This window comes from Gossypium arboreum, chromosome 8, assembly GCF_025698485.1.
Source record: "Gossypium arboreum isolate Shixiya-1 chromosome 8, ASM2569848v2, whole genome shotgun sequence".
NCBI classification, from domain to species: domain Eukaryota; kingdom Viridiplantae; phylum Streptophyta; class Magnoliopsida; order Malvales; family Malvaceae; genus Gossypium; species Gossypium arboreum.
The window spans coordinates 138,773,335-138,845,423 of record NC_069077.1 but is presented as its reverse complement, the minus strand read 5'-3'; the positions used below and the strand labels follow the sequence as shown (position 1 = coordinate 138,845,423).

At 32.0% G+C, this 72,089-nt stretch overlaps 6 protein-coding genes and 1 pseudogene across 7 annotated transcripts; 4 read left to right on the top strand and 3 right to left on the bottom strand.

Moving 5' to 3' along the window:
• Positions 1 to 1,542: 1,542 nt before the first annotated feature.
• Positions 1,543 to 3,240, top strand: LOC108470173 (DNA damage-repair/toleration protein DRT100-like). Its single transcript, XM_017771433.2, has one exon. The coding sequence runs from the start codon at positions 1,857 to 1,859 to the stop codon at positions 2,967 to 2,969; it is 1,113 nt and encodes a 370-aa protein (XP_017626922.1). The 5' UTR covers positions 1,543 to 1,856; the 3' UTR covers positions 2,970 to 3,240.
• A 14,850-nt stretch (positions 3,241 to 18,090) lies between these two features.
• On the top strand, positions 18,091 to 21,118 carry LOC108467904 (sm-like protein LSM7). The gene is made up of 6 exons (XM_017768721.2): positions 18,091 to 18,237; positions 18,570 to 18,670; positions 18,808 to 18,889; positions 19,218 to 19,289; positions 20,489 to 20,541; positions 20,864 to 21,118. Exons 2-6 carry the CDS (start codon positions 18,668 to 18,670, stop codon positions 20,951 to 20,953), a joined length of 300 nt encoding a protein of 99 aa, XP_017624210.1. The 5' UTR covers positions 18,091 to 18,237; positions 18,570 to 18,667; the 3' UTR covers positions 20,954 to 21,118.
• Positions 21,119 to 22,743: 1,625 nt separating this feature from the next.
• On the bottom strand, positions 22,744 to 23,816 carry LOC108468835 (zinc finger A20 and AN1 domain-containing stress-associated protein 5-like). The gene has a single exon (XM_017769697.2). The coding sequence runs from the start codon at positions 23,623 to 23,625 to the stop codon at positions 23,104 to 23,106; it is 522 nt and encodes a 173-aa protein (XP_017625186.1). The 5' UTR covers positions 23,626 to 23,816; the 3' UTR covers positions 22,744 to 23,103.
• Positions 23,817 to 29,891: 6,075 nt separating this feature from the next.
• Positions 29,892 to 36,091, top strand: LOC108469576 (uncharacterized). Its single transcript, XM_017770479.2, has 9 exons — positions 29,892 to 30,368; positions 31,127 to 31,227; positions 31,388 to 31,742; positions 32,083 to 32,955; positions 33,040 to 33,097; positions 33,292 to 33,353; positions 33,445 to 33,551; positions 33,633 to 33,720; positions 34,524 to 36,091. The coding sequence occupies exons 1-9, from the start codon at positions 30,228 to 30,230 to the stop codon at positions 34,830 to 34,832; spliced, it is 2,094 nt and encodes a 697-aa protein (XP_017625968.1). The 5' UTR covers positions 29,892 to 30,227; the 3' UTR covers positions 34,833 to 36,091.
• Positions 35,638 to 41,188, bottom strand: LOC108469577 (putative RING-type E3 ubiquitin transferase C3H69). Of its 2 annotated transcripts, XM_017770481.2 has the most exons (8): positions 40,949 to 41,186; positions 40,549 to 40,636; positions 39,671 to 40,464; positions 39,450 to 39,519; positions 37,174 to 37,262; positions 36,978 to 37,037; positions 36,298 to 36,383; positions 35,638 to 36,189 (listed from the first exon to the last, which is right to left on the bottom strand). In XM_017770481.2, exons 1-6 carry the CDS (start codon positions 40,963 to 40,965, stop codon positions 37,001 to 37,003), a joined length of 1,095 nt encoding a protein of 364 aa, XP_017625970.1. In that variant the 5' UTR covers positions 40,966 to 41,186; the 3' UTR covers positions 35,638 to 36,189; positions 36,298 to 36,383; positions 36,978 to 37,000. The 2 variants fall into 2 exon arrangements, with proteins under 2 accessions (XP_017625970.1, XP_017625969.1); XM_017770480.2 differs by lacking the exons at positions 35,638 to 36,189; positions 36,298 to 36,383; positions 36,978 to 37,037; positions 37,174 to 37,262 and adding an exon at positions 37,619 to 38,063 and having other exon boundaries at positions 40,949 to 41,188.
• An 11,108-nt stretch (positions 41,189 to 52,296) lies between these two features.
• Positions 52,297 to 61,445, top strand: LOC128296672 (uncharacterized; annotated as a pseudogene).
• A 5,109-nt stretch (positions 61,446 to 66,554) lies between these two features.
• LOC108468999 (zinc finger protein WIP2-like) lies at positions 66,555 to 69,814 on the bottom strand. The gene is made up of 2 exons (XM_017769875.2): positions 69,123 to 69,814; positions 66,555 to 67,157 (listed from the first exon to the last, which is right to left on the bottom strand). Exons 1-2 carry the CDS (start codon positions 69,717 to 69,719, stop codon positions 66,729 to 66,731), a joined length of 1,026 nt encoding a protein of 341 aa, XP_017625364.1. The 5' UTR covers positions 69,720 to 69,814; the 3' UTR covers positions 66,555 to 66,728.
• Between the last annotated feature and the right edge of the window lie 2,275 nt (positions 69,815 to 72,089).

Genomic DNA, 72,089 nt, shown 5'->3' with positions numbered 1-72,089 from the left:
TTCATCCATGTTATAGACACTCCAAAATTAATATTCTCCATGATTAAACCCATACCACAATTCACCATAATGTCATTGTTCTTTCTTTAAATATTAAATATTTTAGTAATCATAAAGTTTTTGAACAATAAATCTCTTAATAATCATTACACCAATGAAATGACTAAATTGTAAAAAAAAAAGAAATGGGACCCTCAAAAAGAATTAAAATCCTAAATTGAAATTTAATAGGGTGACCGATTGATCCCATGATATTATTGGGCAATGAGCATCGTGCATGCATGTGAATGTCTCATGCTATGCTCAATTTTTTTAAAAAGTATGAGAACCAAATCCGATTAATCCGATTTTCAATTCGATTTAGTAAAAGTTGACGAATACAAATGAACTGAATTTAATATAACTTAAAATATCGATTAGTTGACTTGAACGACTCAAATTCTACATGATTCGAATATTTTAAATTTTGATTTAACCTCGTATAAATTGACTCAATCAAAAATTATCTCGACATTTGACATCAATTCATAAACAAATAAAATAGAAATACCACATATTTCATATTAACACTATTAATGACTATTTATATTTGATAATTTAAACACATTATTACTTTTAAAAATATATTTAAAAATATGACATCATATGATATATTACCGTATAATTATATATATCGTCAAATATTAAATATTATATTTAGTAGCGAGTCGTATTTGGCGAGGCGTCGTCCCTTAAAATGAAATATTTTTATTTATGTCATTTAAAATTTTAAATTAATAAATGTAAAATTGTACTTTGGCCACCTAAAAATGATAAAAATTTGATTTAATCATTTAAAATTATAAAGATATAAACTATTCAAATGGTGAAATTACACTTTTGCTATCATAAAATTAAAATTAATTTTGACCCTAAAATTATTTACCGCCTTCGGCCGAAATACTTAGTAAACTAGAAGTGAAGTGAATTTCAATTTTTTAAATAATTGTAATGCAATACATACTATTACAAAATAAATATATATATATATATGATGCAATAAAATTAATTAATTTATTTAAATATTTAGATAAATTTTCAAGTTTGAATCTCTTGAATAGAAAATAATTTTGAAAAATTTATCGTCCTTTAAAATTTCGATCGGACATAAATCTAGATTTAATTAACACCTTATATGTTTATCAAATATTAGTAGATCTCATTATAAAAAATTTAATAACAAAAACAATTAAAATGGATATTTACAATCGCACATGTTCAATTGACTTGTTCATAATTAGAGTTATTTATGCATTAAGTTTAAGTAAAATATGTATTTATCTAAGTTCGGCTCAACTGAAATATAAATATAAAATTTTGCTTAATCTTATTTATATTTATAAATGACTAATTATAGCTCAATTTAAATTTACCCGTACTTTTTTGTATTTTTAAAAATATTTATATTATATTTAATTTTTAATTTATTAAAGTTTTATATATAAGCATATTGTAATATTATATATTATTTACATAATATATTATATTATAAATATTGAAAACGGACAATATCAAACATAACTCTTAAATGTTCGAACTCGTACTATATTTTAAACGGATTTAATTTCTTTCCCCAATCCTTTTTCGGGTTTAAGAATTGAAGTTCGGCGCGAGTTAACTCGGCTCATGAGCTACTATAAAAGTACCTACCCCTAATATCTCTATTTTTGCAAAACCTTGTCAGAGCTCACTGCTCACTCTCTTTCACTTTCGTTCATCTCCATTATTGTTTCAGATCGTAAAATCAAAACCAAATTTTCGTTTAATTTATACATATAAACACCCAAAACAAAAGGGGCATAAAAAAAGGAGATTCAATGGGGATCTTCTCCTTCAATGCCATAGCTTTGGCCTTCTTATTAGCCATTATCTCTGGCGCCGTCAATGCTTGCCCTTCTTCCGACCGAGAAGCATTGCTAGCTTTAAGTTCATCGTTAAAGGAGCCTTATTTAGGCATCTTCGATTCATGGAAAGGCACCGATTGTTGTTCCAACTGGTACGGTATTAGCTGTGACCCCACCACTCACCGAGTCACCGACGTTTCCCTACGCGGTGAGTCCGAAGACCCCATTCTTCAAAAAACCGGCCACTCATCTTCCGGTTACATGACCGGTACCATTAACCCTTCTATTTGTCAGCTCGACCGGCTCACTACTTTAATAATTGCTGATTGGAAAGGTATCGCCGGTGAGATCCCATCATGCTTGGCGTCGTTGCCCAACTTGAGAGTCTTGGATCTTATCGGAAATTCCTTATCGGGAAAAATCCCAGACCAGATAGGGAACCTTCAAAAGCTCACCGTCTTGAACTTAGCTGATAATAAAATCAACGGCGAAATCCCAAGCTCCATTGTTCAACTTTCCAGTTTAAAACACCTCGATTTGAGCAACAACCTCCTCACCGGCGAAGTCCCGGCCAACTTTGGCAACCTGAAAATGCTGAGCCGTGCATTACTGAGTGGAAACCAACTCACTGGTACGATCCCAGTCTCCATCAGCAACATGTACCGGTTAGCCGACTTGGATTTATCGAGAAACAAAATACAGGGTCAAATACCAGCACAGTTAGGCAAAATGAAGGTGCTCGCAACGTTGGACTTAGGCAGCAACATGCTCACCGGCGAAATACCGCCGGCGGTTCTGGGTAGTACCGGTTTGGGTATCTTAAACTTGAGTCGAAACTCCCTTGAAGGCAACATACCGGACGTTTTCGGGCCGAAATCGTACTTCATGGCACTTGATTTATCGTTCAATAACTTGAAAGGTGCGGTCCCCGGATCTCTATCATCGGCGAAGTTCGTCGGACATTTAGATCTCAGCCATAACCATCTTTGCGGTACGATTCCGGTGGGAACGCCGTTCGATCACCTTGAAGCTTCATCATTTGATAGTAATGATTGTCTTTGCGGTAACCCACTCAAGACTTGCTAATAATATTTGCTTAATGAAATTAATAATTGTGCATGGGGGATTAAATTGTAATAGAATGTTTTATTTTGGGTTATTATTATAAATAATAGAAGTATTGAAGGTTGTCTTTGGTTATTACACCGATTTCATTTATGTGTAATAACATGTAGAAAGTGTACGTATTATGTAACGTAAGCGTGTGTATTAATTAATTTAATGAGTGTTTTCTATGCAAAATATACTAAAACTACAGTAACTAAATTATTAATAAATTTACGTATTTGTTATTAAATTATTTGAATTTTAATTTAAGTCGTTAAATTGTTAAAATCGATTTATATATTTGTTCTCTTTTCATTTTTTCTACAGTATAAAACAATTTTAAATGTCACTTAAAATCGAAATAATTTTCTTTTCTAATTTCTTATATTAGCCGTTAAATTAACTTAAATTTAATGTATATTTTACTCGTAAATAAGTATTAATTCATTTACTGATTATCATAGTATATATTGATCCATTTACCGAGTATATTTTTTAAAATTTTTATTAATTAATTGAATGAGACAATTTCTTATTCCTGTTTTATATATATATATATATTTTTTTTTATTTCTCATTCAATAATAGATGAAGAAGGTGGTTGAAATGAATTGAATGAAAAGACAAGCATTATTGCAGATCTCTGTGTTTAACAGAGAAAACAAAAATGGTATAATAAATAATAAATAATATTTATATATATATAAAAAAATTGCCTGATGGCGTATGCCATTCTGACGAAGCACGTGAACACATGCAATTAGACCTGTGAGTTGGTAATTGGATAAGTTCTGCTTAAGGTCCCTTTACTTTTTACACGTTTAGAATTTCACCCCATATTTTTCTGCTTTAGAAATACAAGTCTAATTATTGACATAATTAAAATTTTATATTAAATTCAAGTTCATTTCAATGCTATTTTTTGTTACATAGCTACTAAGTGAATATTTCTTTCATTTCAAAATGTTACATCAGTAAATTTAACATAACAATTTTAATACCGTTAATAATTAGACTTGAATTTTGAAATTTGAAAAGTAGAAGAACTAAATTCCTGAAAATAAAAATATAGAAACTAAATTTCAAATGCAAAAAGAATGCTGGTGGGATCAATTTGATTTGGGTGAATTCAATTTTTAATATTTCCCAGACTAATTCAGGTTAATTTCATATTCAAATCATTTAGGTGAAGGCGAGTAATTTAGGTTTTAAGGCTTCTATTTTTTGAACATGATCATTACTTGTTTGAATAATTTTAAGTGTTAATCATTTCAAGTTCAAATCGTTTTAGATTTAAATTGTTTCGAATTTAAATTCTATAGATTAAATCAAATAGATTTGAATTTTTCGGGCCAAATTTGTAAATTTGAATAAAAAATTAAAGTAATGCTTTAAGCTTCTTCATGCTTTGAGAATTAGGATTGGTTATCCAACTAAGTTAATATCATTCATCAAAACGGATTTAAATTCTATTGAGGACCGACTCGTATAAACAACGAGATAGAAAAAGTGGAGAATAAAAGACATAAATATTTTACGTGGCAAATCTTCAAAGAGAGAAAAATCACAAGCCAATGATGTATTGACTTTTCACTAAATGAGTAAACAAACGATAGTACAATATGCAGAAACTAACTTAAAAGTACTAAACGTACAATCTCAAACCCCGAAAACAAAGTCTTAACTTGGAAACGAAATGCTCTCCATAATTATTACGAAACTTTCACCAAAACTCATATATGACTACATCTTGTCGCCTAAAAGAAAAGTCATTGTTGATTGGTGTGTTAATTTTGGCCACTCAAAATACGGATACAATAACCCCTTTAAATAGGCTAAGATTATAGTTCTAATCATATACTAAAATATCATTGGAATAAATAGTGCTTAACTGGGAGAAGAAGTTTTACTTGAAGTAAAAAAAATAGCCGCTTATATGGAGAATATGTCGTCTCTGCTTCGCCATTTCAACGTTGTCAGTTGCTCATCAAACGTCTTTCTATACTACTTGCAAAGAATTCGATAAATGCAACACACCCCACAAATTCAGTTATAAAATTATTAAAAATTCATTTTTTTTTACATCTTTATAAATCATTACAATTTTACATAAAATAAAAATATTATTATAAATATTAAACCTCTTTAACTTATCATTTCAACCAAAATATAATTTATTTTTTATATAAAATTTTAATAAATATATTTATTACATAATTTTTTCTTAAATATAATATATAAATTAGGTTGACATAATTATTACAGGCAATATATGTAAATTCTAAAGTAGAAAGATTGTAATATTAATGTAGGTTTAAAGTTAAAAATGTTTTGTCGGATTCAGTTGGGTCCTAAATCAGACATAGATTCTGAACATTCATATGATACACACCAAGTTGAGATAAGATAAAAGGTGATTTAAGTATTTAATAATGCCTCATTAATTATATATTTATATTACTGCTATTATTATTCAAGAGATTAATTAAATTAATATATCACTTTAATCAGATTCAACACAATATGATATTATAAAATATATATCATTTTTATAAAGTAATAAATTTAAAAATTTATGGGTAAAAGTATTATGGAGACTTTATTATAGGAGTAAGATTGTCTTTTATCCTCTTTACTTAGAAATAGATAAATTAGTTTTTATATGTTAAATTAAAAAGTAAATTAGTCATTTTTATTAAAATTTATCTACTTGTATGGTTAAAACTGACTCGATTGATTGAATAACTAAACAGTTACACGCCACGTGTACATTATATTGATGTATAAACATAATTTTTAACAATAAAAATATGTGAAAATTTTAACAAAAAATTAATCTACTCATTTTTTAAATAAAGAAGAAAAATACAATCCAACCGTTTGTATTATAAACTCCTTTACACTTTTACCATTGTTTTTAAGTGAGAGAGACAAGGTGAGCTTGCATGCACGTGATGAAATGCATAGGATTCATAAAAAATAAAAATAAAATAAAAAGTGAGCAAGTTGCAAATACAAAAGATCAAAAGATGCCCTACTTTATATCATCTTTTTTTAATGTATAGTTTTTATTTTTTTTTCTTTTTGTATGATTGGGATTTGTGGACCACCCTCAATTACCATTACCAAAATTGAGGGTACATAACAAATTATTCACTTGGAATTTGTGAAGTTTGTGGTTTAATGTGCATAAATCATGTTCACATTACAATTATTCGGTGGTGGAGTCAAAATGTAAAAATTAGACGTGATATGTAAAAAAAATAATTCTCATTTTAACTTTTACAATGATAAGAAATGAGGAAAATAGTGTGAGTATAGAGATGCTCATGGGCCGAGTCGAGCTTAAACATAATATTAGTATAATTTATGCTTATTCAAGCTTGACCCAGCCTGAAATCTAAGCTTAAGTTTTTGCTCAAACTTGTCTATATTTACAAAAGACTAATCCAAGCCCATTTTATGTTCGCCCATATTTTTAAAATTTTTAAATATTTATTTTATTTTATATTTAATAATTTTATATATTTTTATTTATTGAAAATTTATTATATAGTCTTATTAATGTTATTTTAATATTTACATTAGAGTAGTATTATATATTTACTATAAGTTTATTTTTTAATGTGCTCTAAATTACGTAATATATAAAAATAATATTATAAAATTAAAACAGGTCGAGCTAGGCTCGGGCCTTGAATGTTCAAGCACAAGTTGGACCCATATTTTAAATAGGCTTAATTCTTTTACCTAAACCCAATTTTGGGTCTAATATTTTTTCCCAAAATTCAGGCGGGCCTTCGGGCCTATGCGGGTAGCTCAGCCCTTGAATAGGTCTATGTGAGTACTAAGAATGGGGACGACTCTTTTCATATTCCAATTTTTACTCTTCAAATTTGACTTCTTCAAAAATATTCTCTTTATTTTTATCAATAATAATTTTTCTTAATATTATTTTTAATACTATAAAAATATTAAAGAAGCTCCATAATATTATATAAAAGAAGAAATTAAAAAATCTTACACCTTAAAGCGCCATGCCCTCGGGTCTCTTAGTGGCTCTACCACTGAATCATTCCTTTTCTCCCTTTTCTTATTTACTTCTTTAGTTTTGTGAGTTCATCATAGTTTCAAGTGAAGTGAAAAGCAAGGAAGTAAATTTGATTGGTTGGTGAACCTTACCGAAATTTATTCCCTCACGTGAAAATTAAGATTATTAAAACGGTTAAATTATTATTTGGGATTTCGATATAGTAATTATTTTTATATTAGAGTTTGAAATTTTTTTATCAAAATTAGGTTTTAAATTTGACAAATTTAATTATATTGGGGTTTGAATTTTTTTTTTCAAGTTAGTCATTGAACTTAACAGTTATTCTTATATTGGGGCCTAAATTCGAAAATTGTTCCCTATTGAGACTTGAATTTTAGGTTTTTCAATGATTAATTTTGATGAGTAAAAGTCCAAGCCACAATCTGAAAACAATTGTCAAATTAAGGGCTTAACTTAAATAAAAAAAATTAAACCCAATGTGAGAAAATTTACCAAATTCAAATTCAAAAATAAAATTAGAAAATAGATTTTTTTTAATGGATTTAGGAAAAAAATCATTTTTTTTTAATTTTTAACGAGGAAAACAAGTGTTTTTTTTTTTTCAGTTCATTATTATCTTTGATTTTTTAGAAAAATCCTAATTTTCTTAACAAATGAAATAAGTGTAAAGATTCACGTGATTTTTCTAAAATGGGATAATTTCAGTATCGGTCCTCCATAGTATGTGTTCTATGTGGTTAAGCCTTTGATTTCAGTTTTTATTTATTAAATTCAATCCCTATGTTCAACATGCTAATACGACAATATGTTTAAAAGCATTATGTCATTCTAATTGAAGCAAGCACACATTTTCAAGCTATTGCCTTTTATCTTCTAAAATCAAACTTAGATAATAAAAAAATTGGGTTAATCATATAATTATTTTAATGTTTTAAAAATGTTTTAAATATAGTAATATGTAATTTATCCTTTCTAATTGATCAATAGAAGTTAGAATATTTTACAAAACATTTCGTTTATTTTCTTACTAATTTTTTTCATACAAACATTTAATTACATGTGTTGAATTTGAAAAAATAATAATAATTTAACTTTTAAGTATTTATATTCCTGTAATATTAAACTAATTTGTAATAATGCTATGGGATTAGTTTTTGATAAATCAATTAATTTGAAATAATAAATTAAATTATTTTGTTTGCTTCGGGTTACATTTTAGTTATTTAAGTTATTGTTTTGTTACTGAAATAGTCACTCTATCGTTAAGATCTATTACCTTTTAAATGACAGTCCGACGTGGTAGTTAAAATGAGTTTTAAATGTCAACGTGAATGTCCAACCAAGTAAATTAATTTATTTTTTAATTAAATAAATTGGATTAATTGAATTTTCTAAATTAATTAAAGGAAAACGTTAATTTGGTTTCTTGAAATAATCAAAACCAATGTATCAGATTAATCCTTGAATTGAAAAGAAAGAACCATTGGTCTCCCTTTTCTTTTAGTTTTTGTTTCCATTTTGACTGGAAAAAAAATCATTCATTTTTATAGTCATCTTTGTTGAATCGAAACAGTAGAAATCAAATTGAGTGCTCCATCAATCAGTTGGATTTTTTATTCAAAATGGAAGAGCAGATGATCGATTCAATGGAGGATCCAAGCATGGATTACAATAAGTAATGGTTTTTTTTTTCTTCTTTTTTTGTTCTTTACTGAGTTTTGGAATCATATATTATGGTTTTTTTTGCAAAAAGGTACTCAATCTTTTCATGTTTTTCTGTATATGCGACAGACAAAAATGACATTTTCATCTTTATTTATTTATGTATTGTGGGCAACCACAATAGCAAGTAGGTATAAAAAGTCGATGCGTCCATTTCTTATTCTTCTTCTTTGTCGTTTTGCTCTTCTCTTCTCTAATGGTAACAAAAAAACCAACTGTCGCCTCTTTTTATACAGGAGAAAATTAGGTTTTAGAGCAAAATTTTGTATTCTATTTTCATAAAAAAAATAACTTTTCTCATCCCAATTGGACATCTATATTGGCATTTAAAACTCATTTTAACTGTCATTTGAGAGGTAACAAATCTTGACGACAAAGTGACTATTTTTTAGCAAAATGATAACGTAAGTGACTAAAACGTAACATTTCAAACATAAGTGACTAAAATATAACCTAAAGCAAAAAAAAAAAAAGAGAGAGAGAGACTATTTTGATAATTTACCCATAAATTTATTAAATTCATAAAAAAATAAAACTAAAAATACAAAATTTCACATCTTATGTTAAATTTTTCCCCATACAATAAATAAATTAAAGATACCAACAATTCAAGGAGTTATTGTAGCATATATGACAATTAAAATATGTAATTATGTCAATTAAAATGCACAACATTAAGTTCAATTATTGTATGTAACACACTATAAATAAGATACTTACATAAAGGATGGTAGAAATTTTTTGTGTGTGTTATTTTAAGATTTTTGCATTTTAATTATTTTTCTATTTTACCTATTTTTGTATTTTAAATTGAAAAATACTAAGCACATCATCTTTCATTTTACTTTAAATAAACTAAAACAAATATGTCGATATGTTCCACATTAAAGATTATATTATCGAATTAATTTTGTTTTTACAATTTTGATCACAAATTTGAGATTGCGGAGTCTCCAACATCAAATATTTTTGATACAGAAACCTACCTCATTAGTTACTAAACTATGGGTACTTAATTAAAAATTTTACAATTAGGTCACTGATATTTTTAAAATTGTTTTTTTTCATCACACGATTATTAAGTGACACTTGTTTATTTGGTATAATAACAATTTTAATCTTTAATTTTTATATCTTCTAATAATTTGAAACCCATTTTATATAAAAAAATATTGAAAAAACTTAAAATTACTTAAAATAAAAATTTTATATAAAAATTTCAAAGAAATAAAATCTCTAATATGCTGTTGTTGAAGAACTAATATGTATGGGAAATAAATATATTTATCACTCAATAGAATCTAATAACAAATTGAAAACAAAACAAAAACAAAACTAAAGAAGTTGGATCATTATATGCTTTCTCAGTGTTTCTGATACCATTTTTAACAAAAAATACAAAATACGTAAATTTTTTTAAACTCACTTCAAAATTTAAATTATATTTAAATGGTGTTCCACGTTTATTATTTACAGAAATAGTCATTCCAACTTATTTCTATAAATAAATCATAAATCATAAATTCATGTAAAATTTTTAGATGATAAGCCCTTAAACATTTTAACTCCTTCAACTGGTAAACTCATGGCTTTATCGGGAAATTCATAAATTTATAGATTCCAAAGACTAATCTCAGAATCCGAGACCTTATTTTCCGTTTTTAAATCTAATATGGTCCCTTTCACCTTTCAATTCCCCATTGTTAGTTAGGTCATGTTTAGTAGTGTTTTTTAGAAATACTTTTGACGTGAAAAATATTTTTGATGCAAAATGAATGCTAAATAAGCAATTTTTGAAAAGAAATTTTTGACTTTGTAAAAGCATTTTTCCCAAATTAGAGGAGTTAAATATTTTAGCTTTTCTTTCCAAAAAATATTTTTGATAGTTTAATTAAGTTTTCACCCTCTAACACATGTTTCTTTCCTTCTTTGATTAATTGCTTAAAAATATTTAAAATTTATTTTTATATATTAAAATATCATAATATTAACTAATTTGAATATTATTTAAATGTTTGTTTGTTACTTTATAACATCATATCTAAAATGGACATTTTATTTATTAAAATACTTTTTAACAGAATACTAAACACTTAAATCTTAAACCAAAATTTTCAAAAGTATTTCTCAAAATAACTTCTTCAAAGCATTTTTTTAAAAGTATTTCTAAAAAAAATGTATCTTGCTTATCTCCATCTCACCAAAGTCCATCCCTTCACTAGTACTCAACAATATCTATATTATCGTCATCTCCATTAACCCATAAATGAGTAAGGTTTTTAACTTGAAACTCAAATAAAGTAGATCCGAAGAAGAAGAAGAAGAAAACATTAATACAGGCTAGAATCATGAAGTAGTTAGTAACTTAGAAGGCTAATTTCCCTCCAAACCCTTTCTTTTCCTTTTTTGTCTTTAAACGAAATAACCAGACAATTACACGTGGTGTATGTGGCATACATACCTCATGTTGACGTATAAAAACTAATTTTTCATAATATAAATGGATGAACTATTTAACACAATGACCAATTCGCTCTTTGATCTAGCATACAGAAACTAATTTAATCATTTTCTAAATAGATGAAACAAAATACAATCTAACTCCTTATTCAAAAACCTCTACGATACTTTTACCGTCTATTTACTGATGTAACAAGTTTGAGACTAATTTCATGAATAGGAGCAACAATAGTCATTATGTTAGATATGATAGTAGAAACTTTTCAAGCACATATGAATTTGCCCATTAATCAATCCAAACCCCATAATTGATGGGGAGTGGAGGCCCCCCCCCCCCAAATAGCTCGGCGGATCAGGCAAAAATATAGAATTATTCAACTTTCTTCATTTTTAAAGTAAATTTTGGTTTTCAGGACCCAACTTTTCTGTCTGCCTGCATTTATTATTGGATCAGATCTCTAAGATCATACAATTCAATTACTCCATTGTCATTCACTTTTTTAACTTTATGGCTTTGAGTATATATATAATATTTTAATTTAGCACTCATTTAATTATGAATAAATGTCTCGATTTTTAATTCAATTAATATGAATATTATTATTAATATAGGAGAACGTGAGTTCGAGTATATTGGAGCGTATTATCCTCCTATTATGGGTTAGAAAAGAGCTGTGAATAGTTTTAAACATTATATTAAAAAAATAGATATAATCAGAATATACAATAAAATTATTCAAAAGAAAATTACGAATATATATATATATATGCTTGTGCTACTATAAGCAGACAAAAGACCTCACTTTACATTCATGGAAAAAAGAGTTAATTGAAATTCACTACCATCTTTGTTTACCTTAAAAAAATACTAACCAATTAACATGACAAGTGATACGTTTTTATTAAACGTCGTATATTTTTTGGGTAAAATAAGATAAAATTGATAGTTCAAGCATGACATCAAATACAAAAATTTTAGGAACCAATATAAGAGTTTAGGTATAATTCAAGGGTCTATTTACTTATAAACTCCTATTAAAGGGGTACAAATGTATTTTTTGTAATAGCATAAATTCAAGGTTATCGGAACAGTAGTTTCGTAACCACAAATCCGATTTAAAGAGAAATTTATTTCAATATTTTTGCATGGAAATTGATATGATAGGAAAATCGAATGAAAATATTGATAGAAAAAATTTTACCGATTTAGTGGTTAGTTAGAAAAAAAAATTATTGAAGAAATTGGGTAAAAACAAGATATCGGGACCTCTATCTTTTAAAACCGAGTCGAAAATAATTTTATAAATATTTATGAAATGTTATTAGTGTGGTATTAAAATTTTGTTAGGAAATTTTAATGTTTGGGTAGTCAATTAAATGAAAAGGACTAAATTGTAATAGGTGTAAAAGTTACTAGAATGATTAAATAACTTAAGAGTCTAATGAGAAAGGATTTAAAAGGAAATTAGACCCAAAGGTTATTTGGGCTGGACGGCAAGGGTATGAAATCAGCAGAAAAATTGATAAATTAAGGGTAAAATTGGAATATTGCAAAATTAACTAAATAAAGCTAGGACTAAATAGGAAATATCTAGATTTCTCTTCAATTCCAGCAGCTAAAAACGCCATAGGAGGGTTCTCTAAGCTGGTATTTCATAATTTTTGCACCAAGTGAGTTAATCCTTGCCTTTTTCTTGTAATTTTTGTGTTTCTAAGACTTTTACAACTAGGTCCTACTATTAAATTCATTAGTTTTTGATTTCATGGATGAAATTGAAAGTCACAATGGTTGAGTGCTGTAAGTTTATGATGAAATAGAATGAAATTAAAGATTTAATTTGTTTATGAGATGATTTTATTAGGTAATTTCAATAGAAATTGATTTTTAGGACCTAATTGTGAAAATACTTGGAATTAAAGTCTATTGCTGAAATTATGATTCCTAAAGGTTGTAAACTAGTTTAAGGTGATAGAATAAAATATTAATTGAGAAAAATCAGTTCAATTGAGAGACTAATTGAGTAGGGACGAAATTATCATTTATTAAAAGCTTAGGGGAAAAATGGCAATAAACAGCTTGCACAAAAACAGTTTAGCAGCAGTAGACTAACTTTGAAAAATCACCATAAATTGTAGAAATCTAATTAGAAGATGAAAAAAATATGGAATTAAAGCTTATTGAGTCTAGTTTCTCATAGAAGAAATAATGTAAGCAATAGATTTTTAAATTTTGAGATATAATGAATTTTGTGAGACAAGGTCAGAATGAATTCGGATTCCCCTGTTCTGACTTTGAAAAATCATAAAAAATTGAAGCAAAACAATTAGGGGCTTAAATTTATATGTATAGAATCCTTAATGAGTCTATTTTTAAGAGAAACAAACGAGAACATCATTTGAATTCTGTATGAAGAGATAATTAATTTTTAGTGAAGAAGGGTCAGAACTGTTGACAGTAGAACAGGGGTGACTTTAAAGAATAAACTGTACTGATTGACTAAACCAAAAATTCTGAAAATTTTATGGTAAGAAGATATGTGAGTCTAATTTCAGGGAAAATTATCAGATCCTAATTTGGAGTTCTGTATCTCAAGATAAAAATAATTAAGTGACTATGACTCAAGTAGACAGCTTTGAATGAACTATAAATAATAGTTGAATTATAGAGAATGTTGCATATAAACATGAAATGTATTAAATTGATAATTAAATTTATTTATTTAGATCCATAAGATTCAAATACGAAGCTGGATCGAGGAAAGGAAAAAGTTCGGGATTAGTAGATTTTTTTTGTTTACAAACAAGTATCAAGGTAAGTTCATGTAACTTGAATTATATTCTTAAATGCTTGAGATTGTATGTTTTTTATATGAATATGATTTGAATGCTCATTATTTGGAACTTTATGAAACATTGGTATATTTCATAAAATGGGAAGAAATCCCGGTTGAATGAAAGGAAATTTCGATGGATTTCTGAAAAGAAATTGACGGTAAAAAGGATCTAGCCCGGACGGGTGATCCTATCTTGATATAACCCTCCCGAAGAATATGTGTAAAATGGATTTAGCCTGGACTGGTAATTCAGATCTAAGCTCATTAGAGTAATTGTCGTTGCAGTGGATTTAGCCTGGACTGGTAATCCCAAAAATACTCTATGAGTTTATATTGCAGAGGATTTAGCCTGGACTGGTAATCCCGCTGCAAGGTTGAGGTTCGCGGGAGTGTGCTCTCTGAAATGGATATGTGCGCACATGAATATGAATTTACGGACCCGGAATTGTACACTAAAAGTGTACCTCTAAAAATCTATCGAAATTCCGATAAATTCAACGGGATAAATATGGAAAAATAACAAGGAAGTGGAAATCATGGTATTGGATGAACACATCAATCATCAATCATAGTATATATTATTGGTACATGAAAATTATTGTACTAACTTGAATGTTGAGTTCGTGCATATTAAGGTAATAATGCATTGAATGTATATAAGAATGTTTATTGTATTGTATTGAAAATATTAGGTAAGTATAATTCTTGTTACATGAGCTTACTAAGCACAAAGTGCTTACCCCGTTTCCTTTTTCCCTGTTTTGTAGTGTTAAGAGCTCGGAGGTCGGATTTGGTCGAAGACACATCACACAATCAACCTCAGGACTTCGGTATATAAAGAAACTTTATTTTGGAAATTACTGGTATGTATAAGCTAATAAAGTAAATGATTCTGTGAAATAAATGTAGAGTTAGCCATTGGTATGGTTAACAAACCTGATTTTGAGTATGTGATGACGTTATTTTATAAATATACATGAATTTATCTTGAAAATATGTTGAATTGGATTGGTTGATTTGGATTGGTCTCGATATAATATTGCAGGGAAGGTTAGATATCTGTAAAGGGATTATATTGAGTTTTCCTAAAATAAATAAATAAATAAATAAATTCGTAAACTCCGGTAATACCTCATACCTATTCCGACAATGAATACGGGTAGGGGGTATTACATTTTTCTTGGTGCATATTAAACACAATAGGATGACAAGAACAGGGTTTGAACTGATGTAATCGATCTTGTACCAGGTTCAATTGTACTGGCAGATGCACATCATTCTGGCAGTAAACTAGAATTACCAACTATTTTTTCTGTATTGGTAAAAATTTCAATTTGTAATGAAAAATAATAAAATGTTAAATGCTAAAATTAATTTTAGACTTTAAAGTGAAGTTATGGATATAAAAATAATATTTTATATAATAATTAGTAAAAAAAAGTTGATTAAGTCTTAAACGGGTTGGTATTGTTGCCATTGCATCAACCTAAAAGATGGATTAGAAATGCACTTAAGCACGCAATATTCTTCTCTTTAGAAACTAGTTTACGTTGCCGCTAAAAAACAAAAAACCATAGTTTTCATAATTGGATTAGATTAACCTGTTGGATCAGCTGAATAATAAATTAATCAAATTAACGATATAGAATAAGAAATTGGATCGATTGACCCACGAATCGGATTAAAAATCGATTGAACTAATTAAACCAATTTTACTATAGAATCATAAAGAGCTTTTGAAATATTAACTCTATTAAACAATATCGATATTTTTTAAACAGTAAATATGAACTCTATTGAAATTTGATATTTTTATTAATATAAAGAATAAATTTATCAATTTAATAATAGAGAAATTAATTTGATACCATACTTACCTCTACCGATTTGACTAATGTCAAGCAAGGGCGTAGTATAATTATGATTATATTATCTTAACTTTTATTTAAATAAAACAATTACAATTTTGACCCATTTCGAAAGTTTGAATTTTTTTAATTTATTTTGAGCCCTCGTTATATAATTCTGGCTTCATTTCTGATATCGATTTTATGATTTTCTTAACCGATCTGATTATATATACACTTTTTGATAAAATACCTAGAACTATTCATGGTCCATCCTTTGACCCATAAATAGGAGGATAATGTATTTCAGCGCACTCAAACCCATATTTTATATTGACAACTATATCCATATCAATCGAGTTAAGACTTGATCGACGATCAAAGGGTCTTCATTGGACAAAAATACTAACAATAAACTCTATACGTACATAAGATCTTATACACACTAAAAGGCTTTATTTTCTTAGGCTTTTTATTATAATGACCCTTGATCGCTCATTATCATTGGGCTAAACCAGTAGCCTTTTAAATGCTCTTAACAATTACAATTACCAGTCCTAAAGCCCCAAAAAAGAAAACAACTTTCACGAGTCACGATTAATTTTGATTAAATTGCTGATTGAGTCTTAATTTAAAAGGTATTGATATTATTGTTAGTATAAAAAGACATAGGTTTGAGTACAGTGAAGTACATTATCTTATTATTTAAGGGTTGAGGAAGAGCTATGAATAGTTTTAGGTATTGTATATAAAAAAAAAAGAGAGCAAATATGACAAAAACTAATAATGAGATTAATGCTTTAAAAATCTGATTGAATTATTGTTATGAATAAATCAAATATTAATTAATTTGGTTGAAAATGATTTTTTTACAAAATAATTTATATTTTTATGAGTGAATATTGTATTTTTAAAAAATATATTTTAATAAATATTTTAAAATTAGATGCCATAAATTACAACAGTAAAAAATATATTTGAAAATGGATGACAGATTGAGTTAGAAAGGTTTAAACTTAGGCTTTATTTGATAATCCATTAAAATAATAAAACAACTAAAAATAATAATATTTTTAGTAATTTAATTTTAAAGCATGTTTGTATTCATAAAAAATGATAGATATTTTTAATAAAAAATGAGAATAATGATAACAAATGAGGAGGTACTTATCGTTTAATTTATTTTTTAAATTATATTGTATTGTATTTATTATTTTTATATAATATTTAGAAGGTTAAATTGTTAAAATAGTTATTTTTGTTTGTCTCAGATTACATTTTAGTCACTTATATTTGAAATGTTATGTTTTAGTCACTTACGTTGTTATGTTGTAATATTTTAGTCACTGAGCTATTAATTGTCATTAACGGTGTAACGGTAAGTTGATGTGGCACGTTAAATCATCATTTTCAAGTGAAAATTTTAGGTTAAATTATACAATTAGTCCCTTTTTTTTTATTTAGAGCAGATTAATTTTTTTCTTTTATGTTCTTTTAACTTTCTTTTTTTTTTCCTTCTTTGTTTTCCATTTTCTTCTACTTCTTTCAATTATTTATGTTAGCAACTGGCAATGATTGGTTGGTTCGAAGAACAAAATGAGAAGCAGGATAAAATGGAGAAAAAGAGAAAGTTCAAACAATATAAAAGAAAATATTTAAATTGCTCAAAACGAAGGAATATAAGAACCAATTTTATAATTTAACCTAAAATTTTTATTTGAAATGATGGTTTAACGTGCCACGTCAGCTTAACGTTACACCGTTAACGGACCAATGACTAAAATATTACAATACAATAACATAAGTGACTAAAACGCAACATTTCAAACACAAGTAACTAAAATGTAATTTAAGGCAAACAAAAGTGACTATTTTGATAATTTACACTATCTATAATTACTCATAACCACTTTTCAACTCTTAAAGAGGATAAATGCACTTCATTGTGCTCAAACACATGTTCTCCGACATTAACAATAATGTTGATGTCAATTGAACCAAAATTCGGTTTGAATAGATTCAACCCATTATCATTTAAATATTTTACATTTAAAATTTTAAAATTACATTTATCCAACAATCTAATTATATCTCACAAAAATTAAATATACCAAATAAATTTAACAAATTAAATTCAACACTCCTTAAACTTTATTTTTATTAAAATTCTAATTTTTCATTAAATTTTATGCAAATAAAATTACTCTCCTTTATTTTTAAAGCCCAAATTCAAAAAATTCCTTTTAGAAATTTCCCGACCTACTCTAACCTCTCTTAAAACACCTCCGTCGCCGCCAGACAAGCCTCTCGCCACCACTTCCGACAGTCCGGTAATTCTTGAAACCCTAAACTTGAAGATGTCTACGGTGATTTTGAGTTATCTGGTCTCTGCTATATGTTATTTTCCGTTTTCGATCCTACTGCTTGTTACTCTTTTTTCTGTTTACTTTGTTGCGAAGGAGAATTTTTTTAAAGCTATTTGTTTAGCGGAAATAGCGGACCGTTGTTGCCGCCGTTTTCTGTTAATCTGCTACTTGCGACGGCGATCCGCTGCTATCGGTGTTAAATTTGTTCACACTGGCCGACGGGGCCGCTACGCCACCACTATTTGAAACCCTAATCTACTTCTCACTGTTTCTTTGCTTTTGCTTTTTGTTTACAGTTTTTTGGATTTTTTGATTTCTGGGTGAAGTGCGGAAAGAGTTGCTTTCCTAAAGGGTACAGAAATCTTAACACACAGGTGCCAGAACTACCTACAACATGGTAATTTTTTACTCTAACTCTAAGCTCTTTTGGTAAAATATTGTTCTTAGAATTGCTAGTTAAGGGATTAAGGCTAATTTTCCTTTCTTTTATTAATGTACCATTTGTTGACTTGTAATGGATGAACATGTTTTCAGTCAGGCAGGAAGGAAACAGTGTTGGATTTGGCTAAGTTTGTTGACAAAGGTGTTCAGGTCAAACTCACCGGTGGTAGACAAGGTCCATTTTTAAGCTTTCGGTTTCTCTTTTAGTTCATTCTAAAGGTCTTTATGGGAATATAAAAGGACTGATTCTTTAATCGAGAATCGGATGTTATGTTGGGTTTAGATTATGGGTGAAGCTAGAGAATTGCCATATAGAAATAATGTGACATTGGGAGTCTAATATTTTCTCATCAACTAATAGTACTACCTTCTAGGATCTAATGCCAAGTATTCAACATGTCATGTGCTCTATATGTATGGAAGTCGTTTTCTTTTTCCCATTGTTTGATTGATCGAGTTTATGTATCATCTATCTCATTAGCCTTTTTTTTCTTCTGTCTCAGTCACAGGGACCCTAAAAGGATACGACCAGCTACTGAATCTTGTCCTGGATGAAGCTGTAGAGTTTCTTCGAGGTAATTATCTGTTGCACATTTTAAACATGCTTATTGCTGTGGTTTTACATGTCTTGCTAACTTTTGAGCTATATTCTTTGATGAATGTCTGGTGCCTTGTTTCTATGAAGTCCACTGACCTGTGCTGAGTAGATTGGAATTAGATTTACCCATGTAACAGTTCATGGTTCCATGTTATCTTGCTCCTATCATTCATTTTTCTTGAAGTACCCTCATTAATCCTCCAAGAACAACCAAATACTTGGAAAACATAGAAATATTCATCATACCCTTATTGGACGCAAATCCATATCCATCACTCACAACCAAGTCCGAGTGGCATAGGTTTAATGCGAGTATCAAATTTTTTTTTTCTGCACTTAAATTATTTGGAATTTCTCTTTTCTCCACCTCCTCAGGATTCTTCTATGAATTTTCTACTGTCAATTCTCTTGTATTACATGGAAGTGACTGCATCTTTTGCTATGCAGTTTAAATGAAAAAGTGAGTAGGATATGCTGCTGATGTTCTCTCAAAGTGAAAGTTGCAGTTTGCAGTGTGATTATTGCTTTCGATAATTTATTTAGCTTTGAAAGCACTCGGTAAACAGATCATGCAAATCTGTTTCATAAGCTTCATATAGAGCTATAAAATCTCTCCTCCGATTAACTTGTTGAACTTGTGCTACTTCATGGAGGCAAAAGTAAGCATGATAGAGCTCTGCCAGTATACATGCTTGCCGGCATTTTAGCGATTAGTATAGTTCATTTAAATAATTTCTTGGAATAATTGCTACTTCTTGCCAAATCCTAAATGCATTGCAGTTTTGAGGATCTGATCTTTGATTTTGGTTGAGTGTGGCGTAAGTTCATGCAATTTCTTTATAATTTACCTAGCGAGGGAAAACAAGGGCTTTCTGGATAAAATCTCTAAACATGTAATATGGATGGCCTGTTTGGAGCATTGGACTTATAGGAAACTTTTTATAGCAAAAGTCAATTCTTATTACCAGTAGGTTGGTACTTACTGTTCTCTAGTTCTATTTGAGGTGTTGCAAACTGAAACATGAAACTTCCCGTCGAGTTTATGGATATACATATACATATACATATACATATACATATACATATACATATACATGTACATGTATAACTTGTTCATGTGTCTGAACTACTGGATGAAAACACAAGATTCATTTGCTGTTTATGGATACTCTACAGACCAGGATGATCCGTTGAAGACTACTGATCAGACTAGGCGTCTTGGCTTGATAGTATGTTCCTTCTTCCCTTATGTACCCTTTTTAAGGTTTATTGTCAAGTTTAATAACCTGAACCTATGATCTGGGAATATTCTAGCTGCTTATGTTTCTAGAAAACTTAGGCATGATAAAAGTAGTAATGACTGAAAATTGAGTCCTGAAATTCTCCAGAACTACTATGATATGTATTTTGGGTTCATTATATACATTCCATGGCCTGTTGCGTTAGTAACCAAATCCAAAAACCAGCCACGAAATGTTAGTGTCTAGATGATGGTGCATTGTTTGGTAGAGGTAACAAAATTTCAGGAGCATTGACGATTCTTTGATGCAGGTTTGTAGGGGCACAGCAGTCATGCTGGTGTCACCTACCGATGGCACAGATGAGATTGCCAATCCTTTCATCCAGCCAGATGGAGCCTGATCTGATCCGTTTTCAAAATATGGCATTTCCTTTGCTCTACTACTTATATATTCTCTTAACATTTTCAAGTCTGTATTTCTATGAGCATGTTGTTATCTCTTTGAAAGCTACCAAAAAACCAAACCATCAAAGCCTTAAATCTTAATATCATTTGGAGTTGAAACACCATAGCTTCCTAGTAGGTATATTAATTAGACTGTTTGCTTTCTTTGCTCTATCATTTGGAGTATCATTTTCTACACCGTCATCACAAAATTGTCAAAATGAATGTTTTTTTGTTCTAGAATCAAAACCCGAGAGTGGAAATGGCTGTCAACTAAAGACTTGAATACGAGTTTTTTGCCACTTGTGCTCGGGTCGACAGTTCCTTGGGTGGTATTTATATATACACACATACTATATACATATATGCTACTATTTATTTTTACAAGTTTAGGACAATTAGCATAATTCACTTGCATGTTTTGTCACTTAAAAAGTAATGAGGAGTAAACGTCACCGTCTTTGGCAGATGATGATGCCACCCGAAAGAGCAGCAAGCCATAAACCATGCTCTTAATGGACATGCTTTTTTAAAAAGGAGTTTACGGTATAATTATAGGTATAATCATAAGTAATGCATGTGTGATTAGCTAAAATTAGAATTAATTAAGACAAACCATAATGGATTTTGTCTGATTTTTCACATGCCAAACGCATAAGATTTATTTTATTTTACATATGGTCCTTAAGAACCATGTTACCTAACCCTTTTTGGTTGTTTTATATTAAAAATTAATATAAAATTAAATGTGATTTTAGTTTAAATGATAATGTTGACATGTGAAAATTATGATGTTTTAGGTTTAAATTCAAGTAGGTGCACATAACTTTTTAAACGTTTATATAAAATATAAAAAGATAAGTAATATTAATATTAATTTGGGTTATTTTTAAAAATAGTATAGATATTAATTATAAGTTTAGCAAAGTAAGGGTGCTGCAGTAGTTCTGGTTACAAAATTTTCATTGAGGTCTTTTTATAATTTATAAAATTTATATTAACTATAATAAAATTATATTTTAATCTTTTAAAAATAATAAAATTCTAATTTAATTTTTAAAATTATAAATATTTTTACTATCGTAACTTTCAATAAAATTTTCTAAATTCGTATAACAGTATAGATATTTGTTTATGATTCTTATATGAATGCGTAAGTTCGAAGTCCTACTTATCCCCAAAACGCATTTTTATTATTTTTAAAATAAAAATATATATTTATATTAATTAGATATAATTTTTATTATAAAAATAATAATTAAAAACTGAAGTGAAGCCACCGTAACCAGGCCTACAACAGATCTGGATTTACCCACTGTCGTTGCCGACAGCTATGCTAGCTAAGCCAAGCAACGATAATTATGGGCCGCACTATTTATCATGTAATAAATATTAGCTTAATTAATTCATCATTTCTTACTTTTTCATTTTAATATTTAAAATTATTCTCTCGTATTTTAGTATTTAAATTATTATTTATTTCTTTTATCTAAAAATTAGAAAAAATATATATTTACATACAGCAATAAAATTGTAATTTAATTATTTTTAGAAAAGTTAAATTAATTATCAATATCGAAAAATTTCAGGAAAAAAAAGTTATTTGCAACTTGCAATTGCTTCGAGAATCAAAATGTTAACTTTACACTTTCCCAAGTTTTTTGCTTTATGTATAAAATAAATAAAATAAAGGATTTGGAGATAAATCCCCAAATTTTGTTAAAATACCATAAAAACACAATTTAAATTTTGCAAATAATCAAATTTCATCAAATTTAGAAACTTTAGAACGAAACAAATCTAAAAAGGTACATCTGCTGAAATGGAAATCTAAAAAATAAAAATTGTCAGAATCCTAATACAAAATGTAAAATTAAAGCCACAATAATTTTCATTTTTCTTTTTTTGGAAAAAAAAGAAAATTAAGTAAAATTAAAAATACTATAATCTTCTTCAATTTGAAACGATCTTGTGAGATATGTCGTCATCTTCCTCCATGGATTGCTGATGAGATCGAGGTTGAATTTCCATAGCTGTTCCGAATTCCTGGTCGAAAAATGTTTCCGAATAATATGATTTTAATAGGTTTTCATAAAAAATATATATATCAGACTTTAATTATCTTGGCCGCTTTAACCACCGGATTTTCCCTAGCGATGGCCTCACGACCGACCGTCTTGTAATCATAACTACAATCGTGACGATCCGAGTACCGATGATCGGCACAAAACAGTTCACCGCATCGACACCTAAACCCGGTCAAACCGACACGTTTTCTACATCCAGAACACCGGTTCACCACCTTCTTTTCCGTACCAGGATCCGGATCGTTCCTCGAACCAGAACTCCTAACAAACGCCGTCGTTTTAGGCGGAGAAAGATCGGATCGCTTGTTTATAGAACGCGACGTGGTAGATCTTTGGTTCAGGATCGAAACACCAGCTGAACTAGCACCACCGGTTGAAGAGGAGACAACGGCAGCGGTTGATTTAGGCGTTGTAGCGTTGAAACAATTTTGACACATGTTATTGGTGGCCGGATTTCCTATAACACCACAATCGTTGACGCAAAGCGTTAAGGTTTCCGGTACCTTGAACTCGGTTTCTTCTTTTTCGGTTCTTTGAGCCATTTTTTGTTGCTTTTTTTTTCTCCTTTGCCCTGCAAAAGGGATGAAATAGAAGAGAGAAAAAAATGGAAATGAAAAGAGAGACAAAGAGAGATTTGGGGATTTTTTGGCTTTAGGGGAAAAGAGAGGAGATTGGGAGGGGGGATTTGAAGGGATTGAGAGGTCGGTAATGGCGATGGAATATGGGCCTCATAGTATTAGTCTTGTTTTATTTTGTATTTACCAAAATAACCTTCCCTTACTTTTTTGTTTAATTTCTTCTTTAGTCCTTGTACGTTTTGGATTTTTTGAAATTTAATCTATTTACTTTTTTCTGATTAATATCAATATAGGTTCTGATCATATCAAATCATTTTTTTGACACAATGCCTAAAACTAACCGTAGCTCCTCTACAACCCATAAGTAGGAGGTTATTACGCTTTAGCACACTCAAACTCATGTCCTCCTGCATTGACAACTATGCTTATGCCCATTGAGTTACGACTTAATCGACAATCTATTTACTTTAATTTTCAGATAAATATGTTTAATGATCGAGCTACTTGCACCATTTTTCAAAAGCAGAGCTAAACTAACCCTTAATTCTTGTTTAGGCAAGCAATTTGTAGGAATGATTTCATTTGTATCAACATTTTTCAAAATTCTAAAAATAGTATTACTTGTTTGGGTAAATATATTAGAGAATTTTAAAATTTGTAAGGAATTTTAAGAGGTGGTTTTAATAACTTAGGGTGGGTTTGGATAGGCAATTAGGTGCGATGCGGTGTGTTTAACTTATTTTTTGTCTCATTTAATTTCACAGCCACCGTTGTTTTTACACTAATCGCAACTAGATGCATGCCCATCCAAACCCACCCTTAATTTCCTTTTCCAAATTTAAGCTAAATAAGTTGTTTTTTTTTCAACTTTTATTTGATTTGATACATATGGTCTTAGTATATGATAAAATACTTAAACTTCAAAAATTATTTTTATTTAATTACAATATATATTTTAAAATTTTTATTTTATTAAAATTATTTATAAAATTTTACAAATAGAATGATATTGATATTCAATATTTTTATATTATTTATTTTTAATATAATTGTTCTGATTTTATAAATATTTTTAATTTGTAGAATTTCAATAACTTAATTTTTCTTAAATCAATTATTTATCCAAACAATGTAATTACAAATACTCTAAAATAGTTAAAAAAAGTTAAAATACTTTTTCAAAATGGAAATAAAAATATGTAAAAATTAGAATATAATAAAAATTATTATAAAAGCTAAAAATAAAATTAATGATTTTTAAATATAAATTTAATTAATAATTTAACCCTAATTCAACCACATATAAATGTAAAGGTTTTTGTTTTATGTTCTTCACGTCCGTTTTACGGTCCATATTCAAAATTAATGATTGTCCCTTCCAATAATATCGCCTCCAAAACTCGAGCCTAGATCTTCCTTTTAAGAGTGTAATGCGTTTAACCATTACAGCCAATCACTTGTCCTCGTGTTTCCATCATAGTTAAATAAGTAAACCAAACATGTTTATTGTGTTTTTATTTATGAAGCACATTTTCCAATTTAAAAAAATAAAATATGATAAGTAGAATAGTCATATTTATGAAATTAAAAACATGGGGACTAAATTAAAAAAATGAAGAGTACAAGGATTGAGAATGAGAAATAAACATTTAAATACGTCTCCAATTGCTTGCATTATCTTACTGTTCTTCTATCAGTTTTAAACAATGCTGACGTGTTATTTGTTAATCGTCATTATCGAGATCATTGTGAAATGCGCTTACGCGTCTTTTACTATCTCCAATTCGTCAACCGCGCACCTTACAAATTAAAATTAAATTGAATCTTATCTTCATTATTAATTTTATATACTTTATATCGATTTTACGATTTATGTTCGAGATTCATGCTTATTTCTTCTAATAATGTTGTTTCCAAAGTCAGTGGCGGAGCTATAAAATTTTTTAGGGGGACGAAATTAATTTATAATTTTTACGATAAAAAAATATAATTTTATCATTTTAATAGCTTATATCTTTATAATTTTTAAATGATTAAATCAAAATTTTATCATTTTTAGAGAGTTCAAAATGTAGTTTTACTTTTACTAATTTAAAATTTTAAAATATCTAAATAAAAGATTTTCCTTTTTAAAGGTGGCCAGGCCAATGCCAGTCCCCTACCTATGCCTCTGTCCAATGTTCAAACTTGAATCCTCTCATTGAGAGTGTAATGTGTCTTACCATTATTATCATTATTTCATTATTTATTATTACCAAATTTTGTATTCAATTTTTTAGAACTAAGGTATCTGATTTTTTATTGTTCATGCAGATTAATTCTCTTGGGATTTGTACATGCTTTTCTTAATAATATCATTTTTAATTTTCAAATTCATGTTTTCTTCGCCACAATGTAATGTGACTTAGTACTGTAGGCATACAAATAATGTAGTCAAATATTGTTATTAGTCTCTGTATTATACGTGAGTTATCCAGTTAGCCTTATACTTTAATTTGGTAAGTTTTAGTCTCATTATTTTTTTCAATTGGTCAATTTTAATACATATTTTTTTTTTGAAATTTCAATCATGACCTGAACGGTAACCATTAAACTTGTTTGATTAAATTATCTATTAGTCGTGTACTATGCGTAAAATTATAGATTTAATCCACGTTCACTGGTTGGATTATTATTAGTCCCTGTATTTTTTAATTTTAAATTTTCAATATTGATGCAAACAATAACCTTTATATCTACCGATCGACATTTCTATCAGTAATATGTGAAAACAACAAGGTATGTGATGTTACAAATGTGATAATATGTTTGGTGCACCAAATCTTGAAAAATAGCATAATTTAACAAATTTAACAGCTATGATTAGTTTAGGACTGAAATTTAGTATTTCAAAAAGTACAAGGGTTAAATAAAAGAAATCAAAGTACATGGACTATAATTTAATTTAACCCAAATAATGCGTTATATAGCTCACCAAACACGTCATTAGGCAGGGGCGAAGCCAGAGGGGCTGGCATGGGCCCCGACTCCCCCTAAAATGTAAATTTGCTCTTTTCGCCCTTAAAATTTTTAAAAAATTTTAAATTAGTAAAGGTAAAATTACACTTTACCCTCCCTAAAATTATAAAAGTTTGATTTAATCATTTACAAATTATAAATATATAAACTATAAAAAATTAAAATTTTATCTGCCATTAAAAATTTGTTCTGGCTTCGCCCCTGTCATTAGGGAAGAGAAATAGATTGTTATAGTAATATCCTTACCACAAAATGACAAGTGTCACTATCAAAATCAGATTTATGCTCCAAAAAAACCTAAACCCTAATTGACCCGACCTGATTTGACATCTCGTTTTTTAAAATCGAATTTCAAAATGAGTTGGGTTGGGCTTAATTCTTTGATTAATTAAATCGAGTTAGTGTTGAGTTTAGAAAAAACCCGCTAAGTCCTACCCTAACCTGTTAATTACCAAAATATCCTCCTATATAATATTAATTTAAAGTATATAATAAAAATTACATTAATATTTGCTCTAACATAATTATACCTAAAAACAATTAACAATATCATTAAAAATAATAAAATTATTAATTTATTTTTATTGGTAGTAAAAGACAACTTAAAGCGAAAAACTCAAAAAATTACATTAGTGACTTAAAAGTAAAAACATAATCCGCCTCAACTAAACTTCTAGCTGATTGTGGGGATTCTTCATACTAATGAATTTTTGTGGAATTAGTCGCCATACACTTGGCCATATGATCAACTACTGTATTTTGCGACCTCGGAATATGACGAACAATGACCTTCAAATTCCGACTCAATAAATAATGGATAAGACGAATTTCAATCAAATGACTCAATAAAATTATTATTTTATTTTGATAATATAAAAAATGAAATTTGTGTCGTATCGAGTCAGTTAGAATTAAGTATAGTTTTAATTTTTAGAAAAGATAATTTAAAGTTTAATTTTGAGTCAAAATCGAGTTAAGTTAGAAATATCGGGTCCGACAAGGTGGGAGAAAAAATATCCCTCCCATTAGGGGTGTGCAAAATTCGGGTAAAATTGAAAAAATTCGGTTAACCAAATTAATTTAGTCGGGGGTCGTTTAATAATTTATTGAGTTTTCGGTTAACGGTTAATTCGGTTCGAAACCGGTCGGTTAACTAAATTTTTTTTGTTTAACTGAAAAGATAATAAATAAAATTATAATATATAAATCGTCCACTATTCACTCAAACCCAATCCAACATAAACCGAAATACTCAATCTAGTATATATTAACCCAAGTACTCAACCCAATTATAAAAAATACAAATAATTTAATAAATAAAAATAAAAATCTAAAAAAAACAAATAATTTTATACAAATAATTCGGTTAATTCGGGTAATTCAGTTAATTCGATTAATTTGGTTAATTTTATACTTATTTTAACCAAAAATAAAAAAAATATAATTTTCGGTTAATTCGGTTAACCAACTGAATTAACCGAAAAAAATTCCGTTCGATTAATTTTTTTGAAAAAATTTCAGTTCGATTAACAGTTAAAATTTTTGAAGAGTCAGTTAATTCGGTTAATATTATTTCGGGTCGGTTAATCGACTGAACACCCTTACCTCCCATAGCCACTTTATTCAAGACAAGCGTGCGTGTGCTCCGATGTTAATGGGCTGACCCAACCCGTTTATAAAGCAAACAAAAAGCCTTGCTTTGAAGACGATACAATTATGAATAAATACACTTTAAGATGACCCACTTGTTTTAAATTTTTAAACGTGATCGGCCCACTGAATTCTCGTTCTTTGATATGCCAATCGGCCCAATTTTTTATACGTATAAAGGTATAATTATGGCCCAAGTCCCTATACTTTTTGGAACTTTGAATAATGTGTTATCAATTAAAGGCTTTTGAATTTTAAATAACATATATTCAAATTTAACACAAGTCATTAGGGTTAGGAGTGTTCAGACGGTTAAGCAAACTGAACTAGTATTAATTGAAATAATCGAACTTTTTAATCCTTTAACCGTTAATCGAAATGAAAAAAAAAACTAGTCAAATCGAAATATTTCAGATAATTTGAGCAGTTAACTTAATTAACCAAAATTTATATATTTTTGTTTTTTTTTTGTTTTTATTAAAACGAGTATAAACATATAAAGAAATTTGATAATGTTCATTTGACCGAATTATCTGAATTATTCGAATTATGTCTTGATACATATAATATATATTATTAATTATTAAGTTCTGTTAATTACCCGATTTCAAACTGAATTATCGATAACCAAACTTCTAAAAAATATTAACCGACTTTTGACCGAATTAGATTGATTAATTGACCAATTAACCGAAATAGATCATTTCGGTCAATTAATTTAATTTTAACCAAAATTTAAACATCCCTAATTAGGAGCATTATTAAGTGGAATTCATTTTTTTTGACGAAGATAAAAGGTAAAAGTTATTTAAGGATTAAATTCGAGATGTATGTTAATTGTAGAATTGAATATAAGTTTTTTGCCACGTGATTTCATGAACAATTGAACTTTAATTTTTAAATAAACAAATATGAAAATTAAGAGTAGGTTTGGTTTTGGATAAAACCTTAAAATTAAAAGCAAACTACAAAGTAGATGTATTCATAGTCTGAGTTGGATAAAAATCAATTTTAAAATTTTTCCAAACCCGGACACATGCCCAACCTGCCTAAATGACCTATTTCATTGTTCAAGACAGGCCTAGCCTTGGGGTTATTTATGAGTACAACCACTTGGAAGGGACCAAAAAACATATTTTTCAGCTTTTAATGTGTGAAAAAAATTTAAATTAAAATAAATTAATTAAATATTTGGGGCTTTTAATTTTTCATTATAAATGCTTCATTTAAGCCTACAATTTTTTTAACTTTTATTATATTATATATTATATTTATTTTTAAAAGGGATCAAATTTATTATTTCAGCTATGGCTCAAAAATATCTGAGTCTGGTTCAAGAAATAATAAAAAATGTATAAATTTATTTTTAATTATTTCTAAATAGTAAAACGGAGAAAAATTTAAGCCCAAAAGCAGTCCCGACCATGAACACCTCAAAAGCAGAGGGATTAAGTATAAAATTTTAAAGAGTACAGGGACTATTAAATAATTACACCAAAAGAAAAAAGAGAAAAAAAAAACGCCCCATTCACAGTCGATACATATATATGAAACGAAACGCACATTTATGTTTTTGCTTCATCTACCTTATTTCGATCCTCTCAATACTATTCTTTTTATTTTTATCTCTTTAACCCCCTCAAAGCCTCCTCTTACGATCGTGGGGGATTCCTATGCCATGAAACCCGATTTTTTCCCACACTCTCTTGCAGGCATCCCTATCCTCTCACGCGCCACCGCGTTCCACCAATTCCTTCGCCGCTTCTGTCTGTTCTCGATGCTTGCAAACACCCGGAGTTAGGGTTTCTGGAATAGCGGATTATCCATTTTTTTGTTTTGCTTTTGGTTTTCTTTTATATCTGTTAGAGGTTAGGTTAGGGTTTTGAAAGGGAAATCGCATGAAGATGGGCAGCGTGGATCGAGTTGATGATTTGACATTTAAAGTTAATTTTAGCGGAGATGGAGCAGCCAAGTTGAAAGATAGAGTCAAGGAGAAACTCAAGGAGTTTATGGGTGACTACACTGATGATACTCTTGTGGTACTTTATTTTTCTCTCCCTTTTTAGCTATTTAATTTTCGATTTATATGATTTTTATGCATTTTCGTTTGTTTATAAAAATCTGTGGATGTTGTAATTTTCTTTTAATCTCTGAATTGTTGCATTGATCATAGCGTTGTTTCTTTATTTTGGTTTATTTCGAGATTTAGCTTATATTGTATTTGGGCTTTTGTAGTTGAGAATTTGGAATTTGCTTCGATTCAATTGGATAATGATTGCATGTTTTTAAGTGCTGGAATTTGAATTCTTAAAACTACTATAGTTTGTTCCTTTTATCTTCATGTTCTCTGTCATTATCAAGGGCTTGTGGCACTGGTTAAAACAACGGATTGAGGAGCACAGGCTGAAGTTTTCCTTTAGCTAGGGCTAAAACGTAAAAATCTGAATAGTAATTGAATTTAGCCTGGTGATAATTTTTGTACTGAACGTCTGAGGAATTAAAAGGATTCTTGTCCTAATTTCTTTGCTTAAGATTTCATCTCTATGTGGATTTTGGGTGGCCCTAAATATCTGTCTTTAATCTTTTCCATGACAATGTATCTCTCGTTAGTTGTACTTTGTTTATCATACTCTTAACCTTTAAGTATTTTCTGTGGTGCTCTGATGCATGTTTTACTTCCAATCTTTGAAATCTGATATAGTCGGAATGCACAAATTTGCAAATCTTGTAGAAAATGTGAAAGATCAGATATTTCTGTTGGTGTCTAATCACATTCTCTCATTGTTTTGAATGGCAGGAATATGTGATTGTCTTATTGAGAAATGGAAGACGTAAAGACGAAGCAATGAATGAGTTGAATGTTTTTCTTGGGGATGACAGCGATTCTTTTGTCTCCTGGTATTTATATTATTTTTCCAACTTTCTCTACTGGGGAAAGTCAGTGCTTATATAATCATAGTTGTTGGGATTTAGCCCTAAGTTATCCTTATATCTGATACTTTTAGTTTTCTTATATGCATGTGTTTTTGTATATATATATATTATATTCTCTGAACAGGTTGTGGGATCATCTGGCTTCAAATTTGGATCTATATGCTCCTTCTCGGGAACCTCACCTTGATGAAGGAACCAGAACAACTGTTTTGGGGAACCATTCTATTGGTGCTGAGTCTCACCAGTTGGATACTGATTCTGAAAGAGGAAAGTCTACTAAGTTTCCCAGGAACCGGCACAACAGAGATTGGAAGGGACTAGTTAGGGATGCAGCTGAACCACCTCCTCTTCGGAGCTCTGAGGTTGAGAATATTCGTTTTGAAGAAAAATCCAGTCGTAAAGTAAGCCGTGGACGATCTACCTCTCCTCGACCTACTCAGAAGAAAAGGAGTAGGCCTGATGACCGACAACCTATAAAGGTTTCAATTTCTAGGTTCCTTATCCGTAATTAGTTGATTACCATTTGCTAGAATTAAGAAGAATTGTTCTCCTTTCATTGGACAAAATATATCCTTAAATGGAAATGCTTTAGACGTTTAGAGTGGCTGTTGTAGTGATAAATTTCTTAATTATCCTGAGAGTGATATGTCAGTCATTAAATACTTCTGTTTTCTGCTCTGAAAATAATTCAAAAGGTTTTTTTTCTTAATGAAATATTTGTGTACATTGTATAGCTGTTTCATGTTGTGCCAAATGCCAATATATGCCTTTTTCATTCATTTGGCTAGCTTCTGATCCATGGATGAACTCCTTTTGCAGAGAGAAGCTGTTCCTCAGATGAACATTGATGCCCCTAGGCGGTTGCTTCAGTTTGCTGTGCGAGATGCAGTTGGAACTTCAAGGGCACCTATTTCAGCAAAGGAGCCATCTTCCAAGCGCCTTCGATCTGTTGTGTCAACATCTTCTGGAGAGTTGCCAGCTCGTCCTAAGAGAATTCAGTCTGTTGCAAGAGTGCCAAATCCAATGGCGACAGTGATCAAGGCTGTGGCAGAAGCTGCTGAAGATGTGACAAAGGTAAAAAATGCGGGAAGTGTGTTTGACAGGCTTGGTCCTGGAATGGATGTTTTGGATACCCGTGACCTACATCCAGAATTCAGAGAGTCTCTTACTGAGGATGAAGAATATGGAGATCTTAAACAGCCTTTGGAGAAAACCCATTCAGCATATTATCAAAGAGAAGAGTATGCTGGTCGACATGTTGGTAACGTAACTGCTTTAGAAAGTCAGACTGGGTTGGCTTCAGAGTCTCTGTCTGACAATGAATGGTATGGCGATGTTGATGTTGTTGGCCATGGAGTTATGGATGAGTCTCATACTGGCCATACCGGTAGATCAAGTGGAAACAAGGGTGATAATTCACTTATGGTGCAGTACAATGTAGCTAAGGATGATGAAATCTTGCAAACGAGGAACAAAGATCAAAATCAATCAACTATAGTAACAAATACTTCTCGTAAGATAGTTAACATCTCTGTCAATGTAAATACCTGGAAACCACCTCATTATCAAGAGGCAAGGGAAGTTTCAGAACTGGACGGCCGAAAATCTCTTCCAGAGAGTGAAGCAGTTGCTAACAAAGCTAATCATAGGTTGATGGAGAATGGCAACCCAGTTAATGTTGGTAATGGAAATGTAGGATTTTCTAACCTATATTATTTCCTCTCTCTTATTCTTTGCATTGGGGCTGTTGAAATTTACTTTTGTTGTTAATTTTAGGTAAAAGGTGCTGCTTACAACCAAGAACCGTCTCAGAAAGCAGTGCAGCCTTCTTCTGGTGAGTTGTCTTCTATTGTTAGGATTGATTATTTGGATATTGCATGTGTTGGATAAGGAATTCCCTTGTGTACTGCAACCTATATCTTTTTTGTTTTTTAATTGCTGTGCTAAAGAACTTTATTCTGTTCTGTTGGATTTTTTTCCTTGCATATTTAACCTTTTTTTATTTAAATTGCTACTTTCATTTTGCAGCTTCTTATGCTGCTGCTCGTCCTCTAGAGGATGCTGATTCTCGAACCATCTTTGTAAGCAATGTAAGAAACAGAAATTCTCTCTTTAGTGTAGAAAGAAGATATGTCTCCCTTAGTTTTGACAATATATTGTACTGTAACCATTGATAAGCAGGTTCATTTTGCTGCTACCAAGGACAGTCTTTCTCGACATTTTAACAAGTTTGGAGACGTGCTAAAAGTTATTATAGTTACAGATGCGGCAACAGGGCAACCGAAAGGGTAAGGTGTTTGAAATACTTGTTCTGGATTTGCCTTCTCCTGGAAAACATTTTATTTTACCAAGGTACTATGTGTACACAGGTCAGCTTATGTGGAGTTCATGCGGAAGGAAGCAGCAGAGAATGCTTTGTCTCTGGATGGTACCTCATTCATGTCACGGATTCTTAAGGTATTTAATCCTTGTCTGTTGTTTTATTAAACCTTTCATCGAGTTTCTCTCTGTAACTTGCCATGCATATTTTGATATTTCTCTATTGTTAGCTTATGTGGAGTTCATGGGAGAGTCTTGTGTGTTAAATATTTTACTCTTATCTGGAACTTTGTTTCGACTTAGATGCCTAGTAATGTAAAATTTTATCATTATGTAATGTCTTGAACTTTTTCTGGGAAACTCTATGTTATTATGGTTCGTGATTTGGGTCAATGGTTGCCATAACGCTGTTATTATGACCTGGCTGTCACTGGGTGGTTATTAAAAATACAATATAATGTAATGTTAGCGGGCCTGTAGCAAGTTGTCTATATTTCAATATAGCCAGCCTCTTGAAGTTTCTGCTTATTGGAAGACCTGATCCATTGATGTTATGTTGGACCAAAACGTGTGTTGAGTCTTGGATCCATCGGCTCTGTGTGTTTTGAGGAAATTACTCATCTTGTCAGTGTGTAAAAAGTTCTAGGAAATACTATTAGATATGAGTGCTAGGAAAGGTTACCGAGACGGCAGATGCATCCAGTATGAATATTCCATCTTCTATGTCCCACATGACAGAACTTGTCTATTTTCTAGATGTTAAAAGCAAAATTTCATTTTGCTGGACTTATAGGAAACTTGGACCGTGAGGTTGGTACCGTCCTAAAATGATTCGGGCTCGGTGTCTATTGTATTTCTACCAATTTCATAGCATGCATATTGGTTTGTTGTTCCAAAACATAAAGCGACTAATTCAACCTGTTTGATTTCCTTTGCCAAAGGTCGTGAAGAAAAGTTCAGCTCCTCAAGAAGCCGCTGCTCCTGTCATGACATGGCCTCGTGTAGCTCGGGGCTCTCCATTTGTTGCAGCAAGGTTTGGTAGAGCTTCATTTGCCAGAGGCATGCCAGGTGCTTTTAGGCCTCACCTTCCAATTAAACCCGGTGCCAGAAGCTTTCAATGGAAGCGTGATGCTCAGACGACCACCACCCCAACCGACGCCATCACTGGGACAAACATTTCTTCTCCCACTTTCCGCAGTCTCACCTATGTCCGAACAGAACCTAAGTCAGAAGGGAATGCTACTAGCTAGTCAAGAGGTTTGCTACCGCAGTCTCACATTCCTTCTCTGGGGGGTCGCATCAGTTTTCAATTTTTATGTTAATTTTTCCTTCTGTTTTTTTTCACCTTGAAATGTTTGAATGGATTGATTGCACAAAGAGAGTATCATATGTGGATCAAAGGATGAGGATAAAATTGCAAACGCGATGATTCTTCAACACCTGGGAAGACATGTCTACAAATGGAGATACATATATATATACGTGCATGTAATTGAAGTGGCAAAACTGGTCTTCTCCAAAAGAAAATTTTGCTATTTCAGGCATTGATTTCTGGGTGTGGGAGGGGAGGGGAAATTATCTATGTCTAGTTTTTAGATTTGGGATTGGGAGGAAGCTATTTGACATTGCTCTTTTTATATTTTTGTTAGACTTCTCATTTTATATATATATATATTATAAAGAAAAAAGAAAATAGAAAAAAATGATCTAAAAAATGAAAAAAAAATATGGGCCTGATAACATTTTGAAATTTTTTATGGCCGAAGGCCATTTTCCTGTCATGAGTTGATTGTTCTTTCACTACTGTAATTTTCATCTATGAATCAAAACCTTGTTTAAATTTCATATTATTGTTGAGCTAACATTTACTTGATTAGCAGAGTGAGTTTAAATGCCTTTATATACTTTTTTAAAAAAAATATATAAATATATTATTAATTGACACAAAAAAAATGTTAACTTGAACACATTTATGCCACAAGACTGAAATAGAAGAAAATTGCAAATTTATTCAGTCCAAGCTTATGACAAGAAATGTTGAAAGAGGGTGACAAATTAGCTAACGTTGTATATTTGATTGTATTCATATTCCATAATAAAGTCAAATATGTAAACAGTATTACATGTACAACATCAAGCACACACACAAACTTCAGATTATTCAACTCTCAGCTACGCTTTTCAATATTATGCATTCTCTATGTCTACCATCACCACCACCCACCTGAGCATCATATCACAACACAGCATAACCCCTACATATGTATATAATTCCTACATGTATATCAATGATATATATGTATATATATATATAGAGCGAGAATACAGTTCCGAGTGTCCCACTGATTTGAGGGAAGCATGCACAATAAAAAAACACTGCCACCCACACATTGATTTGATTATTCAAATTAATCACCATTGGCTACTAAAATTCCAAACCCTTCAACAAAACATTTCTATCCATCAATCAGCATTTTCACCCCCAAAATAGTATCTTTCTTTTTTTTTTTTTTACTACTTCATTTAATATTTTAGATGCAGTTTATTGCATAAAACCCCCTCATGCTCCCATGATTCCAACCTTTGGTTTCTCCAATCAGCAAAATCCTGCAATTTGGGTTTTTTTTTTAAAAAAAGAAATGTTTAGAACTATTAATCACTCGAGCTATACCGTACGCGGGATTACCAGAAATAATGAACTAGTTAGATGTTTACCTTTTTCAAAGAGAGTGCAACACTAGAAACCCAAGAAAGTTTTTCATCAAAGCTGCATATAGGTCCTTTGCATTATTTATATAATCCTGCATGCAAAAAAATCCATACAAAATATATAGATACATCTTGGAAACAAGAAATTGGAGCTTTCAAAATGGCTATTATATGTATAGTAAGATCGTTGAAATGATTGGAATTTCAAGGGTAAAAGCACCATGGAGACCCCTGTACTAAGCATCAGATTGCACTCTGCCCCCTTTAAAAAAAATAGGAAAATTAATCCCTGTACAATAGATTAAAAAGCAAACCGATCCTTTTTATCAATTTCTACGGTTAAAAACTGGCATAGCTGACAGAATAATCAAACAATTACACCTAGCGTGCCATGTATAACTCATGTTAATATAGAAAGACCAGTTTTTAACTGTAGAAATGGATGGAATTTTTAACAAAAGGACTAATTTGCCCATTTGAGTAAAGGGAGCAAAATGTAATCCTGTTACTAATACAAGGAACTCCATCATACTTTTACTGAATTTCAAGATCTTCATAAATGATCATCTTATACAAAGGGGAGAGTGACTTGAATGTACAATTCATCTTTGTAGGCATCTGTATCAGTTATTAAAATTCGGAAGTAGTTGAGAAGAAGAAAAACCAGTGTTGAAGATAAAACTTACATTGTAGTAGATGTTGTGAACATTCACCTAATGTGCAAGTCACTGAGGAAGTCCAACAACCTGAAAAGGTAATCAACATAGTAAGAAAGAACGAAAAGAAAATAACATACAAAAACAAATGAGAAGATATTGCTTTTGTTCTATTAGCCAAGTCTATACAAATAAAGGAAAAAGAATAGAAATGGGGCAAAAATACCTAATATTTTTAGCTATAACGGTGTGCCCATCTTCAGCTCCAAGATGCCGTAGAGCAACTTCCTCCAACCGACCATCTCGATACGCATGCTACAAATACATAGCATCCATGAAAATAAACAAAAAAATTCTGTGGGAAACCACAGCATCAAGAGAAATGAAAACATATAGTGGACAAGGATGGTAACAGGTGAAAGATAACACTTTTTTAAGCCCATAATTTGAATGACATGACTTCATAAATCCACAATTTGCTTCTTTATCGAGAAAATATTGGCTAACATACGAAAACCATTAGGTTTTTTAAAATACACATGCAGCAGAAGGCATGGCAAGAACCATCAAAAGAACAGTTAATACGAATCCCATGATTGCAAGGGAATGCCTTTACGCATTAAAACCAACCACATTGAAGGCCTCAAACAAATCTAATCAGCGAAGAAAAGTAATCCAAACTCTAGTAACTTAATCCAGATTTCAATCTAATTAACAATGTTTTAAGTCATAACAAGACAGTCAGCAACAACCAAAACAAACTCCAAATCAATATTCTCCAAAACGAAAACGGTGGTAGCCTACATAAACACCAACACTACCAACAATTCCATAATTCGAGCAAAAAGGAGCAAAACTAAATTTAGGAATTTAATAGTGAAAATTCTCCTCATCACTTGAGGAGTCACTTGAATCATAATCTAGCTGCATTAAAAATAAGGCCATCTCCATAGATATATCATCGTTTTCCAAATCTTCAGCATCAAAAATATTCATTTCATCTTCTGCAATTAAGTGCTCGAAGACATCAAAAATTGAGTCCATATCTATAACATTGGATCTGCGAGGAGGTGGCCTGTGGTATTTCCATGCATAAGAGCCTGGCTTGACCGTATGCTGGAAGACAACACAAGTGTATCCATTAAACGAATCGTAAAAGCTAACACTCTCTATGACTAAAGTAAATGGCATATAAATGTACAAAATAGCAAGGAGATAATACGCTAAAATTGATTTTGGGTGTCTACATAAACATCACCAGATCCTACACTACAAAGGAAGTGACACTGTGACAAGACATCTAAAACCCATTCTTTATCTCCCACACCCCCCAACCCTTTATGGGGAAATTAGATAGATAGATATAGAGAGAGAGAGAGAGGAAGTAATGGCAGTAGCACATACATAAGAAAGCAGAAACACGGGATAAATAAAATCTATGAATCCCAATGCATTACATATCACAAAAATGGAAGCAAAAAAAGCACCACTGGCCTAAAAGGGTTTTTGAACTAAAAAGCAACATAAAATTGAGAATAGATTAATAATCAGTTGGGCTTGGCCAGATGAAACTTGCAATTTGACATGAGAATTATTTTTCCTCACTTGCAGAATGATTTCAAGAGCAGCACCATTAATAGAACAATAGAAAAGTATTTTGGTAAAAAGGCACCATAGATATCCTGATTTTCCTATTGGCTTACTAGCTTCAAGATTAGTAACCAAAATATATCACCAAGTACTACTTGTAGATTTACGGGATATTCTGCTTATGTTCTTTCGATCCTCAAAAGTAAACTTTTTATCAATGACTATCAATTAAAATTAAAGTCAACTTAGAGATTAGAGAATCAAAATCTTAAAAGCATTGTGAAAATTGCAAGTGCTCCTGTGATGCATGTATCTGTGGCAAAGGGAGTGAAAAATAGAGCGGGCAGGAATAAAGAACCCCTATAAACAAAGCGAAATGCCTCCAAATTATAACTAAATTCTTAAATTTATCATCAGTAGCCGTCTACTGACAATTACTCCTCGTACAAAAGTTATAATTCCATAATTATAATCTTTGCTTTACCAATTAGTTTTCCACCAATCACCCATCAATTCATCCTTATTCTTCTTACTGAATATTAACAGCAGTTTTATTCAAGGAAATTGAGATCAAAGATTGTTGTTGTCCAATGATGTTGAGATAAAAACATATTTTTACTCCTAAACCAACCTCTTCAGATAAAAGTCCAAACCGGTAGATATCTTGGTTGAGATTTGGCTAAGAAGAAACAGCTCATAGATTGCACGACCATAGTGACAAAGTGAGAAAAAAGGGTGAGGAACAACCATAAAGAGGAAAGCGCACGCAGGAAAATAGAGAATTTTAACATAAAATCACATTAAAAAGCTTATAGTTGATACTTGATGGGATATTAAAGGATGCAAATTTGGAAATACTAAGAAAGAGAAATTCTCCATTTTACAAAGCTGAATAAAATAGACAATTTTTACCTTGTAGAAACAACTAGTACCAAAAGGGCAGTTCCCATTTCCGAAGTTGAAGTGCTTGCAATCTATTGACCTGAAGATTAAAATATTATATGTCTAAGATAGATATTACGGATCATCTAAACAACCCTTCAATTGTAGAAGTACAATTAAGAATTTAAACAAAATTATAAATGTGGTACAAGTAGGAAACAAAAGAAACATTGAAACTGCAGAGGCATTACCTCAGTTTTGCCTTGTAGCTATCGATGATTTCCTGCTTTTCTTCTGGAGTTGAATACCAAATGACACTTGGAATGACAAAGTACGATAGCTTGCGACAGATTGGGCAAGCCCTTAATGCAGTATTAACATCCATTCCAGAGGACGGGGAACTGCTGCGCCAATTTCTAATACAGGATATGCAAAACGGATGATCACATTCCGAGAGCAACCCAAACTTCCGTTCAGCTGCTGTGGGCTTCGAGAGAACACGATCCAGGCACACACTGCATTCTATTTCTTGACTATATTTCAATGCCTCGAGGTGCTTTTGCTTTTTCTCACACATTTTTATATGCTCCTCCCTTTCCTCAGCTCTGAAAGGATGTAAACAATGTTTTCCACAGGTGGGACACAAGTCTCCATGAATATGGGGACAATTATCTCCACGGGGGCAATTACCAGCTGCAGCAAATGAGCAAATAGGACGTTCGACTAGATTAGCACTCCTAGGCTGCAAAACATCACCATCACCCAAAAGATCTTGTTGCCCAGATTCCAAATGCCATGCTTGATTCGTTGAGGGAGGTAGGAAGCCTCCATTAGAACCAGGAAACTCGCCAGAAGTAGCTGGGAGTACAACGGAACCACGATATGTACTCGTTGAAGGACCTAAAGGAGCAGAACCAGAGACCCCAAATTGACGAGGCTTTGTCGATGAAGACGAAGCAGATAAATCCGTTTGAGATGCCTTCACATGTTCATATCTGCATTGACTACCATAAGAACAGATTCCTTTCTGATAGTATGTGCAAATCTACACCCAAGTAAGAAGCAACTGTTAAGGTTAATCAGCAACAGGTAAATAAAGAACAGAAAGGTCACAAAGAGCACTTCCTACATTATTTGGTGGATCCTTCCAATCATGAGAAAACTCACAATTCTCCCCTTTGAAGCATGCTCCATGAGCAAAGAACTTACAAAGAACCCTGAATAATAAGAAAAAAAAATCAATAAAAACCCACAATCAAGAATTCCAGAAAATTAGTATTTTCATAATTACCAAAATTTAAGTTCCAAAAAGAACCAACTAAACAGTCAAAGCGTTCAATTCAAAATTGCTACCACGAAAAAAACAAAAAAAATACAGAATCATTAACAAATATAAAGCTATCATCACAATCATCATCAAATACCCGATAACAAAAAACGATTAAAAAAACGAAAATTTGCTGAAATTGAAACAGAAAATTTGGTAATCAATAAAAGGGGGATTGATTGGGAAAAAAAAGAAGAATCACCTCTTAGTCTTAGGCATGGACGAAATAGCGAATAACGAATAGCGAATGGAAATGGATTTTGAGGGAAAATGAAAGGAGGCTAAAGGATTTTTTTTAAATTAAAAATTTAATTTAATTTATTACAAAAATATCAGTTTGAATGATAGGTGAGAAAAGAGGGAGGAGAAGCGAAATTGAAGCCCCAAACACAACATCGAAACATTTTAAGATTAAAGAAGCAGCTACCTAGGGTTTTTTTTTTTTTAATTTTTTTGGGTCTCTCCGTATAGAAAGGGCCCATGGATTTGGCATAATTACTGGAATGGCCCTTTCGAGCCGTAATTATAGTTAAGCAAACGATTATTTATTTTAATCAGGATTTGAAATTTAATTAATTAATTAATACTTCTTATTCTAAACAAATAATGCATTTACGGCCACCCATCTCCATTACCAACCTTATCCTCTCCTCCACCTTCTCCACCTTCTCCACCGTCGGCAACTCCCCTCAGGCAAAGCCACCTCCGCCTGTATTAGCTTTTCTTCTCATGCTTTGACTCTTTCGTAGTGATGGTTGAATCAATTAATTCGTTAACTAAATTGATAATTAAATCAATCAATTCATCGGTTTTTTTATTCAATAAGCTAAATTATTAGCTCAATTTATGTGAAATAAAAAATCATTAAAAATATAAAAATTGATAAACACGAATAAATAAAAAATGGAAACATAAACCTTCATTTTATAAGTTGTAACAACAAAATTGCATATTTAAACTAGCTTAAAATTCGTGTTTTTAATTAGTTATCAATTTTCTATTCAGTTCAATCGATTTTTTATTAGTTTAATCTTTTTTCGGTTTTATAACGCTGCTTGATCCATATGAACCATTGTTTCTTGATTTAATTAATCAGTCTGTTTTTAACAATCATGACATTAGTCACACACAAATTTTCAAAGATACATTTATAATTATATATGTATATGTAAAAGCACGAGTCTAGTAAAACTTTTGAACTGTTGAGAATACTTTTTATGTTACAAATATTATTAAATTCACGTTTAAAAATAATTATAATATTAATTATTTGTTAAAAAGTTTAAATGAAATAAAAGTGGTGATAATTATATATTTAAAATAATTATAATTTACTAGAAATTGTGATAAATACATAATTAAAATTAGTTAGAGTTTAAATTACAATTATTAGTTAAAAAGTTATCTTACTTTTAAAATAGAATTATTATTTGAATAAAACTCTAATTATTAACTATAAAAAAATTGTGATAATTATAATTATAATTTATTTTTAAAAATTTGACGAAAAAAAAGTTATGCTAATTTTAATATAGATTTATTATTTGAATAGAAATCTAAGTATAAACTATAAGGAAAAATTGTGATTTTATTGATCTATTTTATGGGTATTTTTGTTCTTTTCACAAATTGTGATGGACAAATGAATGTGTCTGTCGTTCATTAAAACTCCATCGGTCACCATTAGTTTTTTTTTGGAAAGTGGGTGGCTCTTCATCAACTTCTTAATTTGTTTCTGTTTTGAGGGTATTTCCAAATAAATAAATGATTTCACGAGTCGATTTGGACCCGTTTTATCTTAAATTTTATATGTTTTTACTGTGTTTTTCTATTGTTTAATAAATCTTCAATTTTAGAAGCTTTTATTTCCTCTTATAGCACGTTTTCTAGTATTGTTTATGCATGTAATCTTAGTTTTACAAGTGATTTTAAGGATGATTTTGCTGTTGATCTCTCTAATTTGGTGAATGCTCGATTTTTTTGTCTATTTTTGCTCACCGCTTTGAACCATTCAGGGTTGATTTCCTTATCATAATAACAATCGTTCTTCGATTATAAAGTTTGAATTGAAAAGTTAATATATTTTTGTTATATTCAATAATTTAAATAAGAAATATTATTTTATGTCAATTACTATAATTAAAAATACAATATTTAAAAAAACTAAATAAATATTAAATGCGTAATTCACATGCGATAGAGGCTATACTAGAAATTTCCAAGTTGGTACCACAATTCATAATAATATTAATTATAATTTAAAAATGATATTTGTATATTTCCATAATTGGGTTAGTGATTCGCTTAAGGGTGACAGTAACCCATTAAAGTGTTTAAATATAAAGTTAAATTCTACAATTAATCTTTGTATTTTGTGAAAGTTGTAAATTTAGTCATGTACTTTTAGTTGATGAATTTTAGTCCTTATAGTTTTGAATTGGTCACTTTAAGTCTCTGTATTTTTCAAAATTTAAAATTTTAAACAATAGCAATTAAATTCATTAGCTTAAATTGAATTACTAGTCTTGTACTATGCTTACAGTCATATATTTTGTCCATTATTTTCCAATTGGATCATTCTAAGTTATTATACTTTTCGAATTTTGAAATTTCAATCTTGATACAAATGACAGTTGTTAACATATTCTTGGTGAGTAATATATAGAAATAATGAGTTGACATGACGTTACACATATGATGATATATTTGTCACATCAAATTTTAAAAATAACAGAATTTTACTTAAAGAATTTAACTGTTATTTTTTGGTGAGGACTAAAATTTTAAAATTTGAAAAGTATAGTGACTAAAAATAACCAAATAAAAGTACATGGATTAAAACCATATTTTTCACAAAGTACAAGGACTAATGACAGAATTTAACTAAATATAAGCATTAGATAAGGACTAATGGCAAAATAAAAATAGTTTTGAACTTTTTGTTAGGGGAAACTATCAAAATAGTCACTTTTGTTTCCCTCAGTTACATTTTAGTCACTTATGTTTGAAATGTTACGTTTTAGTCACTTACGTTATCGTGTTGTAACATTTTAGTCACTAAGTATTAATTGTTGTTAACAATGTAATGGTAAGTTGACGTGGCACGTTAAATCATTATTTTAAACAAAAATTTTAGGTTAAATTATACAATTGGTCCCTATAATTTTTTTATTTTAAGCAATTTAATTTTATTTCTTTTACATTAAAATAGATGAAGAAGGAGAAAATAGAGGAGAAGCATAAGAGAATGGGAAAAAAAAAAGAAAGTTAAAAAAACATGAAAGAAAAAAAATAAATTGCTCAAAACAAAAAAACATGAGGACGAATTATATAATTTAATTTAAAATTTTTGTTTGAAATGATAATTGAACATGTCATGTCAGCTTACCGTTACACCATTAATGATAATTAATGGCTCAATGACTAAAATGTTACAACACATTAACGTAAGTGACTAAAACGTAACATTTCAAACATAAGTGACTAAAATATAACATGAGGGAAATTATAGTGACTATTTTAATAGTTTACCCTTTTTGTTATAATTTTATATAGATGATAAGTATAATTATGAAAGTCAGCAAATTGATACGTACATGCATGAAAGCTACCACTCCTCATTTCTTTTTCTTATCTTTTATTTTCAATGGATAAATAAGGCCACAATTTGAAGTAAATTTGGACCTTGTTTTATATAACTTCTTTTATTTTCCTTTTAGTTGTATATATTAAAATAAATTCGAATAAAATACAAAGTTTAAATTAGTTGGTATTATTATTTGCTACCTACTAAATCAAGTTTTTTTTTTTAGTTAAATTTTGTTTTTTTTTCAGTTGAACTCTAATAATTTTGGGGATATTTTAATTAGATTAGCCCACAAATTTCAACCTATAAATAGCACTTTTAGCAACCCTAGAGAGATTGATTTAACAACACAATTAAGAGAGAGTTTTGTGAGAAATTTGTGAGAACTTTGTATTTTGGGTTTGAGTTTGTTTTTGTTTTTGCATATTACAATCCTTCTTCGGTTATTTGCCGCTTTAGTGAAGTTTTGTTTGCTCGTGAATTTTTATCCTCTTTAGAGAAATTTTTTCACATAAATATTTATGTCCATTTTTCTCTATTCATTATTGTTCGTTGCTTAATTCGAATCTATTCCAATATAATTTATGAATATAATTTAAAAAAAGAGACAAAAATAGAAAGAAAAAAACTAAGTTTAATGGATATAAATAATTGGTTTATATTTGTTTGAGTTTGTATTAGTGAATACTATTATGTGAATTTATTAAAGGTTTTAAAAACAAATAAATAAAATAATTTTTTTAATCTAAGTGATGTTATTTTTAAGGAGGAGTGAAAATTGGTTATAATTGATTTAATAAATTAAAATTTAAACCAAATAAATCAATTTATTATATATTATTTTTATTTATTTTAAATAAATTTATAATTAATTATTATTTAAAGAAATGGGTATTGTTGGTAATGTAAGAGGACATGGGTTCAAGTCTGTTTGAAGCGCATTATCCTTTTATTTATAGGTTGAAGAGGGACTATGAGTAATTCTAGGCATTGTATCAAAAAGAACATATATGATTAAAATCTATAATGAGATTCTAAATTATGTGAAATTAATATATACTATATTAAATAAAATAAAACTATTTTTTAATTCCATTGTAGAATATCTAATAATGAGCTTAAAAATAATGAGATACACTAGTAATAAACAAAACTAACCCTTAATCAGTGTTTTAAGAATCGAATAGGTAGTTGAACTAGTTAGATCATCGTTTCTAGTTTGACCAATTCAACAATAATTAAAATATGCTCCAAATCTTTGTACTCTTTATAAATACAGAATTCAGTCCCTTTACTTTTTATTCCCGATACATTTTATTTTAAAATTCAAGTCAAATCGTTAATGTCACCATAAATTTATTCTATAAATTTCGCTAGTCTTGCTTTCCGAAATTAACAAATACTCATTTGGTAGTCATGTAATAAAAAAAATATCAAACTTGAATCTAACAAAAAAAGGTTTAACAGTGTTTACAATTATACTTACATTTTAAATTTGAAAACTAGAAAACTAAATTTCTTGAGATAAAAGTAGTGGGACTAAATTCAAAATATGATAAAAAGTATATAACACATTTTAACCTAATTAATTAATTAATTAATTAAGATTTTCATTAAAAATTTTAAATTTTATTAGAAATATATAAAATAATTCAACCATTTTCAAAACCATTTTAAATAAAAATTAGATCGACAATATTTGATAAAACATGAAATTTTAATTTTAAAAACACTAGTTTTTTATTAAAAAAATATGAAAATCTCTTCAAAAGATAATTTTTGGGTTTACATTTTGGATTTGCATTAAAAACTAAAGTAAAATGATGAGTCGATTACGTATAAAGAAGGTTATAGCACACAAAAAAATTGTATGAATGACATTTTAAAATTAAGAATAATAAACGAGATTGTATCTAGTAATTTTAGCAACGATCATGTTGCCTAATTATTTTTATTTAAAAAAAACACAACCCTTTCTAAAAAATAATTTTAATGCCAATTAATCATAAGCGAATAAATACTTAAATAATGCCGATTGAGTCTTAACTCAATTGGCATTGGCATTGTTGCCACTGTAGGAGCATGAATTTTAGTAGGCTGAAGCGCGTTATCCTCCTATTTAAGGGTTAGGGAGATATTATAGATAATTCTAGGTATTGTATAAAAAATAACAGATATAATAAGAACCTATAGTGAAACTAATGTTAAAAAAATAAATACTTAAACCTCATGTGATGGTAATATCGTCAAGAGTGTTCATCGCCCCAGTATGGCTAAGATTCGAGTCGCACTAGTCGCGTTAATTGTTTAGGCTTTGTCCTGTTATTGTAATTCACAAAAAAGTACTTAAATAATATTGGGTTGATACATATACAAAATGCCATGATAGAAACATGTCAAGTATACAATGAAACTTAATAATATGATAGCCTGATAGTTAAGGGTGTTGACCATCCTAGGTGCAGCCTGAAATCAAGTCGGGATAGTCATATTTGTCTCAAACTTAGAATTTTCACACTAGATTTTCAAAATATATAATAATGATAAGAGAATCATGGCAGCATACATACATATGATAATAAGAAAATATGTAAATGCTCATAATCTCAAACAATTGAAGTATACTAAAATTACATGTAAAAAGAGGATGGAAGTAAAGCAAGATTTTTACCGAGACCATAAACTTTGAGCAGCAACTCTAGATTTGATTTTCACGAACCTGTAAGTTTGAAACCGTTTCTTGATCTTGTTTTCACCTTAATCTGGTTCATTTGAGTTCGTATTCTCTTTTCCTTTAATCTATTATTGGCCACCCGATGAAATGTTGGCTCGAATTATAATCCCTCCTCACCGACTCTGATTCTCGAATGAAGGCTCGATTTAGAGGAACTACAAAATCCGAGAGATGGGTGCTTTTAATTTCTCTTTTTTTTTTTAAACTATTAAAATAATCACTTCTGTTTGTCTCAGGTTGCATTTTAGTCACTTATGTTTGAAATATTACGTTTTAGTCACTTACGTTATTGTGTTGTAACATTTTAGGCACTGATGCGTTAATTGCCATTAATGGTGTAACGGTAAGCTAATGTGGCACATTAAATCATCATTTCAAACGAAAATTTTAGGTTAAATTCTACAATTGGTCCCTATATTTTTTCATTTTTAGCAATTTAAAAATTTTCTTTTATGTTCTTTTAATTTTCCTTTTTTCCATTCTCTTCTACTTCTTCCTCTATTTTCCTCCCTTCTTGATTTGTTTTAACGTGGTTTTTCAATGTTTTCCATTTGTTAAAACTAGTCCATAAGCTTGCTTCACTCGAAAAAATTAAATTGTTCAAAAAATAAAACATAGGAAAATTACGTTAAAAGAAATGGAGAAGGGAGGAAAACAGAGAGAGAAGCAGAAAAGAGTAGAAAAGAAAGAAAAAGAAAGAAAGTTAAGAAAACATAAAAGAAAAAAAATAAATTAATCAAAACGAAAAACTACGGGGACCGATTGTATAAATTAACCTAAAATTTTTGTTTGAAATTATGATTTAACGCGCCACATCATCTTACCATTACACCGTTAAGGAAAACTAACGAGTCAATGACTAAAATGTTACAACGTGAAAACGTAAGTGACTAAAACGTAATATTTCAAACATAAGTGACTAAAATGTAATTAGAGGGAAACAAAAGTAACTGTTTTAGTAGTTTGCGCCCTTTTTTTTTACTTCTATCTTTCTTTCCCCTTTGTTTACAACGGACAATCGACAACTCAAATATAGTAACTGACTTCGAAATATTGTATCTGTTGCCGTTATTGATTAGTGATGAGCGTTCGATCGAATCGAGTGAAAGTTTTTGAGTTAATCAAGTTGACGAGTCCTATTTTAACATCCTAATTCGATTTGAAATTTTTTTCAAATCAAGTCGAGTGAAATGAAATTCAAGTTGAGTCAAATTGAATCGAGTGAAATTGTTCGAGTTAAATTAAAAAATTAAACATGTTAAATTAAAATTGTTACAGTATAACTAATTTCATGTTATAACACATAAATTTAAGGTCGTATATATTTGAAAACTTTTTCAAAGCAAAATAATAAAAAATAATTTAGTATGGTAAACTTGAATCATTAATTAACTTATTTAGGTTCCTAAAATTATTATTTCGAAAAATTTTAAAATTTTTATAATATTTTAAAAATATAAAATTTAGAATTTTTATAATATTTTGAATTTTAAAATTATTTTTAATTTGTCCCCCAAAAGCCTCACGTCGAACTGCGTCTTATTGTAACTGCCCATTAACTCGTCCTTTGGAATTTTTTTCAAGTCAAAATTTACTCCTCTCTCCCTTTTCGAACCGCCCTTATATCCACATATAATATAATATATAACCGCACATATATAGATAATTTTGACTTTTATGCTTATCTTATCTTTTTATTATATGCTCTAAGTTCAGTCATTTATTAAAAAAATAAATACAGTGAAAAAATAAGAAAATTTGTAGGGGGCGAAGGGGTAAAGCAAGAGCCTACCACAAATCCCTATTAAGCACAAAACTAGACTGAGATTGTGACTGGAGTGTGAGGGCGGAGACTCCGCTGGACGGATCATACAACACAAGTTGAATCTGCATAGAACTATTCTTCTTCTATTTGACTTTGATTAGAACATGATTTTTCAACCCTTATATAGATGTAGTCGAAACTCCTCTTGTATCATTCGTTTTTCAACATTAGTGAATTTCTCCTCCTCTACCCGTGGTTTTTCCCGAAAGAATTTTCCATGTAAAATCTATGTGTTCTTATTTTTTTTCCTTTCTTATTATTGCTTTAAGATCGTTCTACCGTTATTATTGACATTTATTATAATAATTATGTTAATAAATCCTAAATAATTAAAACTGAAAAAAACAATATATCTAATGCAAACTCAATTTAAGCTTGACCTGGATATGATTCATGTTGTAGGCCAATTTTAACCCATTTATATCAAAACCAAATTTAATCTTACCTAACCCACCAAAATTAAACCCAAAACCCAAAATCTTAACTACTCAAAGCCCAATTTACATCAAAACCCCAATGGCCCAAACCCTAAGCCCAAATTAAAATAAAAAAAACACCAACTCCACTAGCCACATTTGCTCCACCACCAACTCCACTAGCCACACTTGCTCCACCACCTACCCCACTAGCCACATTTGCTCCACCACCTACTCCATTAGCCACACTTGCTCCACCACCACTTGTACCTACAAATGAAGACATAAACAATAAAAAATATTTTGTAAATGACTATATAAGCCTTCTCATATTTTGTATTTAGGGGAGGAAGAAGTTTTGGGGGAGAAAGTTATTGTAAAGGATTTTTGAGAGGTTTTTTGAGAGTAATCAAGGAGAAGAGTTATTGTAAAGGCTAGTTTTTGGAGAGGCTAGTTTTTTTTTTTTTTTTGAGATTAATCAAATATCAAAGCAAAAGAGGTTTCTTGGTCTATTCTCGTTTCAAGTTCTTTCTTTGCTTATTGTTTTCTTTTCAGTTTTCTTTTGTTTCTTTTATACGAAAGTAAAAATAAAAGGAGGAAGCTTTCCCATTTTTACTGAAAAAGTTTTTTTTGAGGTCCGGCTACCGTGTACGGTGGCACCGACGGTGGCCGGCCTTGTGGCCGGAAATCACCCACTCTCTCCCTCTCTTTTTTTTTGTTATTATTATATTTCTTAATATTATATTATGTATATATTTTTTTAATATATTAGATATATTCTAAATTCTATATTACGTATATATATATTATACTATTTTATGTATATATCTTTAATACTATATTATTTATATATTTTTTTTTCTACATGTTATCTTATGTATATATTTTAATTATATTATGTATGTATTTTTTACACTATATTATGTACATATTTTTTTTATATCTATTTTATACATATGTATATATTATATATATCTTAACATTACTAGTTATATTTTCACTATTTTATGTATATACTTCAAACACTATATATAGTATATTTCTAACACTATTACTATTTATAAATATATATATATATATATATATATTTTACGTACATACTCTTAATATCTTTATTATGTATATATTCGTTGTTTTTATTTAACATTGGATACTATTATTACGTTTAATATATCGCATGCATTGTTATTGTTTTAATATTGTTGTCATATTTATTATTTGTTTCAATGTATTTCCAACTCGTTTATTTTTGTCTCCCGCCTATTTTATATCATTCTGTTGTTCATTACTTTAAAGATTTTTATTCATGTTTTTACTAATTTCAATAAATAAGGCAATGTTTCGCATTTTGGAACATTGAAGAATTGTGCCTTAACTTACGGGATTTCGGTTCTCTTGTTAGTTCTAAATAGCTAAATATCCTTTTGAGTTTTGAAATGCACGGATTTCCAATTTAAATTAAAAGACGACCTTGTGCTCGGGAATTCATGGCATTGTGTCCTAACTTACGGGATGTGATACTCCGATATCTCGAGATAAGGAAATCTTTAAACAAATCAATTTAAGCTAATTCAAGAATTTTAAAATCAGTATTAATAGAAAAGATCGTATTTCAAGTCCCTTCCCGATTTTTAATTTTCGACATTAAGACACTAACTAATCAATTCGGTACCAATTTTTTGGCGTGTCGAGGTGCTAATCCTTCCTCGCACGTAACCGACTCCGAACTCATTCTCTCAAGTTTCAGAGACCAAAGGCCCTGTTTTAGTAAACTAAAATTGATTTATTAAAACAAAGGTGATCCGATCACACCTGATAAAATATTGGTGGCGACTCCCGTTTTAATTTTCATTTTCAAACAAAGTCGATCCCCGTTTTCAAAAGAATGGTTTCGACAACTTGGCGACTCCACTGGGAAATTCGAGAGTCGAGCCTTAAATTGATTATTTTTTTGTCTTTTGTCAAAAATTGAAAATCGATTTTAAATTTACTGCATTGCATGTTGTCTGTTATTTTCGCGACTCTCTTCATAATATGCTTGCTTTAAGTGGTTTAATTCTTTGAGGTATCTTTGCATATCGCATCGCATTATTGGTCAATTTCACCCTCTTAAGTGGAAGTGAAAAACTACTCCTTCGTGAGGTCTTCACCTCCGTATAGGATAGTGGATCGCTTTCGAGATACATCTGTACCTGCGTCTTCGTGGGGTTTTCACCTCCGTATAGCCGTAGGGAAATGTATTCCCCTGAATCAAACTCAGTCTGTATGAACCTATAATGGGTGAGGATCGAGGAATCTGCTGGTTCAGGTACCTTTACTTTAGAACCAAACTACATGTAATGAGCCCTAGGAGCCTACCCTAGGTAGAACCACACCAAACCCTAGTGGTTACCTGATTAGGTGCTTATTTACTCACTATTTGCTTTGAATTCTATTCTTTGTATATAATACTAACTTGTTATATTTTGATCATTTTCGCATGACATTTCATCATAAAAGGGTGTTGATTTACGTTCGGTTACTAATTAGAAGAGTTTAGCATGGAAAAAGGATTTCTTGATAGAATGGAGGATAATGCGACCGTCCGAGTGTGGTCTGAGAGAACGCAACAGGAGAAAGGAGATAGTTTGACCGAGGGATATAAATCAGAGTTGTGGAATTTCACTCGCATCAGTGTGACTCAGAACAACCTGCAAGAGTTAAGGGATATATGGAATAGTTGGAATGGCGAAGTCAAACAACTCTTTTACTGTAACTACGGTGACCTACCCTATTTGCTGGATGTAAAGGTGGAAAAGTACTTGTTCCGGGCCCTCGCGTAATTTTGGAACCCCGCTTACAGTTGCTTCACTTTCGGATGAGTTGATTTAGTACCTACGGTGGAGGAATACATGGCGTTACTTAATTGCCCGAAGATTCAGGCCGATAGGGCCTATTCAAGACCTGTTAATGTCCCTCCCTTTTGAAGAAATTGATGAATATCACGGGGATGAGCGAGCAATGGGTTGCGGCCCGCATCAAGCAAAAAGGGGATAGTAAATGTATTCATTGGAGGAATTTGAGGGATTTTATTCTTGCGCACCCGGATTCAAAGAAAAGGGTTGATCTTTTTTCCTTAAGTCTCTACGGTTTGATCGTCTTTCCTAAAGCACTTGGACATATAGATGAAGCCATCTCAGATTTATTCGATCGACTTGATAAAGGTACCACACCCGTTCCGGTAATCCTAGTAGAAACTTTTCGATCCTTGAATACATGCCGGAGAGCGGGCGATGGAAGATTTATTGGTTGCGCACAGTTTCTTTTGGCTTGGTTCCACAGCCATTTTTGGAAGGTGGAGAAGGTCTCCTATCGGGTATTCTCTAAGGATTATTCCCCATTAAGAGAATTAGTGGCCACATCGAGGCGGGACGACATCTCCGAAGAGAGATGGATAACTATTCTCTAAAATTTACGGACCGAAGACATTGAATGGAGGGCTCCGTGGTTGATTCTTGACGAGATCTTATATAGGTGCGGTGATTTTGACTGGTCCCTCTCGCTGGAATATGGAGAGCCATTGGATACGCTCCATTGATGGTGTTAAGGCAGTATCGATCAAGGCAGTTTATACCGGTGACACAAGGGTTGGCACAATGTGAGTTCCCCTATAAAGACAACAATTATAAAAAGAGGGTTCGCGAGATATCAGATGCATAGAACCAAACTCGAAGAATGAAAAGATTCACTGCAGGCCCGATGACGACCCCCGAGTATGAATGGTGGTGAGGTAGGAGAGTCAATGACAACATCCTTAGGCAGAATCAAGGGAACACACAACCGATAGAGAGCATTTACGGGTCATCCCATTCGAGTTAGAGATCATTAAGCAAGATTTTGAGAAAAGAAACTTGGAGTTAGGGAAGAAGATAGAGCAGCTAGAAGAAGATAAAATGAAGTTGGGGTTAGACGTCGATATCCATAAGCTAGAGGCCGAGAAGTTAAGAAAAGGAAAGAACAAGGCCGAGGAATATTTAGATAGTCTGAAAATCGATTACAAGAAGCTTCGTATAACGATAAAAACTGTCGAATTAGGTAAAACGTCAGAGTAATGGCGTCAAGAGATTAAAGAGGAAAAGACTAAAGCCGACCATTGGGATAAAAGATTTCAAGATGCCCGAATACGAGAGGACACTCTGAAGAAGAGTTTGTTAGAAACCCAAAAAGAAAAGCAGAAGTTACGAGCTCGGGTGGCTGAATTGGAAAGATTACTTCAGCAACATCGTAGCCATAATTCGATAATTAAGCTAAAAGCTAGTCTGAGCAGGATCAAAGAGTTGAAAGGGAAAATAGAAGAACTCGAGACCGCACTGCGAGATAGAAAAATTCGAGTGGAACTTCTTGAGACAAACAACGACCATTACAGAGAATAGCTTCACCACTCTCAAAACCAGATTAGAGATAGAGACTATGTCATGGGCGAAGTTATAATTCAGGTTTGGGAGATAGCTGATCACTTGTAAACCTTGGTAGTTCAGGCTGATATATTGAGCTTAAAGTACGAGTCGGAATCAGACCGAGGCTGAAGCTTAGCTTGGCTTCTTAGGAAAGTTAAGACTTTGGGCATTAGGGCGAAGTCGTATATGTAATCATCCGTTCTATGTAAAGAAATTTTTCTTCTAGTGAAGTTCTTCTAATGAAATTGAATTGGAATCAACGCCTCTTTTTACATCCATTCATCCATTCATTGCATATACATATCCCATAATCATTCGCTAATGTTAGAATCATATAATTCGCAGTTGCAACACTTCAAATCTGGAACCACGCCATTCGTATAAAACGCGTCGACAAGCTAGAGCAATAGAGGCTGAGTTCAATGAAAGAATCGAAAGGATGGAAAGAGTCCAGAAGGAATTACAAGAACAACTAGCTAAGTCACAGCAAGAAACGAGGGATTTGATAGTAAGATCTCGAGAGGAATCACTTGAACAAAAGGATCAAATGGCTAGAATGATGAAGATGATATCAGTTTTAGTCAAAGGAAAAGGACCCATGCAGAACCCCGACAGTATGGAACCTCAATCAAGAATTAATCATGACCAGGATCCACTCTATCCCCCAGGATTCACTCTACCACATGCCCACGTAGCACAAAGAGGGTATACTCAAGGGGAATCCACTGGCTTGGAACAACGACCTATGCCATTTGCTCATCTAGGGCAAGGAACATTTATGTCAAATCCCGGAGTAACCCCTGCCAATCTTGTAGTTCCAGATTTAGATGATCCAGTCGAAATAGCCAAGTTGAAAATAGATGATCACGAGGCTCAAGAGAAGTATAGGAATTTGGAAGAAAGACTCAAGGCAATAGAAGGCAGTGAAGTATTCTCGGTACTAGGTGCTAAAGAACTCAATTTGGTACCTGACCTAATCCTGCCTCCGAAGTTTAAGGTACCTGATTTTGAAAAGTACGATGGGACAAGATGTCCAAAAGCACATCTTGTCATATTTTTGCTGAAAAATGACCGGTTACGTGAACGAAGATAAGCTACTTGTACATTGTTTTCAAGACAGTCTAGTAGGATCGACTCTTCGGTGGTACAACCAGCTCAGTAAGGAAATGATCTGATCTTGGAAAGACTTGGCGTCGGCACTCTGTGAGCAGTACAAGCATGTATCAGATATGGTGCCTGATCGGATGACTTTACAAATGATGGAGAAAAAGCCGTCAGAAACTTTTAGACAGTACGCGCAGAGATGAAGGGACGTCTCAGCCCAAGTGGAACCCCCACTAACGAAAACGGAGATAACTGTCCTTTTTATCAACACTTTAAAGACGTCGTTTTATGACAAACTAGTGAAAAGCGCCACGAAGGACTTCGCGGATATTGTAATATCCGGTGAGTTTATAGAGAACACCGTCAAGAGCGGTAGAATGGAAGGTCAAGAAAGTTCAAGAAGGGTAGCACCCATGAAGAAGAAAGAACCAGAAGCCCACATGGTGGGAATGGGAAGCCGTTATGCCCCTAATCCATATCCAAACTAACCCCAACCTCGAAGTTATCCACCTCTAAATTTCTATTATCCCCCTCAAACCCCTTACTACCAAGCACCACCTCCTTCCTACCCCGTATACGCCACGACAACCAAAGACCCATCACCATATTCTCACAAAACACGATACCCACTCAAAGCCAGCCCAGAAACAAACCAAGCCCAGCAAGGCCTAATCCCGAGAGACCGTAATTTACTTCTATCCATGTGTCGTATGGGGAATTGTACCCAAAACTTCTAGAGAAATAACTGATTTCTCCCCATTACATGGCACCCCTTAAACCTCCATACCCAAAGTGGTACGATCCAAACGCTAGTTGTGCATACCATGCGGGGAACCAGGGGCATTCCACGGAGAATTGCCTAGCCTTTAAGAGGAGAGTTCAAGGACTCATTGACGCGGGTATCCTAAGGTTCGATAGTGCCAGTAACGCAACTGGAAACCCGTTCCCTAACCATGCTGAAGGGAATGTGAGCACAGTGGGGAAAGAGGATGAATGGAAAGTCAGAAGATGTGTTTCGGAAATAAGGACGCCTCTGCAGAATATCTGGGAGGTACTGGTTAAGAAAGGATTACTTTGTCACCCCGATAGAATTCTCGGAGAAGAAGGTCAAAGTTTTTGCAATTTCCATGGAATTGTAGGACACGACATTCAGTCGTGTGAGGAATTTAAAAGGTTGCTTTAAGACCGGATGAATAATAAGGAAATTAAGGTCCTTAACAAGAGGGAAGAGACCAATGAAAGAGAAGTATGCACCTCTGACAACCAGTCATCAGGTCTCCCTTATAGCGCGGATCGACCGTTAGTAATTTATTACGACACGACGAAAGAGCCGGTGAAACCAAAAATGATAATCGAAGTACCGTCTTCTTTCCCGTACAAGGACGACAAAGCCGTACCATAGAAATATGACATCAATATCGTCACACCGGAAGGTGAAAAGCTCAAAGCCATAACTGGAGATGTTGGAGAGGTAGGTCGTTTTACCCGAAGTAGAAGATGTTATTCGAAAGAGGTCGAACCAGTGAAGAAGAACAGTGACTGGAAGTAAAAAGGGAAAGCAGTGATGCATGAGGCCAAAGTCGAGCAAGAAATTCCATCCGTGTAAGAAACTAAAAAGCCTGTGGATGAGGAGGAAGCATAGGAGTTCTTGAAATTTATCAAACACAGTGAATACAATGTGGTGGAACAATTGAATAAGCAACCAGCACGAATCTCGATTTTATCTTTGCTGCTAAATTCGGAGCTACACCGGAACGCTTTGCTGAAGGTGTTGAATCAAGCTTACGTGGCAAACAATATATCCGTGGAGAAGCTGGACAAATGGGTGAACAACTTGAATGCGGATAATTTCATTTCTTTTAGTAATGACGAAATACCACCCAATGGTAGAGGCTCCGTAAAAGCACTACATGTTACGACTCGTTGCAAGGGCTACATAATACCGAATGTGCTTATCAATAATGGCTCGGCACTCAATGTCATGCCTTTGGCCACGCTTTCCAGAATTCCGATAGATCTGTCCTATTTAAGGCCCTGTCATTCCACAGTAAGGGCATTCGATGGGAAAAGGCGTGAAGTTATGGGAAAGATTGATTTCCCTTTAGAAGTGGGCCCTTACATTTACAATGTCGAGTTTCAAGTCATGGACATCACACCCTCGTATAACTGCCTTCTGGGAAGGCCCTGGATCCATTCTGCTGGAGCAGTCCCATCCTCTCTTCATCAAAAAGTAAAGTTCATCATGGATGGTTGTTTGGTCACTGTCGAGGGAGAAGAAGACATTATCGCATCTATCTCTGCTGATGCGCCATATCTTGAAGTAAGCAAAGACGCAGTGAAATGTTCCTTCCGATCCCTTGAATTTGTCAATGCCGCTTTTGTCACTGAGGGAAATAGAATTTCGGTGCCAAAACTGTCAAGAAATACCAGAATTGGTGTCAAGTTGACTGTAGGAAGGGGAGCTCGAGCGAGAAGAGGTTTAGGGAGATATCTGCAAGGAATAGTTGGGGCTCTAAAACCAGTTCACCACAAGGCCCGATACGGTTTAGGGTTCCAGCTGGACATACGTCAAAGAAGAAAGCAGTGGAAGAAAGATCAGGAAAGAAGGATCGCGAGAACATTAGGCCGAGAACCAGAATGGGAGCCCATGGAATTCCCTCATTTGTCAAGAATATTTACGTCTGCGGGAATGATATACCCAGGGCAGTATATTGCACAAAGCACAATGTTAATGATCGAAGAGGGTTTTCAAAATATCAGTATAAATGTCATTGACAAATGAGCTGATGCGAGTAAAGACATCTCAAAGATACGCCCTTGTCCCCCGGGTTTCATGTTGAACAATTGGACTGCCGAGGATCTTCTTGTAGTTTATAAGTCTTTAGAGTAATGCTCAAACGTTAACATTCTGTTATGTCCTTAGATATAATAGAATTCTTTTGTAAGAGCTTGCATTCGCTATTTATCATTTAAATGAATATCAATGAAGATGCATTTTGTCATAATTTTTCGTATTATCACTAATTCCATAATCATTTCATAGCCTATCTTTACATTTACCTCATGCCATACCATAACATTCAGTTTGTTGGTTTCAATACTTAGATGCCCCTCTATAGTTTCCTTTTCCATTCAATTTTCAGGTGCTCAGATATCAATTGCATGAACAAACTCGTTACGAGTCCTGAAATCGATTTTGAGAAGGCTGTTTGTTTAGGAGAATTCGAAACTGAAGAAAATGCTGAAGACTATGTCTCATCTCCTGACTTGCTAGAAATGGTGGAACAAGAGGATAAACAGATTTTACCTCATCAAGAATCTGTTGAAACAATAAACTTGGGAGCTGAAGAAAGGAAGCAAGAAGTGAAGATTGGGACCTCTATTTTAGGGGGCACCAGGCATAATTTGATTGCTTTGCTCCGTGAGTACAAAGATGTATTCGCATGGTCATATCAGGATATGCTAGGATTGGATGAAGATGTAGTGGTCCATAAGCTCCCATTGAAGCCAGAATGCAAACTCATTCAACAAAAGCTAAGACGGATGAGACCTGAGATGTTGTTGAAAATAAAAGAGGAAGTCAAGAAGTAATTTGATGCTGGCTTCCTACAAACCTCCAAATATCCAGAGTGGGTGGCCAACATAGTTCCGGTACCAAAGAAAGACGACAAAGTACGAATGTGCGTGGATTATCGTGACCTGAATCGAGCAAGTCCCAAAGATAATTTTCCCTTACCACATATTGATACGTTGGTGGATAACACAGCAAAACATTCATTATTTTCTTTTCTGGATGAATTCTCGGGGTATAATCAGATCAAGATGGCCCCTGAGGATATGGAGAAAACTACCTCGTAACAATGTGGGGAACATTCTGCTACAAGGTGATGCCATTTGGGTTAAAGAATGCTGGGGCAACATACCAGAGGGCTATGGTGACGTTATTCCATGACATGATGCATAAGAAATAGAGGTCTATGTCGACGATATGATTGCTAAATCCCGAAGGGAAGAAGAGCATGTAGTGAACCTGAAGAAGTTGTTCGACAGACTAAGAAAGTTCTAGCTAAAGCTCAATCCGGCCAAATGTACGTTTGGGGCTACCTCAGGAAAATTGCTTGGCTTCATTGTCGGCGAGAGAGGCATTGAAGTTGATCCAGATAAAATAAAAGCCATTCAAGAGTTACCACCTCCGCGCACGCAAAAGGAAGTCAAAGGATTTTTAGGGAGATTAAACTACATCGCCCGATTTATCGCTCAACTTACCAACCAATGTGACCCAATCTTTCGACTCATTCGAAAACATAATCTCGGAGAATGGAACGAGGAGTGCCAAGTGGCTTTTAACAAGATAAAACAGTATTTGTCTAGTCCTCCAGTGCTAGTACCACCAATGCCGGGAAGACCATTGATATTGTATTTGACTGTATTCGAGAATTCAATGGGTTGCATACTGGGGCAACATGACGAGTCCGGAAAGAAAGAAAAGGCGATCTACTACATCAGTAAAAAGTTCACTGAATATGAGGCAAAGTATTCGTCCATAGAAAAATACTGTTGCGCTCTGGTTTTGGTAGCTCGGAGACTCAGGCAATAAATGCTGTATCATACGACATGGCTAATTTCAAAGTTGGACCCAATAAAGTACATGATGGAATCACCTGCACTCCCAGGAAGAATGGCACGATGGCAGATCTTACTATCAGAATATGATATCGTCTATGTGAGCCAAAATTCGATAAAAGGGAGCACAATAGCTGACTTCTTAGCAACTCGAACAACAGAGGAATACAAGCCATTGAGATTTGATTTCCCAGATGAAGACTTGATGTGCATTACAGAAAAAGAATGTGATTCATCAAAAGAAAAGTCATGGAAGATGAGCTTTGATGGTGCATCGAATGCATTGGGGCATGGGATTGGAGCAGTCTTAGTATCACCAGAAGGAAACCATTACCCACTCACTGCCAGGTTAAACTTTTTCTGTACCAATAACATAGCAGAATATGAGGCTTGTATCATGGGACTTCGTACAGCAATTGGACGAAACATCAAAACTTTAGAGGTATACGGAGACTCAACCTTGGTGATATACCAAATCCGTGGAGATTAGGAAGTGAGAGATTCAAACGGTCAAATCTGATGATCTAGTGGCGAGCTGATTAAAGAATTCGAAGAAATAACTTTTAATTACCTCCCACGAGAAGAAAACCAATTGGCTGATGCCCTGGCCACTTTGGCTTCAATGTTCAAAGCAAACAGAGAAACATAAATAATGCCTCTTCAAATGAGCATATATGAAGTCCCTGCATATTGTTTCAGCATTGAAAAAAAGCCAGATGGACGGCCATGGTTCCATGATATCTTAGAATATGTCAAGAACCAAAATTATCCCGAACAAGTAAATGAGAATGACAAACGAACAATCAGAAGAATGGCAGCGAGATTTGTTCTTGATGGGAACATTCTGTACAAAAGAGGAAAAGATCAAGTGCTCTTGAGATGCGTATATGCTGTTAAAGCCAGAAAAATACTTGAAGTTGTCCACGAGGGAATTTGTGGGACACATGCCAATGGTTTCACTATGGCCAGGAAGATTATGAGACTCGGTTACTACTGGTTGACGATAGAAAGCAACTACATTAGTTTTGCAAGAAAATGCCACAAATGTCAAATTTATGGCGATAAGATTCATGTAGCCCCTTCGCCCCTTCATGTCATGACTTTTCCGTGGCCCTTTTCTATGTGGGGCATGGATGTTAAAGGGCCAATTTCCCCAAAAGCTTCTAATGGACACCGGTTCATTTTTGTGGTTATTGATTACTTCACAAAATGGATAGAAGCTGCTTCGTTTGCCAATGTGACAAAGACTGCAGTTTGCAGATTTTTGAAAAAGGAAATCATTTGTCGATCTGGTTTGCCTGAGAGAATCATTTCAGATAACGTCTTGAATCTGAACAACAAAATGATGAAGGAAGTGTATGAGCAGTTTCAAATAAAGCATCATAACTCGTCACCCTATCGCCCGAAAATGAACGGAGCTGTTGAAGCAGCCAACAAGAATATTAAGAAGATTATTGGGAAAATGACCGAGACATATAAAGATTGGCACGAGAAGCTACCATTTGCTTTGCATGCATATCGTACATCTGTGCGGACATCTACGGGAGCAACTCCTTTCTCTCTGGTATATGGAATGGAAGCTGTGCTACCTATCGAGGTTGAGATCCCCTCTCTATGAATCTTAATAGAATCGAAACTAGAAGAAGCAGAATGGGTTCGAGCTAGATATGATCAATTAAACCTCATCGAAGAAAAACGTCTAAAGGCAATTTGTCACGGATAGATGTACCAGAAGAGAATAATCGGGGCCCATGACAAGAAAGTACGACCAAGAGAATTCCACGAATGAGAACTTGTGCTGAGAAAGATTCTCCCAATACAAAAGGACTTCCGAGAAAAATGGGCCCCAAATTGGGAAGGACCATACGCCGTAAAGAAAGTATTCTCGGGTGGAGCTTTGATTCTCACTGAGATGGATGGGAAGGAGTTACCGAATCCAGTGAATTCAGATACTGTGAAGAAATATTATGCTTAAAAAAAGGAAAATCAAGATGAAAACCCGAAAAATGACATCTTAAAAAAAAGAGAAAAGAAAAGAAAAAAGAAAAAGAGAGAGGGATCAAGGTGAAAACCCGAAAAGGGCTTCTTGATTAACACAAAAGATTAGGATGAAAACCCTAAAGGGCATTCTAATGAAGCAAGCACTGGCTTAAAAAACAAGGTGTTTTGAACGGTGGGTCAAACAGAGAGACTACAGTATTTGAAGCATTTCTGAAAACTATAAATCTCTTACGCAAGAAAGCCATGCTCGAAAAGATTCTTGATTGAGGAACGTGAAAGAGTTCAAGCGTTGAATATCTAGAGCATTTGTATTTGTTGAAATGCGATCCCCTTTCTCTTTATGACACTTTTTTTTACTATCATTGATTAACTTTCTTTCTTTGCTACATTTGAAATGAATAAATGTGAGGTATCCTTTTGTCCCTACCTGACCATTTTCATGCATCTCATTATGTGGTTCATTTACATGATAAATAGTGAAATGACATACTTTAAACAAAAGAAGTGCTAAGCATTACCCGGATAAGAATTTGATAAGTACAAGAGCCTAAAAGCAAGGACAAAGTTCAACCAGGGGCAAAAGAGCGATATCTGAGAAACGCAGATTAGTCGTGAAGCTAGAGGATGGGTACAGGGCCTGAGGAGAAAGTCAAGAGTCAAAGCAATGAACGCAGATCATCAAAAATCATGACGGAAAGGGACATATGACAAGCAAGCCCAAGGCACATAGCATGATCATGTAGGCATAAAGGCATTTAAGGCAAACATGTGCATTTCATGATAACATCATGCATGACATATACATGTATTTCAGCAGAACAAGAGATTTCGATGATAGCTGTACTGAATCAAAAGAAAGGACACATGAGTTCCGCCAGATGACATCTTTTGGTATTTTGATGTTTTTATTTCTATCTTTCAAAAAAATCAACTCATATTGCGAGAGGTGAGTTGTGCCTCAGGTCACACGCTGAGGTATTTTCAATTTCCGTTTTTTCAATTTATGCTTTTCAAAAATCAACTCATATTGCGAGAGGTGAGCTGAGCCTCGGAGCACACCGAGGTATTTTAATTTCGCTTTTCAATTTACGCTTTTAATTTCATTTTTCAAAAATCAACTCATATTGCGAGAGGTGAGTTGAGCCTCGAGGCACGCTTAAGGTATTTTCAATTTCTGCTTTTCAATTTTGCCTTACAAATTCGCTTTTCAAATCAACTCATATTGCGAGAGGTGAGTTGAGCCTCGTGACACTGTTGAGGTATTTTCAATTTTCGTTTTTTTAATTTATGTTTCTAAAAAAATCAACTCATATTGCGAGAAGTGAGTTGAGCCTCAGGATACGCTGAGGTAATTTCAATTTTTGTTTGTCAAAACTCAACTCATATTGCAAGAGGTGAGTTGAGCCTCAAGACACGTTGAGGTATTTTCAATTTCTGTTTTTCAAAAAAATAAACTCATATTGCGATAGGTGAGTTGAGCCTCAGGACACGCTGAGGTAATTTCAATTTTTGTTTGTCGAAAATCAACTCATATTGCGAGAGGTGAGTTGAACCTCAAGACACGTTGAGGTATTTTCAATTTCTGTCTTTAAAAAAAATCAGCGCATATTTGCGAGAGGTGAGTTGAACCTCAAGACACGTTGAGGTATTTTCAATTTCTGTTTTTCAAAAAAATCAACACATATTGCGATAGGTGAGTTGAACCTCAAGACGCTGAGGTAATTTCAATTTCAATTTTTGTTTGTCAAAAATCAACTCATATTGCGAGAGGTGAGTTGAGCCTCAAGACACGTTGAGGTATTTTCAATTTCTGTCTTTTAAAAAAAATCAGCTCATAATGCGAGAGGTGAGTTGAACCTCAAGACGCTGAAGTGTTTTCCATTTTTGTTCTTCAATTTTTGTGTTTCAAAAAAATCAGCTCATATTGCGAGTGGTGAGTTGAGCCTTGACTCACACGCTGAGGTATTTTCAAATTCTATTTTTCAAATTTTGTTTTTCTAAAAAATCAACTCATATTCCGAGAGGTGAGTTCAGCTTCAGGACACGCTGAGATATTTTCAATTTCTTTTTTTTCAATTTATGTTTGTAAAAAAAATCAACTCATATTGCGAGAGGTGAGTTGAGCCTCAGATCACACGCCGAGGTATTTTCAATTGGTTTTTTTTTTCAATTCATGCTTTGCAAAAATCAACTCATATTACGAGAGGTGAGTTGAGCCTCGGGTCACATACCGAGGTATTTTCAAAATCTGTTTTACAAATTTTGTTTTAAAAATCAACTCATATTGCGAAAAGTGAGTTGAGCCTTGGCTCACGTGCTGAGCTATTTTCAATTTCTGTTTTTAATGTCTAGTTTTAAAGAGTCAATTCATATTGCGAGAAATGAGTTAAGCTCAGGATCACATGTCGGGTAAAGAATAAAGACTGAAATTAATCGAAGACACAGATTTTATATCCTTGAAGTTACAGTGAAGCTAATTGAAGTTGCAGTGGAGCTGATCGATGATATCAGATCTTGCCTTTCTAAAAGTTGCAGAAGAGAAGACCACAAATTTTATCTGACTAAAGCGATGGAAGAAGCAGATTGAAGTCAGATCTTATCTTTTGAAGTCACCTTGAGTAAATCGAAGCTACAAGGCATATATCAGAAGATGCAGTGGGTTTGATCAAGACAACAAGATACAGTGGTTTGGAAAGAGACTACCTGGATGAGAAGAGCACCAAAGAAGTCTATACTTAGTAAGACCGTGCAAAATTGACCTTTCTTTGTGTCTTTACTTTATTACCGTTACACGATAATAAGCAAAGAGGGGTAGCTGTTGTAGGCCAATTTTAACCCATTTACATCAAAACCCAATTTAACCTTACCTAACCCACCAAAATTAAACCCAAAACCCAAAATCTTAACTACCCAAAGCCCAATTTACATCAAAACCCTAATGGCCCAAACCCTAAGCCCAAATTAAAATAAAAAAACCCTAGCCCACAACCTAAACTTTTCTCAACTAAATCCTAGCCTTTGCCACCACCAACTCCACTAGCCACACTTGCTCCACCATCAATTCCACTAGCCACACTTGTTCCACCAACTACTCCACTAGCCACACTTGCTCTACCACCTACTTTATTAGCCACACTTGCTCCACCACCACTTGTACCTACAAATGAAGACATAAACAATAAAAAAATATTTTGTAAATGATTATATAAGCCTTCTCATATTTTGTATTTAGGGGAGGAAGAAGTTTTGGGGGAGAAAGTTATTGTAAAGGATTTTTTAGAGGTTTTTTTAGAGTAATCAAGGAGAAGAGTTATTGTAAAGGCTAGTTTTTGGAGAGGCTAGTTTTTTTTTTTGGAGATTAATCAAATATCAAAGCAAAAGAGGTTTCTTGGTCTATTCTCGTTTCAAGTTCTTTGTTTGCTTATTGTTTTCCTTTCAGTTTTATTTTGTTTCTTTTATACGAAAGTAAAAATAAAAGGAGGAAGTTTTCCCATTTTTACCGAAAAAGTTTTTTGAGGTCCCATTGCAGATGGTGGCACCGAAGGTGATTGGCGTGGTCCGATCCGTGATCGAACGGTGGCCGACCTTGTGGCCGAAAATCACCCACTCTCTCCCTCTCTTTTTTTTTGTTATTATTATATTTCTTAATATTATATTATGTATATATTCTTTTAATATATTAGGTATATTCTAAATTCTATATTACGTATATATATATTATACTATTTTTTGTATATATCTTTAATACTATAATATTTATATATTTTTTTTCTACATGTTATCTTATGTATATATTTTAATTATATTATGTATGTATTTTTACGCTATATTATGTACATATTTTTTTATATCTATTTTATACATATGTATATATTATATATATCTTAACATTACTAGTTATATTTTCACTATTTTATGTATATACTTCAAACACTATATATAGTATATTTCTAACACTATTACTATTTATAAATATATATATATATATATATATATATATACGTACATACTCTTAATATCTTTATTATGTATATATTCGTTGTTTTTATTTCACATTGGATACTATTAGTACGTTTAATATATCGCATGCATTGTTATTGTTTTAATATTGTTGTCATATTTATTATTTGTTTCAATGTATTTCCAACTCGTTTATTTTTGTCTCCCGCCTATTTTATATCATTCTGTTGTTCATTACTTTAAAGATTTTTATTCATGTTTTTACTAATTTCAATAAATAAGGCAATGTTTCGCATTTTGGAGCATCGAAGAATTGTGCCCTAACTTACGGGGTTTCGGTTCTCTTATTGGTTCTAAATAGCTAAATATCCTTTTGAGTTTTGAAATGCACGGATTTCCAATTTAAATTAAAAGACGACCTTGTGCTCGGGAATTCATGGTATTGTGTCCTAACTTACGGGATGTGATACTCCGATATCTCGAGATAAGGAAATCTTTAAACAAATCGATTTAAGCTAATTCAAGAATTTTAAAATCAGTATTAATAGAAAAGATCGTATTTCAAGTCCCTTCCCGATTTTTAATTTTCGACATTAAGACACTAATTAATCAATTCGGTACCAATTTTTTGGGCAAGGGTGCTAATCCTTCTTCGCACGTAACTGACTCCCGAACTCATTCTCTCAAGTTTCGTAGACCAAAAGCCCTGTTTTAGTAAACTAAAATTGATTTATTAAAACAAAGGTGATCCGATCACACCTGATAAAAGATTGGTGGCGACTCCCGTTTTAATTTTCACTTTCAAACAAAGTCGATCCCCGTTTTCAAAAGAATGGTTTCGACAATTCAGATAAAAATATGATTACTATAACTATCAGTTTTTTTTTTCATTTTGAACAGTTTATTTAAAAGTCGATTTAACTTTTTTTATTTAGATCGATATAGACTGATTTTCAATCTAATTGGTTCCATCAATTAATCTAATCCGATCCCAAAATCACGACCCTTGACAAAACATAACTCACCCCACTCCAACAGGCAGTTTTAAACATTCACGAAATCATCGATGCTAATTAAACTAATATTGGTAAGAGATAAATTAATTAGACTACTATTGCATGGATTAATTAAAACCCATTCATTTCTTTATTAATTTACACATACAAAGCACACACGCACATATATAGAACAATTCGACATGGCTGTTAACGTTTATCCATATTTATTTTTGTGGGGACAATAGAAGAGAAAAAACTAATTTAACCCGAATTTGATCTTTGAATAATCTCTATTCGATTCATATCGGTTCAACTTCTGATCCAGGTTCATCGTCTTCGTCTAAAGAATCGACACCACCCACCGCACCATGACCGGTCGGACCGAAAGCCTTGGTATGATCTTTCAAAGACCGTTTGTGCTTGAAATCGGAGCCGCATATACAATACCAAACCTTGCCGCAGTTCTTCTCGTGGGTTCGCCAATCACCTTTGACGGCAAAAGCTTTCTCACATTTCCTACATACGAAGGGCTTAATGCCATGTTTTCTTTTATAGTGCGTTTGAAGGGTTTTGAAATCTTTTAAGGGCTTGGCTCTTGGGTTGTCGATGTTGTGCTTGCAACCAGGTGAACAACAATAGCATGGTAGCCTTAGCATGGCGGTTGGTTGGGTTCCTTTTAGAGAGTCTGGTCCTTTTCTGTATTGAGATCCATGTCCCCACATATGCATCTGCACAATCCATATATACATACATACATACATGTATGCATGTATGTATGTATGCATGATGAAGATACAAATCTATGATGGGGTATAGATAGATGAGATGAAAAGCATATGAACGAAGTACTAGAAATAAGAATGAAAAAGGTCCATAACATGTATGTATGTATGTATGTATGTATGTATGATGAAGTCAAAAATTTATGATGGGATTGAGAGAGATACTATATTTTCGTATCTTGGTAATGTTGGTAATCTTATATTTTGTTGAGTAAAAAAAAAATCTACAGCCCATCCATGAACCAAGATGCATCTGCAAAATGTATGTACGTGTGATGGAGACATAAATCTATGATGGGGTTGAGAGAGAGATGAGATGAAAAGCATATAAACCAAGTATTAGAGATCGGAGTGAAAGAGAGCCATATACATGCATGTGTGCATCTATGATGAAGACAAAAATCTATGATGGGACTGAGAGAGACAATATATTACAATATCTTTATACTATTAATAATATTTTTTATCCATACTTGATAATATGATTTCGAAGTAATTACAATTCGTGAACCAAACACCTCATAATCGATATTTACATCCCAATAACATCATGACTTGTACATTTCAATCAAAAGCTTTTTATATAAATTTTTTCATGAATTTTTTCACCTATATTCTAGGTATGCCATATATATTAATTACTTGTATATGACGAATAACCATTAGATATTTTAACTTGTAATGGAATCCAACATGCATTGCAACAAATTATATATACTTAGCTCAAGCCAATGATCATCATCACTACAAAAATATCAACGACACAGCACATTTTGTATATTCTTCTAGGTTATAATGAGGATTCCATAGGTGCCCTATACGAAGGTTTATCTCTAAATAAGGGCCACTAATTTAGGGGCTGGAGTGTCAGTTTATATATATATTTGTCTGACTGCCTGTTGCAAAAAAGCATCTGAATCCAGGGTGTTTCCTTTTTAAGCCATGAGAAATAACAAAAACTATATATATATATATGTATATGCATATATATAGCTGTAGCAAACAGTTCTCTAAAGACTGGAAACACTTAAAAGATCCAATTGATACCAGTCTGAAACACTGAACTTAAACACTGAAATCTCATTATCAGTCTTGCAATTCACCATGCACTTTAGCACACTCTTCAAAGTTCCAATAATCAGAAAGAACATCTTCAAAGACATATACATATACATACACACACACATATATATATATATATGCAAAATGATATTTAAGAAAAACCCAAAGAGGTGATTAATGTAAAACTTAAGACAGATCACAAATATCACTTAATAATTAAGATGGCAGAAAGGAATATCAAAGTAAAAAGGGTTATCAATGGCTGTCATGCAATGTGAGGCACATATTAAGGCCATACCTGCAAATACATACACACACACACATATATATATATATCTAAGCAAAATGATATTTAAGGAAAACCCAAAGCGCTGGTTAATGTAAACCTTAAGACAGATCACAAATATCACTTAATAATTAAGATTGCAGAAAGGAATATCAAAGTAAAAAGGGTTATCAATGGCTGTCATGCAATGTGAGGCACATATTAAGGCCATACCTGCAAATACATACATATATATATATGCAAATATATATGCAAAATGATATTTAAGGAAAACCCAAAGAGCTGGTTAATGTAAACCTTAAGACAGATCACAAATATCACTTAATAATTAAGATGGAAGCAAGGTAGATCAAGTATCAATGGCTGCCATGCAATAAGATGCGCACACACACATATATATTAATATGCAAAATGATCTTTAAGAAAAACCCAAAGAGCTGATCAGTGTAAAACTTAAGACGGATCACAGATATCACTTAATTAAGATGACAACAAGGTAAATCAAAGTAAAAAGGGTTATGAATGGCTGTCATGCAATGAGAGGCGTATTCATACGGGCATACCTGCAAGTTGTTGTATCTATTAAAGGTTTTACAGCAAAGAGGGCATGAAAACTGTGTAGGACCAACGAGAATCTGGGAAGGTGTAGGAATCCAATACTGTCCTTTGCTTAATGGAGTAGTACTATTCCCAGAAGCTGCACCAGCAGTAACAGGATTCCATTGTAATTTATCTGCTGTCAAATCTTTTGATGGGGAAGAAGCCCTAGACTTCAGATCGGAGCTAGGGTTAGGTAACCCTATGTGTAGCTCCACAGTTACACCTCCATTATCATCATCATCCTCATCATAATCATAACCATCATCACCGTCATCAACTATGGTGGGAAACAGGCTAATAATGCTCTTGTCCTCTTCTTCCATGAAACTGCTTGAGGGTTCCTTAATGCTCTCCTGTTGTTGTTGACTTGTAAGAGAAAGATAATTGATGAATGGAAGAGCTTCTTTGAGAGGATGATGATGAGGAATTTGAGATTTGTTGAAGATGGTGCGAGGTTGAGAAGAAGGGTTTGGGTGATTTTGTGTTGGAACAGTACTTGGAGAAGAAGAAGAAGTGTAGTTGGGACTTAGAGGCATGAAGTTGAACCATGGATCTGTCATCGTTCAAAGCAAAGGAAAAAAAAATAGAGTAACATATAAATTTAGCATCAATTTTGCTTGTACTATGGCAACTAAGATGGTAAGAAACACATTATATACATATATAAATACATGCATTTATTTAGTGATATTAGGATTCAACTCAATTGTTTTTTATTCATAAGACTCGAATTTAATGCGTGCTTTACTTAACTAGCATCAAGTTCAATTAAATAGATAGATTTAATTCTATACTACTAAAAAGAATTAAATAAATACAAATTGTAATAGAGTTAACATTTACCTACGGTATAAAAAATGTCTTGAATTTTTTTCAATTATAGTTAATTCTAAATAAGAGATTTTATTTATAATACCATAAAACTTAAAAATATTAACTCCATCAAATCGTAAATGATTTTTTAAACAGTAAAGTTAACTCAATTTTAAATTAGCATTATTTGATTCATTTTAATAGTATAGGGACTAAATATATCTATTTAATGATAGAGGGATTAATTTGATCAGGTCCTTAAAATAGAGAGACCTCTAAGGTACATTCACCCATCAAGTTCGTAGTATATGTAGGGGTTAATAACTTTTAATATTTGAACTTAACAATTAAGCCTACTTTGATATCTATATATATATTTGTCTATTTTGGTACTTGAACTTGTAACTAGGTCTATTTTGATCCTTGAATTTAGATTTCATTAAGATTTGATAAAGCGACACAATCTCAGAGTATCACGTTATCAAGTTTTTATATTTATCAAGTTCAAGGACCAAAATAAATCTAACTGTCAAGTTCAGGTATTAAAATTGACTAAAAAAATATAGGTACTAAAATGAACAAAATTGCAAAATTCAAAAACTAAAAGTTAAATTAATTCATATATGTATATATATATATATATATGCACGAGTACTGTGAAGAAAGGGAGTAAGTAGGGTAATTGTTTGTAAGGTGAAAAACAGAAAAAGTTGGTGGGTAAAATATAATTGTATGTAAAGTCAAGAAATTACCCCCTGCAACTGCAGAAAGGGTCAAAATTAATGTGAGAGACGATGGTGGAAAGCAGTAAAAAATAATAATAAAGTAGAAAAAAAGCAGACAGAAAAGTGAGAAATTAGGGTTCCACGTTGCCTTGCCTCCATCTATGAGAGGCAAGAGAGAATGGCAGTTGTAGTCGTTCATTAATTTCTTTTTTTGTTGGCTTATTAAGTTTTCTCTTTTTTTTAATTAATTGAAAATTCTTTATGTGAAACTTGAGCTCCTAACATTAAAATAGATTTTTAAAATTAAGGTTGAGAATCAGATTAAATTAGGGTTTTATGTCTAAAAAAAATTGATTAAATAAGTTGTTTTTCTTTAAATTTAGAAAAATATGTTGATTTTGGAGAGAGTATAAAAGCGCATGTTTTATACATTCTTAGCAAAAAAGTGTACCTACTTAGATGCGTTTTTACATACTCTTTCCATAATTAGCCTATTTCTTTAAATTAAAAAAATGACTTATTTTTCCAAATAACTTTTTCCGGCATATATGCCTAATTCAACTTGGGAATCAAGCTTAGTCAAGTAAGTTTAATTAGCGTAATCTTTATTTTAAAATAAGAACGGGTTTTAAAGGTGATGAATCGATTAAAGTTAAGCTTTAAAAGTGAAATTTGATTGAAATTGAGTTTTGATTTTTGAGATAATGACTAAAACTACCCATAGTCCCTCAACCCATAAGTAAGAGGATAATGGGCTTCAGCACACTCGAACCTACGCCCTCTTATATTAACAATAATACTCATATTAATTGAGTTAAGACTCAATCAACATAAATTGATTGTTATTATTCAATAACATACTTATTTATATATTCATGAACGTATATGGGATGATATTGTCCTCTTTTGTGAGACTAGTGAAACACAAGTACAAAAATAATATATATATCAAAAGGTTCTTCATCACTTTGAGTTGATTTCAAAGTTTGAAAAACATTGATTGGGTTAAATGAGGGATGTTTGCCTGCCTAAGCATTCAGTTTGATTGAAACTTGATTCAGTAATCATTGAGTCAAGCTGTTCGAGCTATTAATCGAATCAAATTCGAGCTTAATAATACTTGACCCAGATGATTCACGAGTCTTATCAAGCTTTTCATATTTTTATATTATTAAATTGCATTATTCCTATTAAGATATATTATTAACTTTAAGCTTAATTGTCGAGTCAAGCTTAAAGAGTACAAAAATTGGTAAACGAACTTAATTGAGGTTGAGCTCAAAATTTGACACTCGATTGAGCTCAAATTGAGTATCGAGCTTGACAATATTCGGGTTTGGTTTGATTACACCCCTAGCTCTAAGTGTTTCATATTATATAAACTTACAATTG

What these genes read in the sequence shown, in the direction of transcription:
- LOC108470173 (XM_017771433.2), top strand. Translation starts at nt 1,857, where the DNA reads ATGGGGATCTTCTCCTTCAATGCCATAGCTTTGGCCTTCTTATTAGCC.
- LOC108467904 (XM_017768721.2), top strand. An exon ending in ACTCACCGGTGGTAGACAAG is followed by an intron (nt 18,890 to 19,217) that starts GTCCATTTTTAA and finishes CTTCTGTCTCAG; the next exon opens with TCACAGGGACCCTAAAAGGA. An exon ending in CTAGGCGTCTTGGCTTGATA is followed by an intron (nt 20,542 to 20,863) that starts GTATGTTCCTTC and finishes TCTTTGATGCAG; the next exon opens with GTTTGTAGGGGCACAGCAGT.
- LOC108468835 (XM_017769697.2), bottom strand. Translation starts at nt 23,625, where the DNA reads ATGGCTCAAAGAACCGAAAAAGAAGAAACCGAGTTCAAGGTACCGGAA.
- LOC108469576 (XM_017770479.2), top strand. Translation starts at nt 30,228, where the DNA reads ATGAAGATGGGCAGCGTGGATCGAGTTGATGATTTGACATTTAAAGTT. An exon ending in ACACTGATGATACTCTTGTG is followed by an intron (nt 30,369 to 31,126) that starts GTACTTTATTTT and finishes TTTGAATGGCAG; the next exon opens with GAATATGTGATTGTCTTATT. An exon ending in TTAATGTTGGTAATGGAAAT is followed by an intron (nt 32,956 to 33,039) that starts GTAGGATTTTCT and finishes TGTTAATTTTAG; the next exon opens with GTAAAAGGTGCTGCTTACAA.
- LOC108469577 (XM_017770480.2), bottom strand. An exon ending in AGCTACAAGGCAAAACTGAG is followed by an intron (nt 39,520 to 39,670) that starts GTAATGCCTCTG and finishes TTTAATCTTCAG; the next exon opens with GTCAATAGATTGCAAGCACT. An exon ending in GTACTAGTTGTTTCTACAAG is followed by an intron (nt 38,064 to 39,449) that starts GTAAAAATTGTC and finishes GTTGTCTTCCAG; the next exon opens with CATACGGTCAAGCCAGGCTC.
- LOC108468999 (XM_017769875.2), bottom strand. Translation starts at nt 69,719, where the DNA reads ATGACAGATCCATGGTTCAACTTCATGCCTCTAAGTCCCAACTACACT. An exon ending in ATAGATACAACAACTTGCAG is followed by an intron (nt 67,158 to 69,122) that starts GTATGCCCGTAT and finishes TGGATTGTGCAG; the next exon opens with ATGCATATGTGGGGACATGG.